Here is a 72089-nt window from a genome sequence, read left to right on the forward strand (position 1 = left end):
TCTCTGCCTGTGTATATGCCCCTCCCTCCCCCTCTCTGCCTGTGTGTGTGTGTCCCTCCCTCCCCCTCTCTGCCTGTGTATGTGTCCCTCACTCCCCCTCTCTGCCTGTATGTGTGTGTGTCCCTCCCTCCCCCTCTCTGCCTGTATGTGTGTCCATCTCTCCCCCTCTGTGCTTCTGTTTGTGTCCCTCCCTCCCCCCTCTTTTATTTTCTTTGTTTAACACACCAGCCATCTCTCATCTAAGTAGTAGTGGTGACTCACCACAACAAAAAGCAAGCACATTCACATCATTCATTCTGTCACATTGCCTGTAATCACAGTTCAGTCCAACAACATCCTCGCCAGAAGTGTGATGACACCACAGTTCAGATCAACCTTCCAACAACATCCTCGCCAGAAGTGTGATGACACCACAGTTCAGATCAACCTACCAACAACAACATCCTCACCAGAAGTGTGATGACACCACAGTTCAGATGAACCTACCAACAACAACATCCTCGCCAGAAGTGTGATGACACCACAGTTCAGATGAACCTACCAACAACAGCATCCTCGCCAGAAGTGTGATGACACCACAGTTCAAATCAACCTTCCAACAACAACATCCTCACCAGAAGTGTGATGACACCACAGTTCAGATCAACCTACCAACAACAACATCCTCGCCAGAAGTGTGATGACACCACAGTTCAGATCAACCTACCAACAACAACATCCTCGCCTCTTCTTCAGAGTGTAGTCACTCTAAACTTCATTGATTAATGTGCATGTTTATTACATTTGTATACTTGCACACCTGTACATTTGTGCATTTATACACCTGAACACTTGTATACAGTAGTCCCCATTTATACAGCAGGTTAGGTTCCAGGTCACTGCTGGAAAGCAGACAGCGCCGGATAACAGAACACCATTTTTTCCACTTATAAATGCATATAAATGTCAGATAAGAAGTTTACACTAACATCTATTAAGTTAGCAATGCAACTAGGCATTAAAAGCAATAAAAAGTAAAATACATACCCAGTACACCCATTACTTACCTTAAAATATTTATAGTCCTAATGTAGGGTGAGAGGTGAGTTTTATTTGTAGCAAGTCAGGTTTGGGAGGTATGATAGCCAGCCAGGCCAGGTCAGCCAACCCCACCCCACCCATACGTAATATGCTACGACATTTAATTAAACCTCCACAGAGCTATAAAATACATATACATTACATTCATTAATTACCTTAAAATATTTATAGTCTTAACCCTTTCAGGGTCAAGAGGCCCTCTCCTAAACTCATTCTAAGGGTCGAACATTTTTTGGAAAAAAACAATTATTTTTTCTTATGAAATGATAGAGAATCTTTACCCGATCATAATGACACCAAAAGTATGAAATTTGATGGAAAACTTAGGGAATTATGCTCTTGCGAAGTTAGCGGTCTCGACGATGTTGACGCGTCGGCGATTTCACCCACTTTGAGCCCTGTTTTCAGCCAATTTCAGTGTACTAGTTGACAACAATCATATCTATTTCACTAGAACTTCATTTTTTCTATCGAATGAGTACAAGAAACCACCCATTTACCGATTTCAAGTATCCAATAAAGTGGTCAGAAATTGGCAATTTTGCCAATTTCACACAATCTAATAATGTTGGTAGAATTACCGACAGTATATAAAGTAAAAGGATACAAGTGCAACTAATGTGACATTTTTATTGTGGCAACGTTTCGCTTTCCAAGAGCTTTGTCAAGCCGTGACAAACAGTACATGGACACAGAGGGTATATATAGGCTCAGAGTGAGGTGCAATACTAGTGGTAGTAGTAGTGATATAAGTTGTAGTAGTAGTAGTAGTTACAGTATGGTAGAACAATTAACTCGCACATGAGTAAAAGGATATAAAAGCTATTACTTGGCTAACATAAAAATAGGTTAGACAGATATTTCTGTTGGAGACTGGATAGAGAAGGCCTGTTTCACTGTTCATTCTCTGTAATATGCTTTGTGTAGTATTAACAGGAGAGACTATGTGATGGCAGGGTTTACTGTTTTCAGGAGGATTCTTGCTAAGACTTCAGAGATGGTGAAGCTGCCTTTGTTTTGTCTAATTGTATTCGAAACAGCGATTAGTAATGATTCAAGGCACTTGCGTCTGCAGAAATTAGTTTCTTTGATCACTAATTGGGCATCCCTGAATTTCATGAGATGATCGGTGGAACTTCAGTGTTGTACACAGGCGTTGTTCAAGTTATCGTTCCTACATGCATAAATGTGTTCATTGAGGCGGGTGTCGAGGTTTCTTGCTGTTTCACCTACATAAATCTTGTTGCAGCCTCCACAGGGTATAGTGTAAACCCCTGCATTGACTGGTTCATGGTGTTTTGATTTTGTCCTGGTTAGATCCTTTATTGAAGTGCTGGAAGCGATGGCGACTCTGGTGTTAGAAATACGTATTTGTCTAACCTATTTTTATGTTACCCAAGTAATAGCTTTTATATCCTTTTACTCATGTGCGAGTTAATTGTTCTACCATATTGTATTACTACTACTACTACTACAACTTATATCACTACTACTACTACTACAACTTACATCACTACTACTACCACAACTTATATCACTACTACTACTACTACCACTAGTATTGCACCTCACTCTGAGCCTATATATACCCTCTATGTCCATGTACTGTTTGTAACGGCTTGACAAAGCTCCTGGAGAGCGAAACATTGCCACAATAAAAATGTCACATTACTTGCACTTGTGTCCTTTTACAGTGGAACCTCAAATATCGAACTTTCTTCGTTCCAGACGGCTGTTCAAGTGCCGTTACCGAATGAATTTATTCCCATCAGGAATAATGTAAATTAGATTAGTTCATTTCAGGCCCTCAAAAATACACTTATAAAAGCACTTACAAAAATACACTTACATAAATGGTTGAGTTGGGAGCAGTTCGATATTTGAGGTTCCACTGTACTTTACAATTTCACACAAATTTCAGAAGATGCCATTTCCAAATAAGGTCCAGAATAAGCAAGACAGACATTCCTGGCACTAAAATAACACTTTCTCTGTTCATTAGCCATGTCCCCAGGCCCCTCTTACATCTCTTTTGCTTTCCACTTTGGATTTTTATTCTCACAAAAAATAGAAGATTTACTGTTATGCAGACTACTGCATTAGTGTAGAAGTGGTGTAGAAATAGTATAAATAATATCAGTGCACTTGTGAAAGAAAGAATATTAGACTCACCAGTTGACATGTATTGGATGCTTGGCATCATTTGTTTACTTTTAAAATTTGGTAAAAATTGAAAATTTGAGCTCAATTTCAAGGTACTTTTCATTATGAAACCAATCAAAATCATCTAACTTTCTGTAATATGTCTTCCATTCTATAAAATGAGACCAGGAAAACTAGAATATAACCATAAATACCATACAAAAATACACTGCAAAGTCGCTGTTTTAAACCAAAAACACGGTCGGAGTTTTTTTTTTCTCATGCACTATGTGCTGCAGGATTTTTTTTTATATTGTGCACACTGACCACATAGACCCATTCTTTCATATGTAGGCCTACCAGCTTTCTCTCACTAGATTTGAAGGCGCTAGCATTTAGACATTCTAGTACATCAATAACCCTGGTGCGTAAGCCGTACTAGTACGTCAGAAACCCTGAAAGGGTTAATGTAGGGCAAGAGGTGAGTTTTATTTGTAGGAAGTCAGGTTTGGGAAGTTTGGTAGCCAGCCAGGTCAGCCAACCCCACCCACACGTAATATACTACAACATTTAATTGAAGCACCCCAGAGCGATCAAATAGATGTATAGTACATTCATTAATTAACTTAAAATATTTGTAGTTTTAATGTAATGTAGGGTGAGAGGTGAGTTTTATTTGTAGGAAGTCAGGTGGTAGCCAGCCAAGGCAGAGCTCCCCACCCCACCCACACGTAATGTAAACAAACCAGGTGAACGTGTCTGGTTTTCGTCACTTTACATTGTGTACAAGTTGTCTCCACATTGATACAGTAGAATAAATAAAGAGAAACACTCCCATTCTCCTGTAACACCATTTTTAGAAGAAATGACGCTCTGAGTGAAGGCATATGAAAAGAATAATTTTCTAGTTACCCCCAGTAATATTATAGTGATACATTTTCTGTGATGTTGGACTACAAGTTGCCTGGCTACCACAAGTCCTACAAGTCGCCTGGCTACCACATCTCATATTTATGTTAATTTATTCTACTATGGGGTGTATTTATTATGTTTATATGTTACATAGCTTGTTTATTATATAAGTTTGAAAAGAATATCATAGATGGATTAATGGAAATGTCTATATTAACGTAATATAAGACATTTATTGCACCCAAGGCATTACATATTATGTTAAGAGTAGAGAGACTATCAGTGATTTTAATGTGTACCTGCATGCCAGCACAGTGCGTAAGTAGATTTAGGTACAGGTACACATAAGTATAATTATCAGAGTACATATAAAATATTCAATAATTTTAAAACACTTGAAAGTTTGGAAAGTTTCCAGACATAATAGAGAGATGAGCTCACAGAGAATGTAAAACTGGGTGGGGCGTGCCATATTTGAAAGACCACTCGCTGTATAGCAAGTTTTGGTCATAATTTGAAATTGCTGAATTAGCGGAACACCGTAAGGCAAGACCCTACTGCACTTGTACTCCTGTACACTAGTACACCTGTGCACTTGTACACCTGTACACTTGTACACCTGTACACTATTCAGATGTCAGCTTGTAAGTCCTCGTAATAATTTAATGATTTATTCTAGACTTTATTAATAATAATTATGCCTATTTTATTTCTATTGGTAAGAGACCCCTGGCTGCCTTGAAGAAGGCACTGGACCGGTACGTAAAGTCAGTACATGACCAGCCAGGCTGTGGTTCCTACATCAGTCTATGTGCTGCCAGCAATTACAGCCTGCTTGATCAGGCCCTGATCTACCACGAAGCCTGGTCATAGACCAGGCCATGAAGGCGCTGACCCCCAAAACCCTCTCTAGGTATACCCAGAACCTAAAAATGACGTAGTGTTTTGCACTGAATAACTTATTTTCTTATCTTGCAGAAATTATTGACTACAATGTTACCAACACCATAAGAGAAGCACAAGATTCAAGAAGCCACCATTTGCAACCCATACCTTCCTCTGGGGTCGGCAGAACAGTGTCTTATGATGCTGTCGTCCATATCAAAACTTCCCGCCAGATTAAAACTCTGGATCTTTAAGCTAGACTATGAGAACATGGAGAAGGTAATAACAAACAGGGTAATTTTTGTCCCTTTCACCAGAATTTGCTTTGACATGTAGCTGAACACTGACATGGTTGCTCTGCCTGTGTTGCTCTCTGAGACTTCCACCTTTATTGCAGAATTTTTTAACTGCATTTCCCCTTATTCCCCTTCCCATTCTGTTCATGTCCCTCCCCTTAACACCTCCACCTCTTCTGTTCTGAAATCTTGTTCACCTCTGCCATGTTCCATTGAATGAACCTTGTGGATTTAGCACTTCCCATGAATATAATAATAATTAATGGAAATGCTTCTTCACACCATAGAAATAAAATAAAATAAAATATTTATTTTTTTGTTAAGGTTACAATGTGTGTTTACATATACAGTGGACCCCCGGTTAACGAACTTTTTTCATTCCAGTAGTATGTTCAGGTGCCAGTACTGACCGAATTTTTTCCCATAAGGAATATTGTGAAGTAGATTAGTCCATTTCAGACCCCCAAACATACACGTACAAACGCACTTACATAAATACACTTACATAATTGGTCGCATTTGGAGGTGATCGTTAAGCGGGGGTCCACTGTAGTATGAATGGAGCGAAGAAAACCACTATCATGCCCAGGCATTTCAGGCAGACTTAACCTAATACTTATAGACTACTCAAGTCTAGACAGGCGAAGAGTGGTAGAATACAAACAGTCAATCTTCACTATTGTTAATATTTTTATTTTTTATTATCACACCGGCCGATTCCCACCAAGGCAGGGTGGCCCGAAAAAGAAAAACTTTCACCATCATTCACTCCATCACTGTCTTGCCAGAAGGGTGCTTTACACTACAGTTTTTAAACTGCAACATTAACACCCCTCCTTCAGAGTGCAGGCACTGTACTTCCCATCTCCAGGACTCAAGTCCGGCCTGCCGGTTTCCCTGAATCCCTTCATAAATGTTACTTTGCTCACACTCCAACAGCACGTCAAGTATTAAAAACCATTTGTCTCCATTCACTCCTATCAAACACGCTCACGCATGCCTGCTGGAAGTCCAAGCCCCTCGCACACAAAACCTCCTTTACCCCCTCCCTCCAACCCTTCCTAGGCCGACCCCTACCCCGCCTTCCTTCCACTACAGACTGATACACTCTTGAAGTCATTCTGTTTCGCTCCATTCTCTCTACATGTCCGAACCACCTCAACAACCCTTCCTCAGCCCTCTGGACAACAGTTTTGGTAATCCCGCACCTCCTCCTAACTTCCAAACTACGAATTCTCTGCATTATATTCACACCACACATTGCCCTCAGACATGACATCTCCACTGCCTCCAGCCTTCTCCTCGCTGCAACATTCATCACCCACGCTTCACACCCATATAAGAGCGTTGGTAAAACTATACTCTCATACATTCCCCTCTTTGCCTCCAAGGACAAAGTTCTTTGTCTCCACAGACTCCTAAGTGCACCACTCACTCTTTTTCCCTCATCAATTCTATGATTCACCTCATCTTTCATAGACCCATCTGCTGACCCGTCCACTCCCAAATATCTGAATACGTTCACCTCCTCCATACTCTCTCCCTCCAATCTGATATTCAATCTTTCATCACCTAATCTTTTTGTTATCCTCATAACCTTACTCTTTCCTGTATTCACCTTTAATTTTCTTCTTTTGCACACCCTACCAAATTCATCCACCAATCTCTGCAACTTCTCTTCAGAATCTCCCAAGAGCACAGTGTCATCAGCAAAGAGCAGCTGTGACAACTCCCACTTTGTGTGTGATTCTTTATCTTTTAACTCCACGCCTCTTGCCAAGACCCTCGCATTTACTTCTCTTACAACCCCATCTATAAATATATTAAACAACCACGGTGACATCACACATCCTTGTCTAAGGCCTACTTTTACTGGGAAAAAATTTCCCTCTTTCCTACATACTCTAACTTGAGCCTCACTATCCTCGTAAAAACTCTTCACTGCTTTCAGTAACCTACCTCCTACACCATACACTTGCAACATCTGCCACATTGCCCCCCTATCCACCCTGTCATACGCCTTTTCCAAATCCATAAATGCCACAAAGACCTCTTTAGCCTTATCTAAATACTGTTCACTTATATGTTTCACTGTAAACACCTGGTCCACACACCCCCTACCTTTCCTAAAGCCTCCTTGTTCATCTGCTATCCTATTCTCCGTCTTACTCTTAATTCTTTCAATTATAACTCTACCATACACTTTACCAGGTACACTCAACAGACTTATCCCCCTATAATTTTTGCACTCTCTTTTATCCCCTTTGCCTTTATACAAAGGAACTATGCATGTTAATATAAGAAATTATAAGAAATTCTACTTGCCTGAATTGCATTAGTGGCTTTCTTTTGTGCCTAACAATGTTTTACTGCATATAAATTACATTATTTTACGTAGTAGGTTTGTAGACAGCAGCCACCCAGGGAGGTACTACCATCCTGCCAAGTGAGTGTAAAACAGAAACCTGTACAGTAGGGCTCCACTTATACAGCAGGTTAGGTTTCAGGCTACTGTCAGAAAGTGGACATCGCAGGAAAGCAGAACGTCATTTGTTTCCAATTATGTCAGATAAGTTTACACTTCTCCATGGGGAAGTGGAACAAAATTCTTCCTCTGTAAGCCATGCATGTCACAAGAGGCCACTAAAATGCCTGGAGTATGGGGCTAGTAACCCCTTCTCCTGTATACATTACTAAAGTTGAAAAAGAGAAGCTTTCGTTTTTCTTTTTGGGCCACCCTGATTTGGTGGGATGCAGCCTGTTTGTTGAAAGAAGAAGTTTACACTAACATATATTAAGTTAGCAATAGAACAAGGCATTAAAAACAATAAAAGTAAAATACACACACAGTACACTCATTACTTACCTCAAAATGTTTGTAGTCTTAATGTAGGGTGAGAAGTGAGTATTGTTTATTGTAAGAAGTTAGGTATGGTAGCCAGCCAGGCCACCCCCACCGCACCCACACATAATATACTTCGACATTTAAAGAGCCCTAGAGTGATAAAATGCATATAGTGTACACTCATTACCTACCTTAAAATATTTGTAGTCTTAATATAAGGTGCAAGGTAAATACAGCCTCTCTTCACTTAACAACGGAGATAGGGGCCTAAGACCCTGTCGGTAAACAATTTCATCGCTAATCAAGGAATGACCTAAAATCTGGAATTCATTACCTGTGAATATAAAAGAAACACTGTCTGTTTATAAATTCAAGTCTCTTCTCAAAAATCACTTACCCACAACTAAATAAATGCTGAATAATTGTATCTCATAAATTGTATCTCGTAAATGTTTCTCATTATTGTATCTCATAAATGTCTAACCTGTGACCCAATCAAACTTTTTTAATTACAATACCTAACAGAATACAGTGGACCCCCGCTTAACGATCACCTTCCAATGCGACCAATTATGTAAGTGTATTTATGTAAGTGCGTTTGTACATGTATGTTTGGAGGTCTGAAATGGACTAATTTACTTCACAATATTTCTTATGGGAACAAATTCGGTCAGTACTGGCACCTGAACATACTTCTGGAATGAAAAAATATCGTTAACCAGGGGTCCACTGTACTCCAATCTACAGAATTCTCAGCAACACAGTAAATGACCATATGACCTGTCTTTGTAATATTCATTTGCGCTAAATTGTTATCTATTTACAATAATGTATTTACCACTGAATATATCATTGCTTAGTTAATCTTAAGTTAATTTTAAGCCTGCTCATAATGCTCTGCATACAAGGGGCTTTGGCATGTTGCACTGTAATAACTTTGTACTTCACTGTATCATGTTCAAATTAATAAATAAATAAATAAATAAATAAATGACCCGTACCGACACTTCAAAAGTGTCACCACCCAAAAATTAAAACATTCGGTTTTATGTTTGTTGGAAAATTCCTTTCAATCTGTTTATTATTATGGTCACGGTCACTTTTTTTTTTGTTTTTATCCCTCTCTGCCCTCCACTCTTCAATACCTCTCTATATAATATCAGTTTTTATTAATTTGGGCATCTTTATCCTGCTTCTACTTTATTTGTGTTATACCTAATATTAGTCTGGAATGGATGTGATAGGTAGATAACCTTTATTGATAGTAATAGTATAATTATACAATATTGTATAGTGCCTTGAGCTTACATGTCTGTACATCATGGTGAAGCATGAATTACTGAGACTGCTGGTGCCTTCTCCACTCTCTTGTATACCCCAGCCCTACACATCCTCCAGTGCCTCTCCATATATGTCAGTTTTTATTAATTTGGGTAGCTTTTTCATGCTTCTACATTATTTAATCAAACTTTTTATTCATCCATAACTTGCCGTAAATGTTTCTGTTGATTCCTCACCTTCACCTGCCTTCAAAGTCTCAAAGATACTGTGTGCCTTGGCTTGAATAATTGAAAGGCTCATCGGCATTCTTTTTTGTATCTGATAGTCAAACCACATCACCAGTAATTTCTCCAGTTCTTGAATGAGGCCTTTCTGCTGCCTAGTTATTATGGCTTGAAATCCTGTCGATGCTTTCACTGCCTCTTTCACTCTATCTTTATCCTTCAAGATAGTGGAAATGGTAGAATTCGCCACCTTTAAGTCATTGGCTATCACTTGTACTTTCTTACCAGCTTCATACTCATTTATAACCTTCATTTTCACTTCAAGATCAAGAGCCTCCCTTTGGTTCTTAGCACTTCCTTCAGGTGAAGTCAAGATCTTCCTTTTCACTGACATCTTGTACTATGGGATGCACAATAAAGTGCAAATTTGTACAAATACGTATTCTTGGAGACAGTGAAAGCTGAGTGTCTGTAGGACGAAGTCTGAGTTACTTGACGCTGAGACATCACTTTGCTGTATAAATGTCATACGTATTTTGTACAAGTTTAGTAGCTAACATTTAAACTACTCTAGAGCAATTGTTGTTGTTATTATTATTAGTAGTAGTAGTAGTTGTATTCTTCTTCTTTCAACAAACCAGCTGCATCCCATTGATGCAGGGTGACCCAAAGAAAAAAAAGTTTTTCTTCTTTTTACATTTAGTAATATATACAGGAGAAAGGATCACTAGCCTCTTGCTCCTGACATTTTAGTTGCCTTTTATTGGCATTTAAAACACTGTATATTTGCTTCAGTTCTCCTTGTTGACTGTTTGAGCACGAGATTACACGGTCTGACCACGAGTTTACATTTCAGTGCTGTGTGATAGTCAATAATGTTCCGTCACAGTTTATCCACTCACTCAGATTGATCTTGCAAGTCTTGGTGTTGTCCACACTTCCTTATATGGGCATAATAATGCATGGCTGCCAGCCATCACTACATGGTTCAGTCAAGGAACCAATTTTCCTGATTCTGAAGTGTTTAACATTAAATGAGTCTTACTAGCTATAGCTGAGGTACAAATAGAGTTTTAGATAAAGAAGTGTCGGATTCAACATTGAAATTTATTTTTATATCAGGGGGACATGAGATTTTTTGAAGTGTCAAGGTGGGTCATGATGCAGAGAAGGTTGGGAACCACTGAACCACTGTCTTATACATCAAGTGCAAATTAACCACTTGCATTTTTTCCTGTAGACTGACTCAATCACCCGTGTCTCGAAGGTGGACTTCGAGGAGCTGTCTAATAACATTGCCAAGATAGAGGTCGACTGTAAAGAATCATGGGATCATCTAAAAGCCATTGTAAAACATGATGGTCCTACACAGATTAAGCTCAAGTAAGATGGCTATTAATGCTAATTTACATTGTTCCACTGCACTGAGACCAGTTTGCCTAAGATGTGATTTTTATAATTACCAGAAGGTACTTGTGTGGTGTATATATTGTGTATTTACAGTAATTGTTATTATGAACCTGCTAGTGTAAATGAAAATTAATTCGCATTTTTTTTTTATTTTTAAAGGTTGGAAGTTTTATTGTGCATATACTTTATTATTGACAGGTATAAGTGTTAATATGAATGAGTGTATGTATGGTACCTTGTTTTGGAGAAGACTGCTGAATGATCTTGTAGGTAAAAGCATTCTGTAAATATTATGACTTCCTTCCACAACATTGAGAACGTAAGTTTATTTATGTACAGGTACACATAAGTACAATTATCATACCAAGTAATAGGTGTGTAAATCACCCAGGATAACCCAGAAAAGTCAAAATTACTTATTTCAATTAGGATCCTTGTAATATCTTGTTCATTGTCATAGTATTTGTGTTAGTGAAACACTGCATAAACTGAGGTTTTATTAAGCAGTTTGTGTTTCCTTGCAGTGTGTTCCAGTGAACCAGTGAGTGGGACAGTAGTGTGTTCCAGTGAACCAGTGAGTGGGACAGTAGTGTGCTCCAGTGAACCAGTGAGTGGGACAGTAGTGGATTAAGACCCAGGTTGGGATATTTACCAGGACAGTAAGTGGGGATGTTGCAGTTCAGGGGTTCATTTAAACTGTGGTGTCTGTACACTTGCAAGACAGCTGTTGAATGAATGATTACCAGTGTGTCTACAAGTGTTATGGACTATACATAGACACCTGTTGAATGAATAATAATAATAATAATCTTTATTTCTACAAATACATGTACAAGACATACAGACCATAGCTAACATCACTGACATACTACTATGTATATAGAAATCCCTTTGTTATGCAGAGCATTTTGGGCATATTAAGTCACTTTTGTCCCAGGATGTGACCCACACCAGTTGACTAATACCTAGGTGCCTATTTTGCTGCTAGGTGAACATGAACAACAGGTGTCTTAGGAAACATGTCCTGATGTTTCCACCTGTACCAGGGATCGACCCCCAGACCTCAGTGTGTGAGTTGAGTGCACTACGAATTGAGCTACGGGAAACTTAATGATTACCAGTGTGTTTCCAAGTGTCATGGACTGTACATAAATGTCTTTTTCCACATTGTAGGTAATGCCTACAAGTATGGCAGAAAGAGACCTGGTTCATAACAAACCTTGGTTGAATATAACTTGATAAAGATTAACTCCATAATAAGAACTCACTCTGCATCTGTACTGTCAGCCTAAACAGTGCTGGTAGACACTAAATATAAAGAGATTTAAAATAATAGACAAAATTCACTTGCTAAACTGTACTTCTGATTCCTTGATTTTTAATGTTTATTGTAACATAATTGTACATTGTGTGTACAGTGCTATATTAGGTGTACAGTAGAGTACTTTCATCAACATTCACTCCATCACTGTCTTGCCAGAGGCATGCTTACACTACAGTTATAAAACTGCAACATTAACACCCCTCCTTCAGAGTGCCGGCACTGTACTTCCCATCTCCAGGAATTAAGTCCGGCCTGCCGATTTCCCTGAATCCCTTCATAAATGTTACTTAAATGGTTATTTATGTGTTATTTTTTAACTGTATAGTTTTACCAACGCTCTTATATGGGTGTGAAGCATGGGTGATGAATGTTGCAGCGAGGAGAAGGCTGGAGGCAGTGGATATGTCATGTCTGAGGGCAATGTGTGGTGTGAATATAATGCAGAGAATTCGTAGTTTGGAAGTTAGGAGGAGGTGCGGGATTACCAAAACTGTTGTCCAGAAGGCTGAGGAAGGGTTGTTGAGGTGGTTTGGACATGTAGAGAGAATGGAACAAAACAGAATGACTTCAAGAGTGTATAAATCTGTTGTGGAGGGAAGGCGGGGTAGGGGTCGGCCTAGGAATGGTATGGTTGGAGAGAGGGGGTAAAGGAGGTTTTGTGTGCGAGGGGCTTAGACTTCCAGCAAGCATGCATGAGCATATTTGATAGGAGTGAATGGAGATAAATGATTTTTAATACTTGACGTGCTGTTGGAGTGTGAGCCTCTGCTGAGTGGGAGACAGATGAACACTAACTTTTTCATCCTTGTGTTTCAGAATGCCGGAGTTTGTAGCAGACTGTGCAGAGCGTACATTTGTTCTGGAAATTATTTATCAGCGAGTGATGACTGGGTAAGGGGCACAGAAGCAGTATTGAATGTCTAGCACCATTATAAGAAAATATCAAGATGGTCAGATTTTTAGATATCAATAAGGATTTTTAATAATACAAAATTTTATGAAATACATTGGCAAACAGGTGATGTTAACAGTGCAGAATAAATTACTGTGACATGACCTGGCACTTTACTTCTGCTTCACCTCAGAGAATTTTTCCCCTACTATCTGTTGCTAGTTTTGCAATATTGCATAGCAAGACTGAAAAATCTTGAGCTAAAGATTTCCATCCCCATGTGGCTTTTTCTGCATAAATTTTTATGAAGTTATTCAGGGAAACCAGTGAGCTGGACTTGAGTCCTGGAGGTGGAAAGGGCAGTGTCTGCACTCTGGAGGGGTGGAGATGTTGCAGTCAGAGGATACTCTGTATTGTCAACACTTCTGGAAAGATGACAATTGAGTGAATGTTGGTGAATGTGCTTTCTTTGAATCATTGATGACCCAGGAATAATAGAATGTTTCTATTTTACAATGTGAACAATATTACAACATGAACACCTTTATGTAAGTAAATTAACCGGTTTTAATAAAGAATTATTTACTCTTTCACAGTCTCACTCTGTCAGTCTTTCTTGATAGATTAATGAAGTATAACAAAGCTTTGGTTAATGTAATTTTTCTAACTTTGGTGCAGCAAAATGTTTGTAACTAGCAATGTTTGTTTACAGATTTCAGCGGTATCTAGTGTGGTTGGGTTCACCGCTACACTTAGCCCAGGACATTAAGGTTCAACAAGTGTGCTCAACAATAAGTGAGTTTTGCCCTGGAGTGCAGGACCTGCCAAGAGCATGTACTACAACAGATTCAGAAGAACGCAAACCACCGTGAGAGAAATAAGACTCACGGGAAGATGATCGTAGAGGTATGCATTGAGAAATGTTTGTTTAAATTTGAAAAAGTACACATTGTACTTTTTCATACACCAGAGAGAAATAAGATATGACTTCGGTACCAGCCTTGGTATGGGGGTGTTGTGATCTCACATCAATGACAAATTTCTCCCATTCTATATGGGACACTTTTCCTCACCTTATTCTGCCCAGTGGACACATTATTATAGGGGCTCACGAAATCGTAGTGACACAATTGCAAAGAAACCATACCACAGGTGGGGCTTGAACCCGCAGTCAGAGAATCATAAAACTCCAGACAGACGCGTTATCCACTGGGCCAGCTGGCACCATTCATCAACTTCATTTTTCCACTTTATGCATGTTTCACAAGTTTTGGCAAGAGGTAAGTTACTGAACTCAGGTGAGGGAGTAGGTCTCCCACTCTGCTGGGGCTTTGGTATGGGCTCCATCTGACCTGACTCAGAATATTTTGTTCCTGTTTCTATATGCAAAGGAAAGTCCTGTTTCCTTTCCTGTCATTGCCCAACTTTGGGTATTATTTCTTCTCTGTACATCAGGAAGCAAAGCTTGATAAGTGAAAGCTGTGAGTGGCCCTTGTAACCCTCAACAACAAGAAAAAAACATAAGACTCATGGAAAGACAATCACAGATTGATGCACATTTAAAGCTTAAGATTTAATACAGTCATCAGGAGGGTTGAAGGTGTTTTTGATTACTAGTTCTCAGATTAATTTCTCCACAATCCATTCACATTTTCTTTGCATTGTAAATGATGGAGGTAATTACCTAGCACCTCAGGAAATTGTGGTAGATATATAGAATATCAAACCAAACAATCACTGGATCTCCATCAATTTTACATTGGGTCACAACCCTGGGTTTGGTAGCCCCTGATATAGACACATTGTAGTGAAATATAGTCGACCTTAATTAACCCTTAAACGGTCCAAACATATATATACGTTCTTACGCGTAGCGCCCCAAACGTATATATACGTTTTATTTTTCCTGCCTTCAAATTTATCACGATTGGCCTGAGATGCCTTGTCAGCATAGAATGGGTCCTAACACTCAGTGTGCGTGGTATTAAAAAAATCTGGGATCACTTAGTACCTTGTTGGAGCGCCAGTTAAATTGAGCGCCAGCTAGAGCAAACAGTGCAGTAAACACCAAGGATTCACTGATGTAATGTCATATTAACACTCCTCTTTTAAGAGGAAAGTGATGTTAACCCCAAGTTTAGGGTCTGTCTATCTCTGTATCTCTATCTCTATCTTCCTCTATCTATCTGTCTGTCTATCTCTGTCTCTGTCTACCTCTGTGTCTATCTGTGTCTGTCTCTGTCTGTCTCTATCTGTCTTTGTCTGTCTCTGTATCTCTTTCAATCTGTCTCTCTATCTCTGTCTCACAGGTACACATAAATACAAGTAGACATAGTGTAAATTACCTAGGATAACCCAAAAAATCCAGACAAAGTGCTATACTCTGCTTGAAGATGTGAGTAAACATGATGACGACACAGTTTTGTGGCTCTCTCTGAGACAGAGAGCTAGACAGATAGACAGGGAGCTTGACAGACAGACAAATAGACAGACAGACATGTTTGTGTACCAGCCAAAACAAAGTGAGGGCAGTGCTCATCAAATATCACCTCTAATCTTTTCTTATCAGCTGCACCCTCCCCACCTCTTATCAGTTGTTATCTCATCATGTCACTGTCAGGGGTGGACTTCGTTTTTCATGCTTCAAGGCAACTTATTATTACTTATCATTATTATTATGTATCATCATCATCATCATCATCATCATCATCATCATCATCATCATCATCATCATCATCATCATCATCATCATCATCCTCATCCTCCTCATCCTCCTCCTCCTCCTCCTCCTCCTCCATCTCCTCCTCCTCCATCTCCTCCTCCTCCTCATCATCATCCTCCTCCTCATCATCATCATCATCATCCTCCTCATCATCCTCATCATCATCCATCATCATCCTCCTGCTCCTCCTCCTCCTCTTCATCCTCCTCCTCTCCTCCTCCATCTCCTCCTCCTCCTCCTCCTCCTCCTCCTCCTCCTCCTCCTCCTCCACCTCCTCCTCCTCCTCCTCCTCCTCCTCCTCCATCTCCTCCTCCTCCTCCATCTCCTCCTCCTCCTCCATCTCCTCCTCCTCCTCCATCTCCTCCTCCTCCTCCTCCTCCTCCTCCTCCTCCTCCTCCTCATCCTCTTCCTCTTCATCTTCCTCCACCTCCTCCTCCTCCTCCTCCTCCTCCTCCTCCTCCTCTCCTCCTCCTCCTCCTCCTCCTCCTCCTCCTCCTCCTCCTCCTCCTCCTCCTCCTCCTCCTCCTCCTCCTCCTCCTCCTCCTCCTCCTCCTCCTCCTCCTCCTCCTCCTCCTCCTCCTCCTCCTCCTCCTCCTCCTCCTCCTCCTCCTCCTCCTCCTCCTCCTCCTCCTCCTCCTCCTCCTCCTCCTCCTCCTCCTCCTCCTCCTCCTCCTACTCCTCCTCCTCCTCCTCCTCCTCCTCCTCCTCCTCCTCCTCCTCCTCCTCCTCCTCCTCCTCATTGTTATTATATACTTCCACATATACAAAACATTGCTGGGACATATAAATACTTTGTATATATTCCAAGACAATATTAAATGACCAAGGCAGGTGTAAATGTCCACCTGTCAGTGTGTTTGTGACAATTTGAGTACAATTTCAGTACCTAATACTAGTGTCAGAACAAAGATTGGTTATAAAAGACAAGAACTACTACAAATTGTAATTATCAGAACATAAAAATTACATAAAATAATATGAAAAATAGAAAAAAAGGTATATCAGCAACACTTCTGCAAGCGGCAGGACTCGATGTTGCTGTCACCTGAGCATCCAGTGCCAACTTCTCAGCCTCATATCTCGGTAAATACTGACCCTAAATTATTTTTTTTATTCTAAAATACTTAAAAAAATGTGCTCTTTTTTCTATAAAAAAGCTTTTTTTTTTTTTTTAAATATTCGGGGCGCTGTGCGAGTGAACATATATATACACGTTTGGACCGTTTAAGGGTTAATAGCCTTAGAGAGGGACAAGACTAAAGGTTCATGAATCATGAAGCTGCAAATCATAGGAATTTTACATGTTTTTCTTTATCAACATACTGGTCATATTGGCATGCCATTGGTAAGACAGTGTAGTCAGTGATGACGAAATTGTTTCTTATTTTTCGGGTTACCCGAACTTGGTGGAAAACAGCTGATGTGTTAAAAAAAATTACTGGTCATCTCCCACTGAGGCAGGGTGACTCGAAAAAAAAAATTCTAAGTTTTTCTTCTTTTTACATTTAGTAATTTATAGAAGAGAAAGAGTTACTAGCCCCTTGCTTCCTTTTTGGCCATATCTAAGTAAATATTTATCCAGTCAACTTAAAGGAGGGGTTTGGGATATTGGCTGTTTGGAGTGACATCTAAACTGTCATATGTGGGCACCTCAGCAAAGACAGTGATATGTGTGAATGATGGTGAAAGTGTTTTCTTCTTTGGGTCACCTTGCCTCGGTGGAAGACGACCGACGTGTTAAAACAAAATTTGTAAAAATTGGGGTGTCATCGCATCTCTTGCTAATATGCTTTCTTATTGATAATTGCACTTAGAGTAATTATTAGATATGTAGTTTTTAACTGTAGCCAGAGTCCCTATTTTCTTTTTTACCAGTACAGTTTGCACAAAAATTCAAATTGTTGCATAGAGAAATATCATAGACAGTGATTATTAGAATTTGGTTAATAAATGTATGTATATTTATTTATGTAATTTACCCAGATGAGGTCAAAATGAAAATCTCAGTGGTAATGAATGCTCAGTTGCACCAAATTTATTTAATAAGCAAGGCATATTATGAAAGTTATATTTTTTCAAACAAATAATTTTTAGTTTCTGTAATAAAATTTTAATTTGTAGGCACCATTTCTTAAGTTGGTAATAATGTAAAACAGGTAAGGATTCCAGTGGGTGGCAACACTATATCAACAACGACTGAAGTCAACACGACAATGGCACGTCCCAATGTCAACACCATTATCACGTAACTTTTGGCCTAGTGTTCTATCTCACTATCAATAATCGTCTCTGCTCGCAGTCAGTAGACATGTATTGTTTATGTTAGCAGGTTTATGAGTTTTGATGACCAAGGTAGTGTTTTGTGATTTGTCATAACAATTACGTAGTAGTGTACAATGTAATATTTATTAATATTTTTTTTATTAGAACTTATGATACCATTAACAGATACACTGGTACCTCAGTATACATCTGCTTTGGAATATGTCCAACTTGGTATACATCCTGTTTGGACATGAAAATTTTTGCTTGGTATGTGACCTTTCTATGGAATACGACTCACGTGCTAGAACTTATATGGGTCAAAATGAGTCATGACATCGTGTGCTACCCTTGTTTACAAAGCCAGGACTGCCCACATTTAATTCATCTAATGCATACACAGCTCTAATATACATTACTTAGGTTTGCATACTGTAACAACCCGCACTGTAACTGCGAATTTTTACGTGATTTTGTGTTTTGTCGTATAAATTTTTAGTAAATTCATTAACCATGAGTTCTAAGAAAGTTAATGAGAAGAACCAAGCAATGAAGGAAATGGTACAGCGGAGGACATTGTCTCTCTGGGCAGGTCCATGAGTCTGGATGTGTGATGGTGATGTGGAGGAGTTAGTGGAGGAGCACAGGGAAGAGCTGACCACTGAGGAGTTACAGGAACTTGAGAAGGAGGAGCACAAGTCTAAGATGGATGCACTCTCTTCAGGCTCAGAAGAGGAGATAGAGGAAGTACCTACTTCATTAATCAAGGAAATCTTTGCCAAATAGATGGACGTCAAAAACTTTGCAGAGCAGTACCACCCCAACAAATCCCAAACAAGCCATAATAGCAGTGTCTGGAAATATCACACCCCTCAAGGGAGGTTCCTTGATGCTGGTGAGGGGCTCTTGATCTAGGGAATTGGATCTGTGCTCCAGTTCCCTGAATTGAGCCTGAATACCTTCCATCCCCCCACATGCGCTGTATAATCCTATGGGTTTAGCGCTCCTGTCATTATAATAATAATAATAATGGAATGACCAGACTATGTCACATTTCCAAAACATCCTGAGGAGAAGGCAGAAGCAAAGTTCTTTGGTGAGCTTCAACCAGGTCGAAATAGGGAAAAGAGAAGGGGACTCTCCTTCCAAACAATAACATTTCCTCCTCCCTTCTCAGCACTATCCTGGTAGGCACTCGACTCTTTTCAGCAAAATAAAGTGAGGTTAAATTTGCATTTATTTCATCTAATTCTTTTGTATTTACATATTTTAGTATTAAGCAGTGTTTAAATTATTTTTACAACCCCATCATTGTATAATATGCCAATAACAATAGGATTTTTTTCATGGGAAATGATTAATCATTTTCCCTATACAATGGAACCTCGGCTTATGAATGCCCCACCATGCGAACTTTTCAGGATACGAACCGTCATTCAGTCAATTTTTTGCTTCTGGATATGAACAAAATTTGAAGGTGTGTACTTCCTCCTCAAGGGAGGTTCCTTAAATAAATAAATAAAATATTTATTTCTCTGCAAAGGTTACAGTGTGTGTTTACATATAACATGATTGGAGCAAAGAAAGCCACTATCATGCCGAGGCATTTCAGGCAGACTTAACCTAACACTTATAGACTACTTAAGTCTAGACAGGTGAAAGGTAGTGGTTACCAATGTTTTGCTGATGGTGGTGCCAACTACTGGCAGCCTTTTATTATTATTATTATTATTATTATTATTAGTAGTAGTAGTAGTAGTAGTACGTACATGGTGAGGGGCTCTTGATCTATGGAATTGGATCTGTGTTCCAGTTCCCTAAATTAAGCCTGAATCAATATAATAATAATACGTATATAATAATAATGTACTATAATGATAATTATAATAATAGACGGCTTCAAAAGGCTGTCACTAGATGGCAGTGAATACCACAACAATGCGGGAGCAGTTATAGCCGCCTCCACTTGTCACATAATGACATATTTTATTCTAGAGTATATATCAGGTTTCTATGTTATTTATATTGTTTATTATGTCATATTAGAGCAATTGTGATAGATAAATAAGCTGTAGAGTTGATATTAGCTCTATATTTAAGTGTATTTTTCCTCCCTCTGAGAGCAGGAATTCCACTGGAAAGGATTAATGGCTTTTCAGTTAATTTAAATGAAGAAAACTGACTCAGCATACGAACAAATCAGGATACAAACAAGGTCACGGAATGGATTAAGTTCATAAGCTGAGGTTCCACTGCATTTGAAAGTGCTCATATAATGATATAAATCTTTGGCAGTTTTCTATTAGTTTTATATTCCATTTTTTGTGACGTTTTTTTTTGTATTGTGGTCTTTATGAGTAACAATGCGGTATCCCGGAGTAGCTTTGGGTGTCTTTTGGGCGACGGGTGTATCTCTGGAAGCCACCTTTCGGATTCCGGGGGTGGTGGCTGAAGGAGGTATGCTTTGTGGCGGATATCCGGCCGCCCTCTCTTTTGTCCACCGAGGTAGCTCGGCAGATGTGAGGTTGCTATCCCAGATTGCTGGTTTACTGGCATGAAGGGTAGGGTATGGCACGGGTTCCATGCTGCATCTGCGCTACTAGCGGTGTCGAGTCCTCTTGGGCGCGGAGGGAGATTTCTGGCCCTTTCATTCCTCCTAGGAACTATCCCTCCCCGGTCCCCCCTTTTTTTTTCTTTTTTTTATTTTTATTTTCTTTTCTTCTTTCTTTTTTTTTCTTAAAAACAAAAAGAAAGAAGTAACCTAACCATGGCAGCCCTAGTCCATGAACCTGGTACCCCCGGGCCCCTTCTTGATACCGCACCCCGTTCTGACCCCGCCTCGTCTTTGGACCACTCTTCAGACATTCCTCATGCCTCTGTACCTATTGCCGGTGCTGTTTCCTCACCCGCTTCAGGTACTGAGGCCTCGACTGACTCCTTCGATTTATCAGACCTTCGCTCTCCTCTGACTATGCTTCCGGCCTCTCCCTCTACGGTGCGGCAATTTTCAAATCGCCGACCCGTTCCACGTCGGACCAACTCTGGTCCCACGCCTAAACGTCAACGACAATTACCTGCTGATGATACTTCTCCACCTTCACCTTCTCGTTCTTCTCGGAAACGATCGACACGTCCTTCACTACCTTTCCACGCTCAGTTTCAGACTGAACAGTGGACTAAATTCTTCACTTTACGACCAACTTCCTCTACTGCCTATCTTTCTGACCATAGTATTGGCAAGGCACTCCTACGCCATGTTGGTAAAGATATTTCTTTTCATGCTCTTAAGAGCGGTACGCGCATCATTACCGTACAGAATGCTACCCAGGCTCGTGAGCTCTCTCGTCTTTCCCATATAGATACTGTTCCTGTCACCCTTGAAAAACATCATTCCCTCAATTCTTGTAGTGGTACCGTTATTCTGCCCCATACCATAGTTCAACAAAATTTCCAGACATGTGGCACCGATATTCTAGAACAGCTGGAACTCCAAGATCTCCCAATCCTCAAGGTAGACACTTACGTTCTTCCTGCCCGTGGGCGGAGACGATACCCTAGCAATGTGGCTCGTTTAACTTTTGACAGCCGAGAACTCCCATCCTCCGTTTATATAGCGGGACATCGGTTACAAGTTCGAAAGGTGATCCCTACACCACAACAGTGTAGAAATTGCTGGCGATTTGGCCATCCAGCGAAATATTGCAGATCTATTGCCGAATGCCCAGTCTGTGGTGCCGATGACCATTCTAATACGTCTTGCAATCGATCTCCCTCTTGCCTTAACTGTCATGAGGCTCACCCTTCGTACTCTCGCCGTTGTCAGGTCTATTTAAACGAGCGGGAAATCCGTTACCTCAAAGAGACAGAAGGTCTCCCTTATGCCATGGCAGTTTCTCATCTCCGCCTCCAAGGGAGACTCCCACGTGTTTCTTATTCCCGTGTTTCAAAACGTCCCCCCACTTCTGGTATCCCATCTTCTACACCCACCTCTGTGGTTCCCTCTCCCATAATCACTCCTGTATCTAATCCTTTTGCTGTCCTCGGCTCAGACGTCCCTACTTCAACGCCTCAGTCTAATCTCGCTTCTTCGAGTTCTCTCTTACAAGCCTCAGTATCGACGAGACCTCGTACGACACCTCTTCCCAATCGTCCCTCTACTTCTCAAAAGTCAAAAAAAGGTCCGGTAACACCTCCTACCCATCTTCCACCTCCTCATTTTACCCTCCCTGTCTCTGTCCCTAGTTCTTCCCCTCTCACTGGCTCAGTTACAAGTGCAGAGGTTCACCCTCCTCCTCGTAATGTACCTTCCTCCCCTGTTCCCTCCCAAGTTTCTCCCTCTTCTGCCACCTCCCAGGTTCCTGTCTCTTCTGTCCCCTGCCACGCTTCTCCAGTTCCCTCCACCCTTTCGCCCCCCCCTACCTTGGTACAGTCCAATACAGTTCCAATCTTTACTCATCCTCCCCCTACCATTCCCAATATTGTCTCCCATACGACATCTCTGAATTCCAAAACACTTGAAGCAATCTCTGAATATATTGCAGAGACCAAACCATCAATGGACACTGATCCACCTTCCGCTCTTTCTCTCTCCTCTGCTCCATCTGCGCAACTCCTTTCTTCACAGCGCACCGTTCCTTCGCTGCTTGAACATTTTCCACTGCCTCCGCATGTGGACTTTTCTAACCCTTCTAGTCCGTAGGAACCCTTACCTGCGGATTTCAAGTATCTTTATCATTGCCAATCATGGCCTTTTTACAGTGGAATATACGCGGCCTCAGGGGTAATCGGGGTGAGCTTCAGATGTTACTCTCCCAGTTTGCCCCTGTTGGTGTTTGCTTACAGGAACCAAAATTACACTCTGCTGTTATTTCTCACATCTCAGGCTATAATTTATTGTATTCTTCAGATCCTTTTCCTGATGGGACCTTTAATGAAAGTGCCCTTCTTCTCCGCACTGATATTCCGTACCATCAGCTATTTATTCATACTTAGCTGCATTACACAGCAGCCCGTATCCACTTACATAGGTGGTATACGCTCTGTTCTTTATATCTCTCTCCTTCTCGGGCATTATCTATTCCGGATTTTGCCTTCCTTGTTTCGTCATTACCGCCACCGATTCTGTTACTTGGTGATTTTAATGCCCACCATTTCCTCTGGGGAGGGTCTCACTGTGATTCCCGTGGAATTCAGTTAGAGGCTTTTCTTGCCACCCACCCCCTCCATGTTTTAAATACAGGTACTCACACCCATTTTGATCCTCGGACTCATACTCTCTCTTGCATCGATCTCTCAGTTTGCTCTTCCTCCGCCGCATTAGACTTTACTTGGTCTGTTCTCCCGGACTTACATGACAGTGATCATTTCCCAATCATTCTTACTTCCCCTTCATATTCGCCACCTCTTCGCACCCCACGCTGGCAATTTAATCGGGCAAATTGGAACCTTTACTCACACCTGACTGTTTTTAAAGAGGTTCCTTCTTCGTCCTCCATCGATGAGCTTTTACACCTCTTCTCGTCCTCCGTTTTCACCGCAGCTTCTCATTCTGTACCCCAAACTTCGGGCAGGCATTCTCAGAAATGCGTGCCTTGGTGGTCTCCTGCTTGTGCTCGTGCAGTACGTTTGAAACGCGCTGCATGGGGCAGGTACCGGTACAATAGAACCACAGAGCGACTCCTTGATTTTAAACAGAAGCGTGCGATCGCTCGCCGTGTCATCCGTGACGCTAAACGCACTTGCTGGCGAGATTATGTCTCCACCATCACCTCTGCTTCCTCTATGAGTGCAGTCTGGAAAAAAGTACGAAAACTGAGTGGTAAATATTCTCCTGACCCGGCTCCTGTTCTGCGGGTTGCCGGTGTTGATATAGCAAACCCACTAGATGTTGCCAATGAAATTGGCAATCATCTGGTCCGTATTTCTCAGGGACTCCATCTATGCCCCTCATTTCTTTCCTCAAAGTCTGCCAGAGAGTTAGCACCCTTGGACTTTTCTTCTCTCAGAGAAGAACAGTATAATGTGCCTTTTACACTTCAAGAACTGGAGGCAACACTCTCAGCTTGTCGATCATCGGCAGCTGGGCCCGACGACATTCATATTCGTATGCTACAACATTTACATCAGTCAGCCCTTGCAGTCCTATTACGCCTTTACAATCTTATTTGGTCACAAGGAGTTCTTCCACAGCTGTGGAAATCCGCCATTGTTCTCCCTTTCCGCAAACCAGGCACTACGGGACATGAAACCTCCCACTATCGTCCCATTGCTCTTACCAGTGCAGTTTGCAAAGTAATGGAACGTCTAGTAAATAGACGTTTAGTGTGGTATTTAGAGACACACAACAGTCTCTCCACTCGTCAATATGGCTTTCGTAAGGGACGTTCTACCATAGACCCCTTACTGCGCTTGGATACGTATGTTCGTAATGCCTTTGCGAATAACCACTCAGTTATTGCCATATTTTTTGACCTTGAGAAGGCATATGACACAACTTGGAGGTATAATATTTTAGCCCAAGCCCACTCCTTAGGCCTTCGAGGCAATCTACCATCCTTCCTTAAGAACTTTTTAACTGACAGGCATTTCCGTGTTCGGGTTAATAATGTGCTCTCCCCGGACTTTGTCCAAGCTGAAGGTGTCCCCCAGGGATGTGTTCTGAGCACAACACTTTTTCTCCTTGCTATTAATGATTTGGCCTCTAGTCTTCCATCAAATATTTGGTCATCACTCTATGTTGATGACTTCGCTATTGCCTGTGCAGGCGCTGACTGTCACCTCCTTACAGTTTCTCTCCAGCATGCAGTCGACCGTGTTTCCAATTGGGCCACCACACATGGGTTTAAATTTTCCAGCACTAAAACCCACCAAATCACTTTCACTAGACGCTCTGTCATCTCTGATCATCCTTTGTACCTCTATGGCTCACGTATCCCTGAACGTGATACAGTCAAGTTTCTGGGCCTCCTCTTTGATCGTAGGTTATCCTGGAAACCTCACATTACCTCTCTGAAGGCAACTTGTCACAGCCGGCTGAACCTTCTTAAAACCCTTGCTCATCTTTCGTGGGGAGCTGATCGTCGAACCCTCCTTCACCTACATTCCACCCTTATTTTATCGAAACTTGATTATGGTGACCAGATCTATTCAGCGGCATCTCCTGCTACTCTCTCTAGCCTTAACCCCATTCATCACCAAGGATTACGTTTATGCCTTGGTGCTTTTCGCTCTTCCCCTGTCGAAAGCCTCTATGCAGAAGCGAACGTTCCATCCTTATCCGATCGCCGTGATGCCCATTGCCTGCGCTACTATGTACGCTCTCATGATCTCCGCAATCCTTCCATTTATAGAATGGTCACTGATATTAGTAGACATTCTTTATTTGTTCGCCGCCCCTGCTTACTCCGTCCCTTCTCTCTTCGCCTCCATTCGCTCTTGTCTTCTCTTCAACTACCACCTTTCTATGTACATGTAGCATCTCACTTTTCCCTACCCCCCTGGGAAGTTCCAGCTGTTCGAGTCTGTTCTTTCTCCCTCCCTTGCTCGAAAGCCCAACTGTCTACGGTCGCTTCCCGCTCTCTTTTTCTTGACCACTTTCACTCTCATTCTCATGCCATTGCTGTGTACACAGATGGCTCTAAGTCTTCTGACGGCGTAGGATTCGCAGCAGTGTTTCCGGACAGCGTCGTACAAGGGCATTTACTATCTTCAGCTAGTATTTTTACTGCTGAATTATATGCCATCCTTACAGCACTTATCCGTATTGCATCTATGCCTGTGTCATCATTTGTGGTTGTCTCAGACTCCCTTAGTGCTTTACAGGCTATACAAAAATTTGATACACCTCACCCCTTAGTCCTCCGTATCCAACTTTGGCTACGCCGCATCTTTACTAAGCATAAAGATATTGTTTTTTGTTGGGTCCCTGGTCATGTTGACGTACAGGGCAATGAACAGGCAGACACTGCTGCGCGGTCAGCAGTACATGACCTACCAGTTTCTTATAGAGGTATTCCATGTACGGACTATTTTGCTGTAATATCTTCCCACCTTCACACCCGTTGGCAACAACGTTGGTCTACTATGCTCGGCAACAAACTTCAGTCTATTAAACCGAGTATAGGTTACTGGCCGTCTTCTTATCACCAGTGTCGAGGTTGGGAGACTACTCTCTCCCGTCTTCGCATTGGCCATACTCGTCTTACTCATGGATATCTCATGGAGAGGCGTCTTGCTCCTCTCTGTGAGAATTGCCAAGCTCCATTATCAGTCAGCCACATTCTGTTGGACTGCCCACTTTATCAACGAGCACGCAGAATTTACCTCTGTCGTCGTCTTCGCCCCGCTGCTCTCTCTTTACCTTCCCTTCTCGCTGATGGACCCACCTTTCATCCGGACTCTCTCATTGACTTTTTGACAACGACTGACTGACTTCACAAATTCTGATACTTTCAGCCCTTTCTACTTGTATCTCTTGCTACCCTCTACCCCCGTACTATCCCCTGCCCCGCTGTTTTCTGTAACCTGCTGATCATCCCCCCTCCCTTCTGCCATCCAATTCCCTTGCTTCCTTCCCTACCCTGCAGCGCTGTATAGCCCTTGTGGCTTAGCGCTTCTTTTTGATTATAATAATAATAATTAGTCGGTCGGTATTCACTAACTATAGTTAGTCAAGTCAGTAAGTCAAGTCACTATAGTCAGTCAGTCAGTCCCATCCCTGGCAACACACACCCCCACTCTTCATAGATCTAAACTTACTCCCTGTTCAGAACATCCACACTTACTACTGTGCAATCTACATCTACAGGACCTTAAATTCCAATATTAACCTTGACCTAAAACCCTTGATAGTTGTGACAGAACCCACAGGCATAACATCAGACACAAACATCTCTATGACATTCCCCGTGTCCGACTAAACCTTTACAAAAATTCAGTGTATGTCAAAGTCCTTAAAATCTGGAACACCCTACCTGAAAACTCTAGACCTGCAGACACATTCATCACCTTCAAAACTACCGTTAGAAAACATCTTATCTCCCTAATACACCCCGTCAACTAACTACATGAAAACCACCTGGTGGTTCACACTATAAACACAGAGATACGAATCTTAATCTTAAAATAATGAATCCTAACTAGTCATAAGTTTGCCTGTAATACTCCAATATAGAAACTATGTATTGTGCCAAAACAAAAGCATTCACATTGCTAAATTCACGAACTATAATTTAGTCACTTAGCCCTAATACCAACTTACTCCATAATTTGTAATAATTTAGAGTTAAGAATTAATCCAAGTCTGCCCGAAATGCCTAGCCATGCTAGGTGTCCTAGTGGCCCCCTCTGTAATTAGTATTTTATAACATGTAAACCACACAATATCCAGAATCTGTAAACCCCGCATTGTAATCCTTATAGAGAATAAACTTGATTGATTGATCAGTAAGTCAGTCAATAGAGCCAGTCAGTCAAGTCAGTACAGTCACTTAGTAGGTCAGTCAGTACATCCACACTTACTACTGTGCAATCTACATCTACAGGACCTTAAATTCCAATATTAACCTTGACCTAAAACCCTTGATAGTTGTGACAGAACCCACAGGCATAACATCAGACACAAACATCTCTATGACATTCCCCGTGTCCGACTAAACCTTTACAAAAATTCAGTGTATGTCAAAGTCCTTAAAATCTGGAACACCCTACCTGAAAACTCTAGACCTGCAGACACATTCATCACCTTCAAAACTACCGTTAGAAAACATCTTATCTCCCTAATACACCCCGTCAACTAACTACATGAAAACCACCTGGTGGTTCACACTATAAACACAGAGATACGAATCTTAATCTTAAAATAATGAATCCTAACTAGTCATAAGTTTGCCTGTAATACTCCAATATAGAAACTATGTATTGTGCCAAAACAAAAGCATTCACATTGCTAAATTCACGAACTATAATTTAGTCACTTAGCCCTAATACCAACTTACTCCATAATTTGTAATAATTTAGAGTTAAGAATTAATCCAAGTCTGCCCGAAATGCCTAGCCATGCTAGGTGTCCTAGTGGCCCCCTCTGTAATTAGTATTTTATAACATGTAAACCACACAATATCCAGAATCTGTAAACCCCGCATTGTAATCCTTATAGAGAATAAACTTGATTGATTGATCAGTAAGTCAGTCAATAGAGCCAGTCAGTCAAGTCAGTACAGTCACTTAGTAGGTCAGTCAGTCCAATTAGTAAGTCAGCCAAGTCAGTAAGTCAAGTCAGTCAGCCTGTTTATTCTAGTAAACATACAATAAATACAGTTACATACATAGCAGCATATGTAAACACTGCGTGTAGTGACTGGTCTTCAGGAATCAACTAAGTTAATAATAAACACATAACTGACACTAGTGTCACTGACAGTAGTGTCAGTGTAGGTTACTGAGCAGTGGACGTGGAAAGGAATTTTAAGCAGAGGCGGCTCATGCGGGGGTTCTGGAGCACCCCCTATTTTCTTTAACTCTTTGATTATATAATGTACAAGTATAAAGAAAGATTTAAAGGAAAAAAAAAAAAGACATAATGTTAGCAATAATACTGAGTGAAAATAGCGGGTGCTGCAGTTCCACAGCACCCTCGCACGAGCCGCCACTGAATTTAAGCTCGACATCTCTGGGTAGACATCTTTTCAGTATAAATGTTACAAACCTCGACTTTTATTCACTATGCACACACACACACATCTTTACTTTCCTTGGTCCAGGTTTAATGCTTAGTTTGACAATATTATTATTACAGGAGGTCCCTGTTTTCATAGCTGTTATGTTCCTGACCCTCACTGATAACTGATAGTTGTTGGCGAGTGGAAAAGGGTGGAAAGGGTCCAAAATGCCCATGTTTACACTATAATATATTAAGTGCTCAGTACAGCTAGGCATAAAAAAATCACATACAAAAGTAAAATAAATATAAAATACATATAATACTTAAAACATGACACCGGTAACTCTTCCCTGACACAACTGTTGTGCAAAGAAGCAGAAAAAGCACCAAACAATAACTAAATTGAAAACTGCTGAAAAATTATGTTTTGTAATACATAGTTCTTAATCCTGTAATATTTCCTTTCCTACCTAAGAGGCCAAGCCCAGGGGGAGCCTAGGAGGCCTGGTCTGTGACCGAGCCCAGGGGGAGCCTAGGAGGCCTGGTCTGTGACCGAGCCCAGGGGGAGCCTAGGAGGCCTGGTCTGTGACCGAGCCCAGGGGGAGCCTAGGAGGCCTGGTCTGTGACCGAGCCCAGAGGGAGCCTAGGAGGCCTGGTCTGTGACTGAGCCCAGGGGGAGCCTAGGAGGCCTGGTCTGTGACCGAGCCCAGGGGGAGCCTAGGAGGCCTGGTCTGTGACTGAGCCCAGGGGGAGCCTAGGAGGCCTGGTCTGTGACTGAGCCCAGGGGGAGCCTAGGAGGCCTGGTCTGTAACCAAGCCCAGGGGGAGCCTAGGAGGCCTGGTCTGTGACCGAGCCCAGGGGGAGCCTAGGAGGCCTGGTCTGTGACCGAGCCTAGGGGGAGCCTAGGAGGCCTGGTCTGTGACCGAGCCCAGGGGGAGCCTAGGAGGCCTGGTCTGTGACCGAGCCCAGGGGGAGCCTAGGAGGCCTGGTCTGTGACCGAGCCCAGGGGGAGCCTAGGAGGCCTGGTCTGTGACTGAGCCCAGGGGGAGCCTAGGAGGCCTGGTCTGTGACCGAGCCCAGGGGGAGCCTAGGAGGCCTGGTCTGTGACCGAGCCTAGGGGGAGCCTAGGAGGCCTGGTCTGTGACTGAGCCCAGGGGGAGCCTAGGAGGCCTGGTCTGTAACCAAGCCCAGGGGGAGCCTAGGAGGCCTGGTCTGTGACCAAGCCCAGGGGGAGATAATCCCCACAACCACCATATAATTTCCAGCTTTTTTTTATTCAATTTTAGTGAATAATTAATGAGGCTTCCAGGCATTTTTGACATTGAAAGTCATCACAGGACACAACTTTAGATGTAATATTGATGGTAGAATTATCGACAGTATGTTAGATAAATGGACACAAAGTGCAACTAATGTGACATTTTATTGTGGCAACATTTTGCTCTCCAGGAGCTTTGTCAAACCCATTACAAACAATACATGGACACAGAGAATATATATAGGTACATCGTGAGGTGCAAAGCATAATATAATCATTGTAGGTGGTGGTAGTAGTTGTACTATTACTACCACAAATACTACTGCTATTACCTACAATGATTGTATTATGCTTTGCACCTCACACTATACCTATATATACTCTGTGTCCTTGTTTGTAATGTCTTAACAAAGTTCCTGCAGAGTGAATTGTTGCTACAATAAAATGTTGCATTAGTTGCACTTGTGTCCTTATATCAAACACAACCTTAGACCTGTCCACTACATTATGTGGTTGTCACTTGACTTCATAGGTTACCTGATGCTGTCTCTTACCTCACTGTCATGTCATCACCTTTCTTGCCAGTATGTGTTGTTCTCAAACCTGTGTTTGTTAGAATCATAGTCCCAGAACACAAATATTTTCTAGATATTCACATTTGCTTGTGTCTCTTTCTTGACCACTTTCCTGCGTCTACTGAAGTTGATGCTAGTGTTGGGCACTTGATGCAAGGAATTGGACTTTTTCCTCTCTTAGATCCTCTCAAGGAAGGTTCCTTGATGCTGGTGAGGGGCTCTTGATCTAGGGAATTGGATCTGTGCTCCAGTTCCCTGAATTGAGCCTGAATACCTTCAGTCCTCCCCCCTACATGCGCTGTATAATTCTATGAGTTTAGCGCTCCCCCTTAATTGTAATAATCCTCTCTTGGATTGAATTGGCCTGCCTCTCATTGACCCTTGTGGATTTAGCTCTTAGTTATGATTATAACCAGCGCTGTATAGCCCTTGTGGCTTAGCGCTTCTTTTTGATTATAATATAATTGCCTCCCATTTCCCAGGCACACTATGACCTCTGTGGGTTTTGTGCTTCACCCTTGGTAACAGAAAAAGTAAAAGTTAATGAAAATGGCACCAGGCTGCCATCTACTGTAGGGAGAATAAATTAGTTAATTTTTTGCATAATAGATGGCACTAAAAATTTATAAAAATGACACTGATGCCATCTATTGTTGGAATAGCTGTATAGCCCTTGTGGCTTAGCGCTTCTTTTTGATTATAATAATGTTGGAATTACATATTAACCCTTAAACTGTCCAAACAGATCCATGTTCACATGCGTAGTGCTCCAAAAGTAGATCTACATTTTTTTACATATTTTCCAATATAAAAAAAAGTAGATCAAAGTTTTTTTTTTTTACACATTTTCAAATGTAAAAAAAGATCTACTTTTTTTACAGTGAAATGTTGAAAAAACGTAGATCTACGTTTGGACAGTTTAAAGGTTAAATTAGTTCATTTTTTGCATAATAGATGGTACTATAAGTTAATGATGGCTTAGCGCTTCTTTTTTTTATTATAAGTTAATGAAAATGGGAGGAGAGACTAAATATTTTTAGTTCATTTTTTGCACACTAGATGGCACTGAAGATGAGAAGGGCACTTGGATGCCATCTATTGTTGGAATTATGAACTCAATCTTTAGTTCATTTTTTGCATAATAGATGGCACTAAGTTAATGAAAATGGGAGGATAAATTAGGGGAAATTGAACTAAATATTTTTTAGTTCACTTTTTGCTCAATAGATGGCAAAAAAAAAAATTGAAAATGGGAGGATTAATTAGGGGAGACTAAACAAAATATTTTTAGTTCATAATTCTCTCACTAGATGGCATCCAAGTGCCATTTTCATTAGTAATTTTCAGTGCCATCTATTATGCAAAAAATGAACTAAAAATTTAGTTCATAATTCTTACAATAGATGGCGTCAAAGTGCCATTTCCATTATTAATTTTCAGCGCCATCTGTTGAGCAAAAAATGAACTAAAAATATTTAGTTTAGTCTTCCCTAGTTTATCATCCCATTTTCTAATTTTTTTTTCGCCATCTATTGAGCAAAAAGTGAACTAAAAAAAATTTAGTTTAGTCTCCCCTAGTTTATCATCCCATTTTCTAATTTTTTTTTCGCCATCTATTGAGCAAAAAGTGAACTAAAAAAAATTTAGTTTAGTCTCCCCTAGTTTATCATCCCATTTTCTAATTTTTTTTTCGCCATCTATTGAGCAAAAAGTGAACTAAAAAAAAATTTAGTTTAGTCTCTAGTTTATCTTCCCATTTTCAATAACTTACAGTGCCATCTATTAATCAAAAACTGAACTAGATTTAGTAAACAATTCCAACAATAGATGGCATCCAACTGCTATTTTCATTAGTAATTTTTAGTGCCATCTATTGTGCAAAAAAATTAACTAATTTAGTTTAATCTCTCTTCAATAGATGGCAGCCTAGTGCCATTTTTCATTAACTTTTAGTGCCATTAGCAAAACTAAGTGCTAAACCCACCTGGGTCACACAGGGCTGTCTCCCTGCACTAGATGGCACCCCAAATGCAGTGTAGTGACTTAATGACTCCAAGCACTATTTTCCTTATACAAGATGGCACCAAAGTGCAATGTTATAGGTGCCATCTGTAGTACTATTATAATCACGGGGAAGCGCTAAACCTGTAGGACTATACAGCGCCTGTGGGGGTTGTGGAAGGTATTCAGGCTTAATTCAGGGAACTAGAGGTCAAATCCAATTCCCTAGATCAAGAGCCCCTCACCAGCATCAAGGAACCTTCCTTGAGGGGATCTGTAGTTGTAGACACACAGACAGTAACTAACTTTATTAAGACAATCTTGTATCAGAATTTGTGATGGATCGTATCTGGTATACCTGGAGTGTGTTCTGGGGGTCAACGCCCCATGACCCGGTCTGTGACCAGGCCTCATGGTGGATCGGGCCTGATCAACCAGGCTGCTACTGCTGGCCACACGCAATCCAACGTACGAACCACAGCCCGGCTGGTCAGGTACTGACTTTAGGTGCCTGTCCAGTGCCTGCTTGAAGACAGCCAGGGGTCTATTGGCAATCCCCCTGATGTATGCTGGGATGTAGTTGAACAGTCTTGGGCCCCTGACACTTACTGTGTTCTCTCTTATAGTGCTAGTGACACCCCTGCTTGTCATTGGGGGGATGTTGCACTGTCTGCCGAGTCTATTGCCTTCATAGGGAGTGATTTTCATGTGCAAGTTTGGTACTAGTCCCTCTAGGATTTTCCAGGTGTATATAATCATGTATCTCTCCCTCCTACATTCTAGGGAGTACAGGTTTAGGAACTTCAAGTGTTCCCACAGTTTATAGGCTCGTGCCCACAGTTTATAGGCTGGAGAAACATATAAATATTAGAGAAATATGGCAGTAGGCCTACTGGCCCATGCTAGGGTAAATCTTGAGGCACATTAACATGTTAGGTAGTGATGGTAGTAGATAATGGTGGTAATGGTAGTTACTGGTAGTGTATCTGTTTCAATATTTATATTACGTATTTGTATTGTGCAGTGAAGAGCTTTTACGAGGATAGTGAGGCTCAGGTTAGAGTATGTAGGAAAGAGATTAGGAAAGGTTGGAGGGAGAGGGTAAACGAGGTTTTGCGTGCGAGGGGCTTGGATGTCCAGCAAGCATGCATGAGCGTGTTAGGAGCAAATGGTTTTTAGGACTTGACATGCTGTTGGAGTGTAAGCAAGGTAACAATTATGAAGGGATTCAGGGAAACCAACAAGCTGGACTTGATTCCTGGAGATGGGAAGTGCACTCTGAAGGAGTTTTATAACTGTAGCGTAAGCACGCCTCTGGCAAGACAGTGATGGAGTGAATGATTATGAAAGTTTGTTTTGGGCCGCCCTACCTTGGTGAGAGACAGCCAGTGTGTTAATAAAAAATTATGGGGGTGAGCACTAAACCTGTAGGGATTGTACAGCACCTGAAGGGAAGCTAGGGTAGAAGTACAGATCAAATTATTATAATCAAAAAGAAGTGCTAAGCCACAAGGGCTATACAGCGCTGCAGGGTAGGGAAGGAAGCGAGGGTATTGGGCGGCAGAAGGGGGACGGATGATCAGTAGGTTACAGAAAACAGAGGGGCAGGGGATAGTGTGGGGGTAGAGGGTAGCAAGAGATTGAGGTAGAAAGGGCTGAAGGTATCAGAGTTTGTGAAGTCAGTCAGTCGTTGTCAAAAAGTCAATGAGAGAGTCCGGATGAAAGGTGGGTCCATCAGCAAGAAGGGAAGGTAAAGAGAGAGCAGTGGAGCGAAGACGACGACGGAGGTAAATTCTGCGTGCTCGTTGATAAAGTGGGCAGTCTAGCAGAATGTGGCTGACTGATAATGGAACCTGACAATTCTCACAGAGAGGAGCAGGGCGCCTCTCCATGAGAGATCCATGAATAAGACGAGTATGGCCAATGCGAAGACGGGAGAGAGTTGTCTCCCAACCTCGACACTGGTGACAAGACGGCCAGTAACTTATACTCGGTTTAATAGATTGAAGTTTGTTACTGAGCATAGTAGACCAACGTTGTTGCCAACAGGTGTGAAGGTGGGTAGCTATTGCAGCAAAATAGTCCATAAATAGAATACCTCTATATGAAACTGGTAGGTCATGTACTGCTGACCGCGCAGCAGTGTCTGCCTGTTCATTGCCCTGTACGTCAACACGACCAGGGAGTACAGATAAAAGTCCCTCACCAGCATCAAGATGCTTCAATATCCGTATTAAAGTTTTTTCCAGTTGTAAGTAGTCTTGGTTCTTTGTGCTTGTCTTGTCACAATTCTTTCATACTATATATTTCTGTATTTTTCAACCCTCATTAACACTTTTGATTATAATAATTTTCCATTTTTATTATCAATTTTGAGTTAAGAATTTCATTGCATGGTTGTGGTAATTCTTGTGTTGGACAAACATTGGTTTAAGATGCATATTTATGCTCAATAATGCATTTACTTTAGTTTCTTGCAGTTTCTTCCAGATATATCTTTTTGAACTTTAGTGTTGTCATGTCTCAGGCAAGACAGTGATGGAATGAGTGATGATGAAAGTGTTTCTTCTATTTTCAGGCGACGTGGCCTCGGTGGGAAGCGGCCGATGTGTTAAATAAAAACTAATATCTCTTCACATCCACTACATGGAACTTTGTGAAAAATCTTGTATTGTTAGTGTTTGTCTCAACATCACAAATAATACAAGATGACACACACAATTGCTTATTGGCTCGGGTACAAAAAAATTGTGATCTTAGAGGTGATGTTACATGTAGGGATAATTATATATTGCTCTAAGATTGAGATAAATAGTATAAAACACCAACATGATGGAGAAATAGAAATGCAGAGTAATGCAATCCTTTATCAACTCTGTTTCACCCACACAGTGGACTTTATCAAGTCACAAACACATCTTAATAAAGCCACAGTGTCACAAACACATCTTGATAAAGCCACAGAGTCACAAACCCATCTTGATAAAGCCAGTGTCACAAACACATCTTGATAAAGCCACAGTGTCATCTTGATAAAGTCAACACATCTTGATAAAGCCACAGTGTCACAAACACATCTTGATAAAGTCAGTGTCACAAACACATCTTGATAAAGCCACAGTGTCACAAACACATCTTGATAAAGTCAGTGTCACAAACACATCTTGATAAAGCCACAGGGTCACAAGCACATCTTGATAAAGCCACTGTGTCACAAACCCACCTTGATAAAGCCACTGTGTGTGTGTTAAACATAGTCAATAAAGGATCACATTATACTTTGTGTCTATTTTTCCATATTGCTTTACTTTGTCCTTTGAATGTATGGAAGTTTGTCATGGGATTCTCTCTGCAGTTTGTGATGATGATTATTGTAGTTTTATAATAAATGTTTTGGGTGTTGTAATCTCCCTGACATATTAACACCACTGTTATATACACACCTCATAATTAATATTATATAATATTGATATTAACCCTTTGACTGTCGTGGCCGTATATGTACGTCTTACGAGGTACCGTGTTTGACGTATATATACTCATAAATTCTAGCGGCTTCAAATCAAGCAGGAGAAAGCTGGTAGGCCCACATGTGAGAGAATGGGTCTGTGTGGTCAGTGTGCACCATATAAAAAAAATCCTGGAGCACGCAGTGCATAATGAGAACAAAAAAACTCCGACCGTTTTTTTTAATTAAAATGCCAACTTTGTGGTCTATTTTCGTATAGTATTTATGGTTGTATTCTCATTTTCTTGGTCTCATTTGATAGAATGGAAAACATATTAGAGAAATAGAGGTGATTTTGATTGATTTTACTATAAAAAGAACCTAGAAATGGAGCTCAAAGTAGGGGAAATGTTTGATTTTTGCCAATGTTCAAAAGTAAACAAATGATGCCATTGTCCAATAAATGTCCAATTAGCCATTCTAATATGCAGTCACGAATGGGTTGATGTTATTTATACAAGTATTGCAGTAGTCTGCATAATAGTAAGTCTTCTATTTTTTGTTTGAATAAAAATTCAAAATAGAAAGCAAGAGTAATATCAGAGGGGACTGGAGATGTGACTGATGAACAAAGAAAATGTTATTTTAGAGCCAGGAATGTCTGCATTGTTCATTCTGGACCTTATTTTGAAATTGTCATATTTTTTATTTTTCGTGAAATTGGCCAAATTCCAAATTTCTGACCACATTATTAGGTAGTTTAAATCGGTAAATGGGCAGTTTCTTGTACTCAATCGATAGAAAAAATGGAGTTCTAAAGAAATAGCTATGAGTTTGGGGGACTGGGACAATGGAATTAGCTGAAAATAGAGCTCAAAGTTGGTGAAATCGCCGATTTGTAAACATCGCTGAGGTCGCTAACTTCGCGAGAGCATAATTCTGTCAGTTTTCCATCAAATTTCGTTTTTTTTGGGTGTCATTACAATCGGGAAAAGATTCTCTATCATTTCATAAGAAAAAATAATTTTTTTTTTTAAATTTTGCGACACCAGGAGACACCTCAGGATTGGGGGTTGCGACAGTCAAAGGGTTAAAATCTCTGGGCCCACTAGATCCACACTAACCAAAATAAGGTACTACAGTGGTACCTCGGGATACAAACATTATACAGTGGTACTTCGGGATACAAACATTATACAGTGGTACTTCGGGATACAAACATTATACAACTTTGGGATACAAACATTATACAGTGGTACTTCGGGATACAAACATCATACAGTGGAACTTTGGGATACAAACATTATACAGTGGTACTTCGGGATACAAACATCATACAGTGGTACTTCGGGATACAAACATCATACAGTGGTACTTCGGGATACAAACATCATACAGTGGTACTTCGGGATACAAACATCATACAGTGGTACTTCGGGATACAAACATCATACAGTGGTACTTCGGGATACAAACATTATACAGTGGTACTTCGGGATACAAACATTATACAGTGGTACTTCGGGATACAAACATTATACAGTGGTACTTCGGGATACAAACATCATACAGTGGTACTTCGGGATACAAACAGCTCAAAACTCGAACAATTATGCAAGTGTATTTATGCAAGTGCTTTTGTAAGTGTATTTTTGGGGGTCTAATTTACATTATTCCTTATGAGAACAAATTTGTTCAGTATCGGCACTCGAACAGCCTTCTGGAATTAATTTTGTATCCCAAGGAACCACTGTACTGTACTATATTGTACATGTCTATACCATTACTATGACTTGTAAATGATAAATGTATAGGTAATCCTGGCTTTATACATCATTGTTCCATGCCTAAGACAACTGTACCACACTGTTGTGCCATCATCTAAGCATAAGAAAAGAATTTTTCCTCTGAAAGTCATGCGTGCCATAAGAGGCTACTAAAATGCCAATAGCATTATTATAATAAAAAAGAAGCGCTAAACCACAAGGGCTATACAGTGCTGCAGGGCAGGAAGGAAGCGAGGGTATCAGGTGGCAAAAGGGAGATGGACAAATAATAGGTTACGAAGAACAGCGGGGCAGTGCATGGTGAAAGGGTAGAGGGCAGCAAGAGATTGAGGTAGAAAGGGCTGAGGGGAGTGCAAAAGGTATCATTATCAGAGTTTGTGGAGTAAATCAGTCATTGTCAAGAAGTCAATGAGAGAGTCAGGATTAAAGGAGGGTCCATCAGCAAGAAGGGAAGGTAAAGAGAGAGTAGTAGAGCGGAGACGACGTTGGAGGTAAATTCTGCGTGCTCGTTGATAGAGAGGGCAGTCTAACAGAATGTGGCTAATTGATACTGGAACTTGACACTGCTCACAGAGAGGAACAGGGTGCCTCTCCATGAGATACCCATGAGTAAGTGTGGCCAACGCGAAGGCGGGAGAAAGTAGTCTCCCAACCTCGACGCTGATGACAAGAAGATGGCCAGTAACCTATGCTCGGTTTAATAGAATGAAGTTTGTTACCGAGCAGAGTTAACCAACGTTGTTGCCAATGGGTGTGAAGGTGGGTAGCTATTACAGTAAAATAGTCTGGAAACTGAACACCTCTATATGAAATTGGTAGGTCATGTACTGCTGATCGCACAGCAGTGTCTGCCTGTTCATTGCCCTGTACATCAACATGACCAGGGACCCAACAAAAAAACAATATCTTTATGCTTGGTAGAGATACGGCATAGCCAAAGTTGGATACGGAGAACTAGGGGGTGAGGTGTATCAAATTTCCGTATAGGCTGTAGAGCACTAAGGGAGTCTGAGACAACCACAAATGATGACACAGGCATAGATGCAATACGAATAAGTGCTGCAAGAATGGCATACAATTCAGCAGTAAAAATGCTAGCCGAAGATAGTAAATGCCCTCGCATGACGCTGTCCGGAAACACTGCTGCGAATCCGACGCCGTCAGAAGACTTAGAGCCATCTGTGTGCACTGCGATGGCATGAGAATGAGAGTGGAAGTGGTCAAGAAAAAGAGAGCGGGAAGCCACCGTAGGCAGTTGGGCAGTTTCGAGCAAGGGAGTGAGAAAGAACAGACCCGAACAGCTGGACCTTCCCAGGGGGGTAGGGAAAAGTGAGATGCTACATGAACATATAAAGGTGATAACTGAAGGGAAGACAAGAGCGAATGTAGGCGAAGAGAGAAGGGACGGAGCAAACAGGGGCGGTGAACAAATAATGTCTACTAATATCGGTGACCATTCTATAAATTGAAGGATTGCGGAGATTGTGAGAGCGTACAGACAAGGATGGAACATTTGCTTCTGCATAGAGGCTCTCAACAGGGAAAGAGCAAAAAGCACCAAGATAAACATAATCCTTGGTGATGAATGGGGTTGAGGCTAGAGAGAGTAGCAGGAGAGGCCACTGAACAGATCTGGTCACCATAATCAAGTTTCGATAAAATGAGGGCTGAATGTAGGCGAAGGAGAGTTCGACGATCAGCTCCCCATGAAAGATGAGCAAGGGTTTTAAGAAGGTTCAGCCGGTTGTGACAAGTTGCCTTCAGAGAGGTAACGTGAGGTTTCCAGGATAACCTATGGTCAAAGAGAAGGCCTAGAAACCTGACTATCACATTCAGGGATACAGGAGCCATAGAGGTACAAAGGATGATCGGAGCTGACAGAGCGTCTAGTGAAAGTAATTTGGTGAGTTTTGGTACGGGAAAATTTAAACCCGTGCATGGTGGCCCAATTGGAAACACGATCGACCGCATGCTAGGTTACTTCTTTCTTTTTAAGAAAAAAAAAAAGAAAAAAAGGGGAACGGGGAATAGTTCCTAGGAGGAATGAAAGGGCCGGAAATCACTCTCCGCGCCCAAGAAGACCTCAACACCGCAAGTAGTGCAGATGCGGCATGGAACCCGTGCCATACCCTACCCTTCATGCCAGTAAACCAGCAATCCAGGATAGCAACCTCACATCTGCCGAGCTACCTCAGTGGACCAAAGAGAGGGCGGCCGGATATCTGCCACAAAGCATACCTCCTTTGGCCACCACCCCTGGAATCCGAAAGGCGGCCTCCAGAGATACACCCGTCACCCAAAAGACACCCAAAGCCACCCCCCGGAAGACCAGAGAGGGAATTGGATATCCCCAGGCGATCCAGATTCCACAGCAAACTACACCACTGCAAGAACCTCAACGGAATGAGATTGACCCCGGTGCCCTTCCCCCTACCTAGGAACCAGTAAGCCTGTGGAAAGAATCCCAAAGGCCAAAAAGAGGAAGGGAATAAGGGAGGGATGGGGGGAGGAGGAAAGGAAAAAGGGGAGGATGGGATAGGAAAAGGGGGATTGGGGGGTAATTAGGTTTGGTCTGAGGAAGGAGACCAACAGGTCTAATTCCTCAGACCAAGAGCCTCTTCACCATGCCAAGGAGCCCCCCTTGAAGAGGAATGCCAGTAGCAAGGGGCTAGTAACCCCTTCTCCTGTATACATCACTAAATATAAAAAAAGACTTGTTTTTCTTTTTAGGTCGCCCTGCCTCAGTGGGATATGGCTGACACATTGAAAAACTTCTGAAAATTGTGAGACCTTTACTCACTCTGCCTGAGGTATCCCAGCAAGTGAGCATGTCTTCTGTATTATCCCAGTGCTTAACAGAATAGGAATGGCATAAGAGGGTACAAATAAAAATGGGAACTATGGCTATAGTTTACTTAATAACATAAAGAGCGAGAATACAACATATCCTGATGGAAAATTACACAACTGACCAATGAGACTTATTACCAGGGAAAGGGTAGATGTTATCAGTAACACAGACTTGTACTCACTCTTAATTCACCGACCAGCTGACCCGAGATTCGCAATGCGTGGTCCACTAAACACACAGCTGTCCAGGGCTCCCATTCACCGGACCTGTCACCAACCTCCCTCTCTAGCTGTTTCCTTGAGCTTATATGGTCCTTAAAGCACCCCCCTTCCCCACAAGGCATAGCCCACATGTTACAACCTGACACAAGTTCAAGAAAAAAAGACCTGACTTAAGCCGAGAGGCATGTCTGACAACTATTTGCCAAGGCAAGGTGTGTGACAATTTACTGGAGTTAGGTCTCCCTTAGTGACCTCACAAGCACTACATCACAAAATGGTACTGATTGTACAATGCTGTTGTATAACACTGAATTATGAGAAAGGCATAAAAATACTGTTATTCGTTACCTATATGAATTCAGAGATATACAGTGTCATGTTGATGCCCAGTAAAGCTTAATATATGGAAGATCCTCATCCTACACATGTATACACATTATCATGCACATAACTGTGTGGCTAAATAAATACATCATTGATTATCCAGCAATTGGTCATCTGAAATTCAAAACTGTGCAGCAGTTTTTAATACAGAGACCTGAAAAATAATCCAGAAAAACAATATATTTTTTTACATATCAGTTGTCTCCCACCATGATGGGGCAATGAAATAAAAGAGGAAAGACATTCACCATCATTCATTCAATAGCTGTCTTGTCAGAAGTAATGTAACATCACAGTTAATGTGACCCTTCGAACTGTAACATCCTCACCCATCCTTCAGAGTGCAGGTACTATACTTCCCACCTCCAGAACTGTAACATCCTCACTCATCCTTCAGAGTGCAGGTACTGTACTTCCCACCGCCAGAACTGTAACATCCTCACTCATCCTTCAGAGTGCAGGTACTGTACTTCCCACCTCCAGAACTGTAACATCCTCACTCATCCTTCAGAGTGCAGGTACTGTACTTCCCACCTCCAGAACTGTAACATCCTCACCCATCCTTCAGAGTACAGGTACTGTACTTCCCACTTCCAGAACTCAAAGTCCCACTAACCAGGTTCTCTGAATCCCCTGATTAATCCTATTTTGCTAACACTCTAACAACATCAAAAAAAAAAAAGATGTAACTATCGTGTTTTTGACTCTTGTTCAACCCCAGCCAAGGATGCTGCATAATCGAAGATCTATTCTTCATTTGATCTTGTATACAGACCATCTAGCAGACAATAACCTTTGCTTGTTTGATGTGAGGACAAGGGAACTGTGGCTACAGTACTCCAGAGATGAACATCCTAGCCAGGAAAATTGTTACAGTTATGGAAAATGCTGAATCTGTAGAGATCATTTGAGTATAACCAATCCAGGTGGTGTATAACCAAGCCAGGTGGTGTATAACCAAGCCAGGTGGTGTATAACCAAGCCAGGTGGTGTATAACCAAGCCAGGTGGTGTACAACCAAGCCAGGTGGTGTACAACCAAGCCAGGTGGTGTACAACCAAGCCTGGTGGTGTATAGCCCAGCCAGGTATTTTATAGCCCAGCCAGGTGTTGTATAGCTCAGCCAGGTGTTGCACAACCAAGCCAGATATTGCATAAGCAAACCAGGTATTGCATAACCAAGTCAGGTGTTGCATAACCAAGCCAGGTGTTGTATAACCCCTACAGTATTTACAAATATACATAAACCACAAACAATAAATATATCATTCTCCTTTTTAACTTTGAATATGTGTAGTGGGAGTTCATAGGAGATTTGATGATTGGAGTAAAACACACTTGTTGGATGGTAACACTTATATTAGCAGAGTATGAAGGGGGAGAGCCCAACCTGCTGTGTCTTGCCTGGCGTAGACCTATGCGGGAACTGAGGCCGATGCAGCGCAGCCCACGCACTCATGCGGGATCACGTGATGTCATACAAACTAGTCACTAGGCCTAGCAAAGGGGTCGTGTATGTAAAACATATGGATGGTACTAACTATGATACTAAGATAAGCTATACAACACATACAGGGGATCAACAACTATGCTGACATATGTACAAAAAAAATTCCTGTGATAAAATGTAAAGTGTGGTCAAACACATGTACTAGAGCAGTATACCTGCAATAAATGTAAAGTGTGGTCAAATACATGTACTAGAGCAGTATACCTGCAATAAATGTAAAGTGTGGTCAAATACATGTACTAGAGCAATATTCCTGCAATAAATGGCTATTCTTTTATCACAATACCACACACTACAGGTGCGCCTCAACCTACAATGGTTCAACTCGGGATATTTCAACTTTACGATGGTGTGGCAACAATTACTGTGGAGGTGAAACTTGAGATAATTACCCAATATGAAGGCAACAAGTCCATAACTTGTATTCATTTACTGACTTTTCAATACTGGTATTTAGTTAATTATTATTCAGTGACAGTAGTTATTTATTGACTTATTTATCATATCATTCATATCTGACAAAATATTTTCGATGGTTTTGTGGGAACATAACCCCACTGTAAGTCAATAAGCATCTGTAGTCCAAAATGTAACAAAAAAAGTATTTTACAAATTCACATTATTCCATTCTTATGAGATGATAAAGTTATTAATCTTTAAACACAAAAAAAAAAAAATAATGCCACTACACTTTTTACAATAGTTAATAAAGTGATCTTCTCAATACATAAGAGTTTCACAAGGCAAGCCATTCAGCCTTTAATAATCCAGCCTGACAGACTTACCTTCAGTCATTGGGAAGCTCTAAACTCGTACTGATTATACAGCACCTGAGAAACAACAAATGACGGTTTTTTATATATAAGATGATTCAGTAAAAACACAGCAACAAGGCAAGGTGACCCAAAAAAGAAGACACTTTGACCATCATTCACACCATCACTGTCTTGTCAGAGGCACACAGATACACATCCTTAATAATTAAGTACTATTTGCAACTTTCCGTATTTAGAGCCCTTGGTTTACCTTCCTACTGCCTTAATAAAACACCGATAAAACAAGGATAATGTAATTACAAAACCGTTTATCCTAAAGTACACTAACTTACATTTATTGGTACATAAAACCTCTACGTATTAGAAAACACTATTTGTCAACTAAAATACTAAACAATAATGACAAAAATTTGTAACTGGTCAACAATTTGGAAAGGAAATATTTAGGGAGCATTTGTTTCCTCATGTACTTTTATAGTGGCCCAGGATGTACCTTTGTTAAGTGACTTTATAATGGTCCAAGATATACCTTTGTCAGTATAATGGTACAGGATGTACCTTGTCAAGCAACTTTATAAAGGTACAGGATGTGCATTTGGGAGGTCATTGATGTAAATAAGAAAGAGTAGAGGACCTAGGACAAATATACATGAACCACAAACAATAAATACAACTACAGGTTGAGTATTGGAAGTCACGCCATTTATGAATACATACTAATGTCTTCACTAAGCCTAGGTAGTAGGTTGGTAGACAGCAACCGCCCAGGGAGGTACTACCGTCCTGCCAAGCGAGTGTACAACGAAAACCTGTAATTGTTTTACATGATGGTAGGATTGCTGGTGTCTTTTGTCTGTCTCATGAACATGCAAGATTTCAGGTACGTCTTGCTACTTCTACTTACACTTAGGTCACACTACACATACATGTACAAGTATATATATATACACCCCTCTGGGTATTCTTCTATTTTCTTTCTAGTTCCTGTTCTTGTTTATTTCCTCTTATCTCCATGGGGAAGTGGAACAGAATTCTTCCTCCGCAAGCCATGCGTGTTGTAAGAGGCAACTAAAATGCCGGGAGCAAGGGGCTAGTAACCCTTTCTCCCGTATAAATTACTAAATTTAAAAGAGAAACTTTCATTTTTCTTTTTGGGTCACCCTGCCTTTTGGGATACAGCCAATATGTTGAAAGAAAGAAAGAAGTCTTCACTAAGATAAGATTTTATGTGAGAGAGTGTCCTCCTCCATGGGGAAGTGGAACAGAATTCTTCCTCCGTAAGCCATGCGTGTTGTAAGAGGCGACTAAAATGCCAGGAGCAAGGGGCTAGTAACCTCTTCTGTATATGTTACTAAATGTGAAAGGAGAAACTTCTGTTTTTCCTTTTGGGCCGCCCCGCCTCGTTGGGATACAGCCGGTGTATTGAAAGAAGAGTGTGTCCTCTGACCCCATAATGCTCTAGTTTTAGGTGCATGGTAAGATAAGATAAGATTTTGTTCGGATTTTTAACCCCGGAGGGTTAGCCACCCAGGATAACCCAAGAAAGTCAGTGCGTCATCGAGGTCTACTGTATCAAATGCTTTACGTAGGTCTATGAAGAGCCCCAGAGGATATTCATTTTTTTCAGTTGCTGTATATAGTAATTCGAGCATCTGAATAATTGATCATTTGTGCTTTTATTCAGGTCTAAACCCAAACTGGCAAAGGTTCAGTATATTATGGGATAGGAGGTAGGAGTAGATTTGTTTATGGATTATTTTTTCGAAGATTTCAGAGAGCAAAGGAGAGTTAGATGTTATTCTGTAGTTATTTAGCTCTGTATATATAGTTATACGTATAGTACTTTGAGGTGTCCCGTGCTGTCTTGAGTATGGATGGCAAGGGTCACCCTGATCCTCAAAAGAGTCAATCCTACAGAACTAAGTAACTACAGATCAATATATAATTTGCCTTTCTCTAAAATCTTCAAAAAAATAATACATAAACAAATTTACTCCTGCCTCCTATCCCATAACATACTGAACCCCTGTCACTTTGGGTTTAGGCTGAATAAAAGCACAAGTTAGATATTGGTCTGTTTTACCTCATGTTAATAATAGAGTAAATGAACTTAATTTTGCCTCACATACCGCTTAAAAACCCGCTTACCGATTTTCGTCCGAGACGCGTCCAATGTGCGGCCTGAGCCACGCTCACATGTTCCGCCGGTGGCATTGTTTACCAGCCAGCCTCCGCGGTAACATCCAAGCATACAATCGGAATATTTCGTATTATTACAGTGTTTTCGGTGCTTTTTCTGGAAAATAAGTGACCATGGGCCCCAAGAAAGCTTCTAGTGCCAACCCTACAGCAATAAGGGTGAGAATTACAATAGAGATGAAGAAAAAGATCATTGATAAGTATGAAAGTGGAGTGCATGTCTCCGAGCTGGCCAGGTTGTATAATAAACCCCAATCAACCATCGCTACTATTGGTGGTACAGCTGCTGCTGCTGCTGCACTGTCAGCTGCTGCTGCTGCTGCACTGTCAGCTGCTGCTGCTGCTGTAGCACCGTTGTTGGTGTGGCTTATTGAGAATACCAAGAAACAATTAACCCCAGAGGATTTGCCACCCAGGATAACCCAAAAAAGTCAGTGTCATCGAAGACTGTCTAACTTATTTCCATTGGGGTCCTTAATCTTGTCTCCCAGGATGCAACCCACACAAGTCGACTAACACCCAGGTGAACAGGGAAAAATGCCTGGAACTAGTGCTCATATTGGTGAATTTAAAGCCAGCAAAGGTTGGTTTGAGAGATTTAAGAATCGTAGTGGCATACACAGTGTGATAAGGCCTGTTCTGGAAGAAAATGCCAAACAGGACCTACAGTACTCAGGAGGAAAAGGCACTCCCAGGACACAGTGTCTCATCAGTCATTGCTGCATCTTCAATAAAGGTAAGTGTCATTTATTCTTCATTTAGTAGACTAGTACATGCACAATATATACTGTGCATGTACTACTCTACTATTGTGCATGTATCCTTCTCTTTGTGTGTGGGAAAATGTATATTTCATGTGGTAAAAATTTTTTTTTCATACTTTTGGGTGTCTTGCACGGATTAATTTGATTTCCATTATTTCTTATGGGGAAAATTCATTCACATAGCGATTATTTCGCATAACAATTACCCCTCTTGCACGGATTAAAATCGTTAACCGGGGGTCCACTGTACACTGCAATAGAGAAAAAAGAAGTCCCACTGGTTATCATAAATTGAGGTTATCATAGATTGATTGTATCATAAATTGTACTACCTCATACATTAACCCTTTGGGGGTCGACAGGTCCTCTCAGAGACTTGTTCTCAGGGTCGGCCAAATTTCAAAAAAAAAATAATTATTTTTCTTATGAGAAGATAAAGAATCTTTTCCCGATCATAATGGCACCAAAAGTATGAAATTTGATGGAAAACTTACGGAATTATGCTCTCGCGAAGTTAGCGGTCTCGACGATGTTTAAGCATCAGCGATTTTGCCCACTTTGAGCCCTATTTTCGGCCAATTCCAGTGTACTAGTCGACAAAAATCATAATTATTTCGCTAGAACTCCATTTTTTCCATCAAATGAGTACAAGAACCCACCCATTTACCGATTTCAACTATCCAATACAGTGGTCAGAATTTAGCAATTTTGCCTTTTCACACAAATTTCAAAAGATGCCAATTTCCAAATAGGGTCCAGAATAAACAAGAAAGACATTCCTGGCACTAAAATAACAAGTTCTCTGTTCGTTAGTCACATCCCCAGGCCCCTCTTATATTTCTTTGGCTTTCCACTTTGAATTTTTATTCTTACAAAAAAAAATAAGATTTACTGTTATGCAGACTACTGCATTAGTGTAGAAATGGTATAAATAATATCAGCGCACTTGTGAAAGAATATTAGACTCACCAGTTGATGTGTATTGGATGCTTGGAATGATTTGTTTACTTTTGAAATTTGGTAAAAATCGAATATTTCTGCTACTTTGAGCTCAATTTCAAGGTACTTTTCATTGTAAAACCAGTCAAAATCATCTCAATTTCTGTAATATGTCTTCCATTCTATAAAATGAGACCAAGAAAACTAGAATACAACAATAAATACCATACGAAAATACAGTGCAAAGTCGCTGTTTTAATCCAAAAACACGGTCAAAGTTTTTTTTCTCATTACGCACTGTGTGCTGCAGGATTTTTTTATACTGTGCACACTGACCACATAGACCCATTCTTTCATATGTAGGCCTACCAGCTTTCTCTCACTAGATTTGAGGGCATTAGAATTTAGGCGTACTAGTATATCAAAAACCCTGAGTCGTAAGACGTACTAGTACATCCGAAACCTCCAAAGAGCTAATAATAGAGTAAAATATAGAATATTTGTATTTTACCACTGTAAAAGAACTAATTACGAACTTAAAAATGTAAGATTGTATCATAAATTGTACTACCTCAGATGCTCGAATTACTATATACTGTACAGCAACTGAAAAAATGAATGTCCTCTGGGGCTCTTCACAGACCTATGGAAAGCATTTGATACAGTAGATCACTAAAACTAAAACTATATAACTATCAGGGGCTACTACAAGTGCTATATAATTGTCAGTGACTACTACAAGTACAGTGGATGCTCAGTTAACGGCCGCATTGGCTAATGGCAAAATCAGTTAGCGGCACTTTTTGCATCAAAATATTGGCTAGGCTAACGCCCAAGAACTCGGTTAAGGGCATTCGTCCCAAACGTGTCCACGCGGCCTGAGCCACGGCCACCCGTCCACTCCATGTAGTGTGCCATTGTTTACAAGCCAGTGAGGATGATTCCACGCATACATGTGATATATTTTGTATTATTCCATTGTTGTTAGTGCTTGTAACTGCTAAATATACCACCATGGGCCCAAAGAAAGCTTCTAGTGCCAGCCCTGTGGTAAAGAAGGAAAGAAGCACAAGCGAATTAAAAAAAAAAAAAACTCGTAGCAAAGTATCAAAGTGGAGGAGGAAGAGAGAGGAGAATGTGCCTTCTGCAGTGATTCAGTGATTCTATGATACGTACGATACTAAAGCAGCAGGTATCGATAAAGGCTATAGTGCCAGCCAGTGATAAAGTGTAGAATTAACAGTGTAGCAAATAAGTTAAGCGAGTAAGTGACAGAAAAACGATATGAAAGTAACTCTCCAATGTTGTTGGATGTGTATAGAACCGCTGAACATATGCCGCCCTGCTACGTATCTTCCACCACCCTAAACCTCTGCCAGCATCTCCTCCATCGAACTAATTAAACAAACATCTCCTCCAAGGTAAGTGTAAATATAAGTGTGAGTATAAAAGTAAATTTTTTTTCCTCAACCAACCGGCCGTATCCCACCAAGGCAGGGTGACCCAAAAAGAAAAACAAAAGTTTCTCTTTTTAAATTTAGTAATTTATACAGGAGAAGGGGTTACTAGCCCCTTGCTCCTGGCATTTTAGTCGCCTCTTACAACATGCATGGCTTATGGAGGAAGAATTCTGTTCCACTTCCCCATGGAGATAAAAGTAAATGTAAGTGTAAATATAAAAGGACCCCAATGGAAATGAGTAAGTCACTCTGACTTTTTTGGGTTATCCTAGGTACTTTACACACAAGGTGCTATGTAAGATAATCTACGTACGTAACTGCAGTGGACCCCCGATTAACGATTTTTTTTCATTCCAGAAGTATGTTCAGGTGCCAGTACTGACCGAATTTGTTCCCATAAGGAATATTGAGAAGTAGATTAGTCCATTTCAGACCCCCAAACATACACGTACAAACGCACTTACATAAATACACTTACATAATTGGTCGCATTTGGAGGTAATCGTTATGCGGGGGTCCACTGTATTTGTGTACGCCTGAATAAACTTATTTATAACTTACAATGTAAATATTTCTTTATTTATAAATTAAAATGTAAATATTTCTTATTTATAAATTACGTACATTAAGTGTGATAGTGGTGGTGGGTTCTGCTGCCGCCTCACCTCCACCACCACCATGTACGGCGTCTCTCAGTGGCCATTATAAACCCAACAACAATAATTCCACCACTTACTCCTCACATACATTATGTATATTTTATTCATGTTAGAATATATATCATGTTTCTATGTTATTAATAGTATTTATTATGTCATATTAGATGAATTGTGATAGATAAATAAGCCGTGGAGATAATATTAGCGTCATATTGAAGCATAATAAACTTGCCTTCCTCTGGCCCGGTGGCTGCTCAATCCCCGCTCCGACCGAGTCAAAGTTGGCTGGTAAAGCCTTATATTGTTCAGTTCATACCTTCCTCTTGACCAGGAAGGGTCTAGGGAAGTATCCAGTCTAGGGAAATATCCATGTGTGAAGCTCCCGCTTCACACACGGAGGGCCCGGGTTCGATTCCCGGTGGGTGGAAACATTTCGACACGTTTCTTTACACCTGTTGTCCTGTTCACCTAGCAGCAAATAGGTACCTGGGTGTTAGTCGACTGGTGTGGGTCGCATCCTGGGGGACAAGATTGAGGACCCCAATGGAAATAAGTTAGACAGTCCTCGATGACGCACTGATTTTCTTGGGTTATCCTGGGTGGCTAACCCTCCGGGGTTAAAAATCTGAACGAAATCTTATCTTATCTTATCTTAACCTGTCTGCCATACACCAACAAGAGTCAATAAAGGTAAATTTGATGTTAAACATTCATTTATCCATTTTATTAGTGCTTTATATTTATTTGTCATTGTTTTCTGTATTTATATTTAATCTTTAAAAAAATATTTTTTGTTAATACTTTTGGCTGTCTGAAACAATCAAGAAAACTGTTCTTATGACCAAGAAAATGACATTATGATAAGAAACTAATTTGGTGAGCAGGACAATGACCTTGTATGCAGGACAATGACCTTGTGAGCAGAACACTGGCCATGTTTACCTGGAGAGAGCTCTGGGGTTCAACACCCCTGCGGCCCGGTCTGTGACCAGGCCTCATGGTGGATCATGGCCTGATCAACCAGGCTGATACTGCTGGCCGCACGCAATCCAACATATGAACTACAGCCCGGCTTGTCAGGTACTGACTTTAGGTGCCTGTCCAGTCTGCTTGAAGACAGCGAGGGGTTTATTGGTAATCTCCCTTATGTATGCTGGGAGGCAGTTGAACAGACTTGGGCCCCTGACACTTATTGTGTTGTCTCTTAACGTGCTAGTGACACCCCTGCTTTTCATTGGGGGGATGTTGCATCGTCTACCGAGTCTTTTGCTTTCGTAGGGAGTGATTTTCGTGTGCAAGTTTGGTACTAATCCCTCTAGAATTTTCCGAGTGTATATAATTATGTATCTCTCTCGCCTGTGTTCTAATACAGGTTCAGGAACTTCAAGCGCTCCCAGTAATTGAGGTGTTTTATCTCCGTTATGTGTGCCGTGAAGGTTCTCTGTACATTTTCTAGGTCAGCAATTTCACCTGCCTTGAAAGGTGCTATTAGTGTGCATCAATATTCCAGCCTAGATAGAACTAGTGACCTGAAGAGTGTCATGTGAGCAGAACAATAACCTTGTAAGCAGGGCAATGACCATGCGAGCAAGACAAGGACCTTGTGAGCAGGACAATGACCTTGTGAGCAAAAAATACTGACCTTGTGAGCAAAGACAGAGATGCATCTCTCAGTATGTTCTTCATATTCTACAGCATCCTACTATCCACTGTCTTTACGAACCAAGTGATCGCAACGGCTTGCCTCACAAGAATAAATCTTGTTGGTCGCTGCTCACAGAAAGAAAATAACTAAGTCACCCAGGAGAAATAAACATGGCATGGTTTCTAACCAGTTAGTGATGGAGGTTTGAGCCTTCACCCAGTAATCCAACTGGTGTGGGTCGCATCCTGGGGACAAAATTACTGTATTTCACAACTTATGATTTGTTTTATTTCAATGGTTCAGCATCGGATATAACTGGGAGAGCTACAGCCCACCCCACACCCCAAAATAACAAAAAAAGGCACAATACCGTGACTGGAAAAATACACAAATAACCCGCCCCAGTCACTGACCATCAGTTTATAGGATGCAGGGTGGTTTCTGGAGACATTTTATGGAAAAAAATGCGTCTAATAAGCCGCAAAATGCAGAAACCCAAGTTGCAGGAAATGCTCTGCATAACAAGGGATTTTCTATATACATAGTAGTATGTCACTGATGTCAGTTATGGTCTGTATACCTTGTACAGTTAGTCCTTGACTTACAAACACACTGAGAATCTTGTGTATCATATCATTACAGGAGGCCCTCCATATTCACGAGGGTTGGGGATCAAGAACCTCGCGAATCTTGAAAATTCGCAAATGCTTGGTGCATAAATATGATGTATGGAAATATAATAATACTGTAGTGCTCGCTAATGTTTTGATGCGCAAATATATTGCAGCGAAATACAATAATAGCATTTACTTAGCCTAACAACATTGCTTCCTTAACCTACCGAACCATGAACAATCATAAAACACATGAAAACTTCATAAAATATTGTATATACAGTACAGGAAGGCCCCACTTATACGGCGGGTTAGGTTCCAGGCTACCGCCGTAAAGCGGAAACCGCCGTAAAGTGGAACACCCTTTTATTTTCCTTGTAAATGCATATAAATGCTAGATAACGTATTTACACTGACATATATTAAATTAGCAATAGAACTAAGCATTAAAAAAAACAATGAAAAGTAAAATTACACACAGTACATTTATTACATAACTTTAATTACTTAATATGAATGTGTGAGAGGTGAGTGGCAATGTAGTTATTGAATCAAATCAGGAGATGGCAGACCATCATCCTCTAATTCTTCAACTAATTTGATTCGTTTTGGAGACTTGTGTGAGGCTTTTGAAGGGGTGTATGTTGATGTTGAAGGCTGTTGAAGGCTAGCTGTTGATGTTGAAGGCTGTTGATGTTGAAGGTTGGCATGATATTTTCTTAAAGTAGGAAAGCATTGAACTTTGCCTCATGGATTTTTTTTTCCTTTCCCTTAAAATTTCTTTATAGCATGTAACATCATGGGAAAGGGTTGCATTCACTTTTGAACTTCGTTCAAAATTTGGATCAATCTTCTCAAAAATTGCCATTGTTATTTCTATATGGTTGATAGCTTCTTCCAAATCCTGGGTTTTCATTTCTTTAATGGTAACAGGACTATCATCAGGATGGATCTCCTCTTCATGAAATTTCTTTCTTTGCTCTTCAATCAGAAGAAGGTCTTGGTCTGTCAGAACCTCATCATGAGAGAGAAGCAATTCTTCCACATCCTCAGGCTCCACTTCCAGTTCTAATTCCCTTGCCATATCAACAACGTTTACACACACTTCCCCCACTGGATTCGCAAAACCTTCAAAATCATCCATAAGTTCAGGAATCAGATTCTTCCAAACACCTTTGAGTGTAGTTTCATTAACTTCATTCCATGCATCTCTAATATTTTTAATGCCATCCAAAATTGTGAAACCTTTCCAAAAGGTTTTTAATTTATTTTCTTTAGGCCCAGGCATTTTATCACTGTCTAGGAAATTTACAGCCTTAATGAAAGTTCTTCTTAGGTAATAAGATTTAAAGGCTGCAATTACACCTTGGTCCATCGGCTGCAGTAATGAAGTTGTGTTTGGAGGTATAAAAGCAACATTTATCTCCCTGTACATACCATGTAGAGCTGTAGGGTGGGCAGGGGCATTGTCTAAAACAAGTAAAACATTAAAAGGAATTTTCTTTTCCTTGCAGTAAGCCTCAACTGTAGGCTTAAAATAGTCCGTGAACCAACTTATGAAAAGATTGGCAGTCATCCAAGCTTTCGAATTAGATTTATAATAAACTGGAAGGCTGCCTTTTGCATAGTTCTTTAGGGCCCTAGGATTCTCTGAGTGATAAATCATCATAGGTTTTAACTTGCAGTCACCAGCTGCATTAGCTCCTAGCAAGAGTGTTAGCCTGTCTTTTGCAGCTTTGAAGCCAGGCATTGACTTCTCTTCCTTAGCAATAAATGTCCTAGATGGCATCTTCTTCCAAAATAATGCAGTCTCATCCACATTAAAAATCTGTTGCTTGGTATATCCACCACATTCTATTATCTCGGCTAGTTCAAGTGGATAATTTTCTGCAGCTAAATTGTCAGCGCTTGCAGCTTCACCCTGCACTCTGATGTTGTGAAGTTGACTTCTTTCCTTAAACCTATTAAACCAGCCTCTGCTAGCTGAGAATTTATCTTCAGCAGCTTCCTCCCCTCTCTCAGCCTTCATAGAATTGAAGAGACTTAGGGCTTTGGACTGGATAATGGCTCTGCTTAAAGGCACCTTGTGACTAGTCTGATCATCAATCCACACCATTAAAAGTTTTTCCATGTCAGCAATAAGGTTATCACGTTTTCTTATAACTTTAGTGGTCACTGGTGTAGCACTTTTAACTTCCTGCAACACTTTCTCCTTATTGTTCACAACTGTACTAACTGTTTGACGAGCCAAACCAAGCTTACGTGCTATCTCAGCCATTGACATACCTTGTTCACTAAGTTTAATCATTTCTAACTTGGCACTTAAAGTAAGAGGCTTACGACTCTTCTTTTTATCACAACTAAGCTTAGATGCCATCGTCAACGAGAGCCAATTAGTTAACGAAGAGCAAACGAGAGATAACGAGATACACCGCGCTCAGACAGCGTAAACAAACTGAACAGGTTGTGGACGATCACTCGGTCAGGCGTTTGTGAAACTTTTACCTTACAATATTTTTATTATTATTATTATAATAATTAAATCACGAAACAAATACTCTTACACTGTGTACAAGTTAGTACAGAATTATAGCTATAAAGTGAAGGCATACGAAAGGAATATTTTTCTACAGTTATCCCTAGTAACAGGTGACGGGCTAGAGAAAACGTAATTCTTCCGACACTTCTACAAACCGTTTGGTAAACATCTCGTATATATTTGTATAAAATTTTATACTGTGGGTGCATGTATCATGTTTGTGTGTTACATAATGTGTTTCTTATATAATTTTGAAAAAAATATCATAGATAGATTAAGGGAAATGTCTATATTAATGTAATATGCGACATTAATGCGCCCAAGAGATTATTATTATTACTATTATTATTACTATTATTACTATTATTATTATTATTATTATTATTATTATTATTATTATTATTGCATCAAGAGTAGAGAGACTCTTAGTGATTTTAATGTGTACCTACATGAAAGCAGTGTGTAAGTTTATTTAGGTACAGGTATACATAAGTATAATTATCAGAGTATATATAAATTATGAAATAACTTTTAAAAACATTTGAAATTTTGGAGTTTCCAGACAAAATGGAGAGACTTAGTGCTTACTGAGCTCATGGAGAATGTAAACAAACAGGGTGGGGCACGGTGACCGTATTAGAAAGTCAGGTGGGGGGAGCCGTATAGCGAGTTTTGGTCATAATTTGAAATGTCCGTATTAGCGGAACGCCGTAAAGTGAAACGCCGTAAAGCGGGGCCTTCCTGTACATGTTATGATTGGGCGGCTGGGCATTTGCGAATATTTGAAGCTCGTGAAAGTGGAGGGCTAGCTGTATTGTGTATAATATCATTATTATACACAATACAGAAAGTCCCCAATGTGTTCTAAGTTGAAGACTTCCTCTATAATGAATATTATAGACAATACACGAGATTCTCGAGGTGTTTTTAAGTCAAGGATTTACTGTACATGAACTTGCAGAAATAAAGATTATTATTATTATTATTATTATTATTATTATTATCTGTCATGCTAAACAATTCTTACAACCAAAACACTCGCTCATTCTTTATTTTCAAGCACCAACATGATCAAAAGTTTAGAATTGCACCAACAGTAGAAACATCACTGTTAAAGGCACAGGAAGGTGCTCCTTGACTTACGATGGGATTATGTTCTAACGAACCCATCGTAAGTTGAAAATGTCATAGGAGAATATAAATATGATATGCTAAATAAATAACAAATTAATAACTACTGTCATTCAATCAGTAAATAAACAAATAATTACTGTAACTAACTAAATACAGCCTCTCCTCACTTAGTGACGTACTCCTTTACCGATGCCTCGGACTTACAATGGGCTCTCTGACCAGTATTCATACCTAAATAATGTATATTAGAGCTGATTTCCTCTCTTCTGTTTATTACAATATACAGTACACTGCTGTATTGGTTGACACAAACCCACTACCATTATAATATGCTCCTCACTTAGCGACGAATTTGTTTAATGATGTGGTCTCATGAATGGAACTCCATCGTTAAGTGAGGAGAGGCTGTACCAGTATTAAAAAGTAAATGAATGAATACAAGTTACCTTCATGTTGGGTAATTATCTTAAGTTTCATCTCCAAAGTAATTGCTGCTACACCATCGTAAAGTTGAACTCTCGTAAGTCAAACTGTTGTAAAGTCAAAATATTGTAAATTGAACCCAAAATGCTCTGCATGACTATGGGCTTCCTGCTTGCACACCTAAATGTCACCCATCACTGTACAAGCACTGTATCATGTCACCCATCATTGTACAAGCACTGTATCATGTCACCCATCATTGTACAAGCACTGTATCATGTCACCCATCACTGTACAAGCACTGTATCATGTCACCCATCATTGTACAAGCACTGTATCATGTCAACCATCATTGTACAAGCACTGTATCATGTCACCCATCATTGTACAAGCACTATCATGTCACCCATCACTGTACAATCACTATCATGTAACCCATAATTGTACAAGCACTATCATGTCAACCATAACTGTACAAGCACTGTATCATGTCAATCATCATTGTACAAGCACTGTGTACACATTGTATCATGTCAACCATCACTGTACACACATTGTATCATGTCAACCATCACTATACAAACATTGTATCATGTCACCCATCACTGTACAAACATTGTATCATGTCAACCATCACTGTACATTGTATCATGTCACCCATCATTGTACAAGCACTATATCATGTCACCCATCACTGTACAAACATTGTATCATGTCAACCATCACTGTAAAAGCACTGTCTCATGTCAGCCATCATTATACATTGTATCATGTCACCCATTATTGAACAAGCACTGTATCATGTCACCCATCACTGTACATGCACTGTATCATGTCAACCATCACTGTACACACATTGCATCATGTCAACCATCACTGTACACACATTGTATCATATCACCCATCACTTTACAAACATTGTATTATGTCACCCATCACTGTACAAACATTATATGTCAACCATCACTGTACATTGTATCATGTCACCCATCTCTGCACAAACATTGTATCATGTCACCCATCACTGTACAAACATTATATCATGTCAACCATCTCTGTACAAACATTGTATCATGTCACCCATCACTGTACATTGTATCATGTCACCCATAAACCATACCCCCGGCCGGGATTGAACCTGCGGTCATAGAGTCTCAAAACTCCAGCCCGTCGCGTTAGCCACTAGACCTAGGCTAGCTGGTCTAGTGGCTAACGCGACGGGCTGGAGTTTTGAGACTCTATGACCGTGGGTTCAATCCCAGCCGGGGGTATGGTTTGTTTGCAATCGTGTCATTACGATTTCTTGAGTCATGTCACCCATCACTGCACATTGTATCATGTCACCCATCACTGTACAAACATTGTATTAAGCTGAAATAAATATTTAACTTTGTCTGTGCCCGGTTAGTGGTGTAGGTTTGAACCTTCATCCGGTAATCATGGTACAGTCTGTGACCAGTTAGTGGTGGAGGTGTGACCAGTTAGTGGTGGAGGTGTGACCAGTTAGGTCATTCATAATTACTCACCCCATGTACAGCAGTTTGAATGCCTATCAGGTTCATTTGTTCAGGAGTTTCAAATTCTTCAACGCCTTCACAGAGACATACTCATGGGGCAGCTCCTGAACTATCTCCTGGGCCCCCTGCGGCATGTTCCCGGTGCCCGTGAAGATGAACATCAGAGAACCAATGGATTTCGGCATCATGCCCAGCGAAATTTCATAGCCAGTGTCACGAATTGACTGTCTTGCCATCTCTGTGTTGCAGTAATTATGGGCAGGTCCAATGTGCTGTAGGAATCAACTGATTCAATTTTTACTGATTATACTAATTATTTGTATTATTATAGCAGTTACTGATAATAAGACTGACAGAACTTATTGTCAGTACAGTACTGCCAGTAGAGTATTGCCCATCGTGGAGGGGTATTTCTAATGGCATACCATGAAGGGTGTGTGATGCCCAAGTGCTAGGAACATACCATGAAGGGTGTGTGATGCCCAAGTGCTAGGAACATACCATGAAGGGTGTGTGATGCCCAAGTGCTAGGAACATACCATGAAGGGTGTGTGATGCCCAAGTGCTAGGAACATACCATGAAGTGTGTGTGATACCCAAGTAGTAGCATACCATGAAGGGTGTGTGATGCCCAAGTATTAGGAGACAAAGACCAAGTCCATTAAGAATGTTGATCATGCAAGCAACTCCAGTATACTTGCCGAACGCCACCACATGCTGGCCTTGCCTGTCACACATACGCTCATAGTCCAGCAACCGGATGTTCTGAAAACACAAAATACTGTGAATTTCTCAGCTCACACACTGAGGTCCGGGGGTTGATTCGCGGTACGGGTGAAAACAGTAGGTCGTGTTTCCTTAAGACACCTGCTGTCACTGTTCACCTAGCAGTAAGTGACCAGTGTGGGTGGCATCCTGGGGGACAAGATTGAAGGACCACAATGGAAATATGTAAGACAGACAGTCCTCGATGACCCACTGACTTTCTTGGGTTATCCTGGGTGGCTAACTCTCCCTACCCTGGGTTATCCTGGCTGGCTAACTCTCCCTACCCTGGGTTATCCTGGGTGGCTAACTCTCCCTACCCTGGGTTATCCTGGGTGGCTAACTCTCCCTATGCTGGGTTATCCTGGGTGGCTAACACTCCCTACCCTGGGTTATCCTGGGTGGCAAACACTCCCTACCCTGGATAGCTAACTCTCCTTACCCTGGATTATCCTGGCTGGCTAACACTCCCTACCCTGGGTTATCCTGGGTGGCTAACTCTCCCTACCCTGGGTTATCCTGGGTAGCTAACACTCCCTACCCTGGGTTATCCTGGGTAGCTAACTCTCCTTACCCTGGATTATCCTGGCTGGCTAACACTCCCTATCCTGGGTTATCCTGGGTGGCTAACCCTCCCCACCCCAGGTTATCCTGGGTGGCTAACCCTCCCCACCCCAGGTTATCCTGGGTTGCTAACCCTCCCCAGGTAAAAAATGCTAACAAATATTACCTGATCTTACGTTCTCTAAAATAGCATCAAGGAGAGGCATGTTGGCTTCCTGAGCTTTAATAGTGAGAGAGAAGAAACAGTATGTTCTGTTGGTTATAAGCTGATCAATGGGTACCTGCTTCACCCCTATGATCACCGGTGCTTCTGATAGGTCCTCTTGTATCTTGGCTCCCACATTCTGATAGACCTGTAATGATAAGACTACAGTAGTCTCCCTATATCCATGAGGGATATGTTCCAAGACCTACCCTGGATGCCCAAAACCACAGATAGTACCCAACCATATGCACATACAGTGGTACCCCGAGTTTTGAACAGCTCCCAACTCGACCAATTATGTAAGTGTATTATTGCCCGTGCCTTTGTAAGTGTATTTTTGGGGTCTGAAACTGACTAATCTAATTTACATTATTCCTTATGGGAACAAATTCATTCGGTAATGGCACTTGAATAGCCTTCTGGAACGAAGAAAGTTTGAAACTCAGGGTACGACTAAGTTGTTTCTCACTTACATACATACCTATGATGAAGTTTAATTGATAAATTACACACAGTAAGTGGAGAATCATCACTTTTTTACTAATGGGAAGCACTTGATGGCTTGTCTTAGTCTCTGAACAACTGCCACCATCACTACTGTCGTGTCTTAGTCTCTGAACAACTGCCACCATCACTACTGTCGTGTCTTAGACTCTGAACAACTGCCACCATCACTACTGTCCTGTCTTAGACTCTGAACAACTGCCACCATCACTACTGTCCTGTCTTAGACTCTGAACAACTGCCACCATCACTACTGTCGTGTCTTGCCAACATTATTAAGCAAAATTAAGGATATGTTCAGGCCACAGTAAACCGTGGATAACCGAAACTGTAGAAACCGAATCTCTGCATATGCGGGTTCTACTGTACATAAACATATGAATATAAGAATGGAGGAGCACTGCAGCAGGCCTACTGGCCAATGGAAATAAGTCACTTTGACTTTTTTAGGTTATCCCAGGTTCTTTACACATATGCTGCTAAGTATACCTGGAGATAGTTCCGGGGGTCAACACCCTCGTGGCCTGTTCTGTGACCAGGCCTCATGGTGGACCAGGGCCTGATCAACCAGGCTGTTATTACTAGCTGCACGCAGTCCAATGTACCAACCACAGCCCGGCTGGTCAGGTACTGACTTTAGGTGCCTGTTCAGTGCCTGCTTGAAGACAACCAGGGGTCTTGAAGACAGCCAGGGGTCTTGAAGACAGCCAGGGGTCTTGAAGACAGCCAGGGGTCTTGAAGACAACCAGGGGTCTTGAAGACAACCAGGGGTCTATTGGTAATCCCCCTTATGTATGCTGGGAGGCAGTTGAACAGTCTTGTATGATAATCTATGTAACTGTATTTGTGTATACCTGAATAATTACTTACAATGTGTAATTACAATTTTGGTTTGCTAAGTACAAAGAAAGTCACTATCATGCTGGGGCATATCGGGCAGACTAATCCTAGTACATAATAACTACTTAAATCTGGACAATTTTCAGCCTATTTTTAAGGTCACCTATAATGCTACCTTCAAACATTGTATGCTAATTTGTGTAACTGTATTTATGTGTACTTGTAAGTAAATAAACTTACAGTAGTGTGGAGATTAACTAGGACAACTTAGGCACGGTGCCCCGTGTCCTGGTGGTAACAGGTGGTTTCACACAGTGAGGGTCCAGGTTTGATTCCCAGCCAAGGTTGAAACATTGGACGTGTTTCTTTACACCGGTTGTCTATGTTCACCCATCAGTTAAATGGGTACCTGTGTGTTAGTGGACTGGTGTGGGTGGCATCCTGGGTGTTAGTGGACTGGTGTGGGTGGCATCCTGTGTGTTAGTGGACTGGTGTGGGTGGCATCCTGTGTGTTAGTGGACTGGTGTGGGTGGCATCCTGTGTGTTAGTGGACTGGTGTGGGTGGCATCCTGTGTGTTAGTGGACTGGTGTGGGTGGCATCCTGTGTGTTAGTGGACTGGTGTGGGTGGCATCCTGGGTGTTAGTGGACTGGTGTGGGTGGCATCCTGGGTGTTAGTGGACTGGTGTGGGTGGCATCCTGGGTGTTAGTGGACTGGTGTGGGTGGCATCCTGTGTGTTAGTGGACTGGTGTGGGTGGCATCCTGTGTGTTAGTGGACTGGTGTGGGTGGCATCCTGTGTTAGTGGACTGGTGTGGGTGGCATCCTGGGTGTTAGTGGACTGGTGTGGGTGGCATCCTGGGTGTTAGTGGACTGGTGTGGGTGGCATCCTGGGTGTTAGTGGACTGGTGTGGGTGGCATCCTGTGTGTTAGTGGACTGGTGTGGGTGGCATCCTGGGTGTTAGTGGACTGGTGTGGGTGGCATCCTGGGTGTTAGTGGACTGGTGTGGGTGGCATCCTGTGTGTTAGTGGACTGGTGTGGGTGGCATCCTGGGTGTTAGTGGACTGGTGTGGGTGGCATCCTGGGTGTTAGTGGACTGGTGTGGGTGGCATCCTGGGTGTTAGTGGACTGGTGTGGGTGGCATCCTGGGTGTTAGTGGACTGGTGTGGGTGGCATCCTGGGTGTTAGTGGACTGGTGTGGGTGGCATCCTGGGTGTTAGTGGACTGGTGTGGGTGGCATCCTGGGTGTTAGTGGACTGGTGTGGGTGGCATCCTGGGTGTTAGTGGACTGGTGTGGGTGGCATCCTGGGTGTTAGTGGACTGGTGTGGGTGGCATCCTGGGTGTTAGTGGACTGGTGTGGGTGGCATCCTGGGGGACAGTCTCTTGAAAACTTTGTGTTATCCTGGTGGATAATTTATATATATGATAATTATATTTACATGTACATGTACTAAATAATTATATTTACCTGTACTAAATAATTATACAACAAATTAACCTTGATATATGGAGTAAAATTTAGGGCATAAATGATCACAGCAGCAACATCAAGGTAACAACCTTGATGTTGTACAACCTTGATAATAAACCAGTTATAACTAAATAAACCAGTGATAATAAACCAGCTATAACAATAAATGAACCAGTTATAACAATAGACCAGTTATAACAATAAATAAATCAGCTATAACAATAAACCAGCTATAACAATAAACCAGGTACCGAACTTGCACACGAAAATCACCCACTACGAAAGCAAAAGACTTGGCAGACGATGCACCATCCCCCCAATGAAAAGCAGGGGTGTCACTAGCACGTTAAGAGACCATACAATAAGTGTCAGGGGCCCGAGACTGTTCAACTGCCTCCCAGCACACATAAGGGGGATTACCAACAGACCCCTGGCAGTCTTCAAGCTGGCACTGGACAAGCACCTAAAGTCAGTTCCGGATCAGCCGGGCTGTGGCTCGTATGTTGGTTTGCGTGCAGCCAGCAGCAACAGCCTGGTTGATCAGGCTCTGATCCACCAGGAGGCCTGGTCTCAGACCGGGCCGCGGGGGCGTTGACCCCCGGAACTCTCTCCAGGTAAACTCCAGGTAATAAACCAGAGCTACCAATGCTCCTATGATGACCTAGTTACATGCAAAACTGCACTACCCAACATAGCACCCAGAATGACCAAAGATTACCAACAGTGAAACCTACAAATCGAACATAATAGATAAATAACAAAAAGGCACAATACCGTGACTGGAACGATACACAAATAACCCGCACATAAAAGACAGAAGCTTACGACTTTGTCAATGGTCCAAGTCGGACCGAAACGTCGTCGTAAGCTTCTGTCTTTTATGTGCGGGTTATTTGTGTATCGAACATAATAGAAATCAAAGGAAGACTGCCCACAAACCGAAAGCAACACCCCGCTGCCAGCCGAACAACGTAACCCTAAACTTTGTATAACTACTACTTCTTAACTACAACAATTCCTGTAGTATTATGAGGCGCAATCTAAGAGGAAACAGCACCAAGGCCAGCAAGAAAATGCCGAAAAATCAACTATTCAACAAGTGTAGTCAGGAGGACGCCGGCCCAGCAACCACCCCACTCACCACCACTCAAGGCGACACCACAACAATAACAACAAACATGGCTGCCACCAGCCCATCCTCCCCTCTCTTCCCCGGATTCAACCTACCAAGTAGTCTCTCAGGTATGACCAACGATCCAGATACCCTAAAGTCATACATCTCCAACTTAGTTATTGAAAATATGAATCTTCGAGAGACGCTAACAAAACAAGACACCAGGATGACACAACTCGAGAACAAAATCCTCAGTCTTGAACAAAAGTTAACAACACCAGGAATGACAAACTGTGACAAGACCATCCAGACAGTCACAGATAGCCATACCCAACAAATATCTCTTAATACAAAGGTTGAAGAAGCAGTAAAAGAATGGAAGAACAACTTAGATAACCAGTTCAGCAACTACTTTGCTCTCCAAGAAGATAAAACTGAACAAGATAAACTATCGGACGCAGTAATAGTTAACAGTCCACTTTTTCCCAGTGATATGAATCAAGCAAACAGTAAATAAATTACTCTGCAGATCATAAAGGACCAAACAAGTGTTATTGTACCAGAGTCTGAAATAAAAGAAGCCAGGTTACTAGGATCCCATGGAAGAAAGTGTTATGCTTAGATTCCACTCACATGACAGGAAAAAAGACTTAATTATTGCATCTATTAAAGTAAAGAAAGAGGTATACATAAACGAGTGTCTTACCAAAAAACGTCAGAACCTCCTGTATAGAGTCAGAAAACTTAAGCGGGAGAATAATGACGCAATACACCAATGCTTCACACGGGATGGGAAAATTCTTGTTAGGAAAACAAATGTAGGTCAACTGTACACAATCACGAACGAGAATGATCTATCACGATTTCTCAGGGATACTAATCTTACAGAGAATAACTAAACAATGTCCAACTTAAAAGCCTACGTAGTGTAGTGTATGTTTTGCTCCATTATTGTTCAAATTTCATTGTACAATCTCTTAGTATTTAAATAATCAACTACCTCATTTTGTGATTTTACTAGTAAGCATAAGTCACCTTATGTAATTTTCTTATTTACTATTGTTTGCTTAAACATTAGCTGAATTGATACTTTCTCTGTCCATATTACTACCTCATATTTTTTTAAATACTATCAATTGATATTACCTACTAAAATTAATAATTATCATTTTTACTATAATTTCAATTTACTCTTAACATTTTTGACATTTAATAACCATTACTTGTCTAATTACCTTTACCTGTTTTATACCACATTTACTATCTTAGAGTACTCTTAATTACCTTGTACTGCCATATAACCTCAAGTATAACTACCAGTGCAATATTGAATGAAATAAACATTACTTTTTGACTTTTTTTGTAATCATTATTACTTACTAAAATTTTATTAAACACCATATTTACTACCAGTCAATTTTACTTTTGTACATTAAACATTATTTTATACTTCCCATAACATTTTGTTGCCAAATTTTCAAGTTTGCATATTCAACTCCAACCTTTATATTATCCTTTGTACCTGTCTACCATCTTACTATCATATTATAACCAAGACATTACCACTATTCATTGTTCTTACCTGTCCATTTAATTTTTTTACCACTACTTGTTTTTTTAGTCACTTTTTATTGTGTGTGCAATTAGTGTATATTCCAATTACTTTTTTGCAAGTACCAAAACTATCTTTTGCTAGCTAGTACCAACTACCTCATTTTTTTTACTTTTTATTGTGCAATAAACTGCTCAACTTATTTAATATTACAAATCAGATCTTACTCCTAAACCAATATTATTTCATAGTGACTATCTGTCCATTTAACTTGTTTACCATTACTTAATTGTAGTCCCTTATATATTTTTTTGTCCTTTATTTTAGCTCTATATAACTACCTTAGATCATATATTCGCAATTGTTAAACTAATCAAGGTGCTATTCTCAGGTGCTAAAGTTAATAAGTTCACTATTTTGCCATTATACTCCAAAGCTCATTTATTTGATTACCACTTTATTGTTCACCACAACTTATATTAGTCCCTTTTATATTATAATTTTATATTATAATTTTATATTATAATTCTAACTTTAAAGAATTACCTTTAAAGTACTACCTACTATCATATTCCCAAGCTCCATTATTTGATCATCACTTTATTTGTTCACCACAAATTATTTTAGTCCCTTTTATATTGTCTCCCTTATTTTAGCTTTAAAAAACTACCTTAGCTCATTATTTTTTACATTTGTTAAATATTTTTTTAGCTTTAGAATATTTACTTTATTTTTTACTTAATTCTAACTATAGATTCACTACAAATCTTATGATTACAAGCATTGATCCTGATACCAACCTCTTATTTAATGACTTAACCCTTTAACTGTCGCAACCCCCAATCCTGAGGTGTCTCCTGGTGTCGCAGAATTTAAAAAAAAAAAATTATTTTTTCTTATGAAATGATAGAGAATCTTTTCCCGATTGTAATGACACCAAAAAAACGAAATTTGATGCAAAACTGACGGAATTATGCTCTCACGAAGTTAGCGACCTCGGCGCTGTTTACAAATCGGCGATTTCGCCCACTTTGAGCCCTATTTTCGGCTAATTCCATTGTTCCAGTCGCCCAAACTCATAGCTATTTCTTTAGAACTTCATTTTTTCTATCGACTGAGTACAAGAAACTGCCCATTTACTGATTTCAACTACCTAATAATGTGGTCAGAAATTTGCAATTTGGCCAATTTCACGAAAACTAAAAAATATGACAATTTCAAAATAAGGTCCAGAATGAACAATGCAGACATTCCAGGCTCTAAAATAACGTTTTCTTTGTTCATCAGTCACGTCTCCAGGCCCCTCTGATATTACTCTTGCTTTCTATTTTGAATTTTTATTCAAACAAAAAATATTAGACTTACTATTATGTAGACTACTGCAATGCTGTAATAACTGTATAAATAACATCAACCCATTCATGACTGCATATTAGAATGGCTAGTTGGACATTTATTGGACAATGGCATCATTTGTTTACTTTTGAACATTGGCAAAAATCAAACATTTCCCCTACTTTGAGCTCCATTTCTAGGTTCTTTTTATAGTAAAATCAATCAAAAACACCTCTATTTCTGTAATATGTTTTCCATTCTATCAAATGAGACCAAGAAAACGAGAATACAACCATAAATACTATACGAAAATAGACCACAAAGTCGGCATTTTAATTAAAAAAAACGGTCGGAGTTTTTTTTTTCTCATTATGCACTGCGTGGTCCAGGATTTTTTTATATGGTGCACACTGACCACACAGACCCATTCTCTCACATGTGGGCCTACCAGCTTTCTCCTGCTTGATTCGAAGCCGCTAGAATTTATGAGTATATATACGTCAAACACGGCACCTCGTAAAACGTATATATACGGCCGCGACAGTCAAAGGGTTAAATGATTCAAACAGTTACTGTAATTACTACACAGCAGAACAATCAAAGGCACTTCTCAGAGCCAACAACAACATAACTATCTTTATCTACAATATCAGATCTTTAAGCAAGCATTATGACCTCCTAGCATTACTAAATTCCTTGCATGCCAATATGTCCATCATTACACTAACTGAAACCTGGCTAAAGCCTGATACTACAGATGTCTATGCCATTCCTGGTTACACAGCCATACACAACTGTAGGCCAGACCAACAAGGGGGTGGCACAGGTATATACTACTCAGACCAACTAGAATGTATCACTAATACTTGCACAAGGGATGAACATGGGGAATATATAATAGCTAAATTCAAATCCAAATACCTACAAAAACCTCTCACAGTGATAAACATCTACAGAATTCCACAATCAAACATTAGCCAATTTAGTCAAAACCTAGGAAGTATGATAACTGATGCATGCATGAACAAAGATCACTTACTACTCTCAGGTGACTTCAATATAAATCTCCTACAAGACCAGGACCCACACGTTACTGAATTCACAAACACAATGAGTAACTGCATGTTGCTACCAACAGTAACAAAACCTACAAGAGTTACAGAGACTAGTGTTTCCCTACTTGACCACATCTGGACCAACACCATATCCCCTTTAAAATCAGGCATAATTACAGATAATACCACAGACCACTACCCTACTTTCCTCATAACAACTCTTGGTAAAATACCCCAAGACACTACTAAAGTCACCTTCAGACTTCACAATGAGGCAGCCATTAATAACTTCACAACAGCAGTAACAAACATTGACTGGCACACTGAGCTAGAAATCTATACAGATATTGACGAATGTTTTAATAATTTTCTAAAAAAGACCCAATACCTTTATAACAAGCACTGCCCTAAAAAAAACTAAACAGATGACAGCTAAGAGACTGAACAGTCCCTGGCTAACACCCAGCATTCTCAAATCCATAAATACAAAACACCAATATGAAAAACAGTACAGAATGGGTCACATAACCAGAGACCAAACAAAACGTTACTCGTCAATCCTAACCAGCCTGATAAGAAGGGCAAAAAAATTGTATTATGAGAACAGATTATCCAACTTACGAGGTGATATAAAAAAGACCTGGAAGACCCTATCAGAAATTCTGGGAACAAAAAAGATATCACGACATAGCGAAATAAAATTAACAAAATCAGATGAACCCCAACTCCCACCAGCAGAAACAGCAAACAGACTCAATGATTTCTTCTCCACTATAGGTCAAAACCTTGCCAATAATATCCCAAGCTCAGATACCCCACCCAATGACTACCTCACTGGCAACTACCCGAACACACTGTTCCTAGCTCCGACTAACCCATACGAAGTCTCCCTTATTATCAACGCACTGAAAAACAAGGCAGGAGATTTAAATACCTTACCACCCTTTATATACAAAAAAGCATCACAAGTACTATCACCAATCACTGCAACACACTTTAAAAAATCCATTGAATCCTCCACCTTCCCTACAGTTCTCAAAATACCAACAAGGGGAAATAACCTCCTTGACTTGGTTCTTGCCAGTAGGGAAACACTAATTAATAATCTTGAGGTTAATGATGAGCTTGGGGAAAGTGATCACAAATCACTCAGTTTTAATATATCATGGAATTCCCCTAATAATGGCAATCAAGTCTCCGTCCCTGACTTTCGCTTGGCTGATTTCATAGGACTGAAAAATTACTTAGGTGGGCTGAACTGGAATGACCTGACTAAGGGTCAGGTAGGTGGTGATGGTTGCCGATATGATGCTTTCCAGGGCATAGTTCTAGCTGCTCAGTCAAATTATGTTCCAAATAGGGAAATCAGATCAAACAAAAATGATCCTAAATGGATGAACAATAGATTAAAATATCTGATTGGTCAAAAGAGAGGCATATATAGGCAAATCAAAAGAGGAGAGGGGCAATTGAGAAATCGATATATTCAGTTAAAGAGAGAAATAAAAAAGGGAATTAGAAAAGCAAAAAGAGATTATGAGGTTAAAGTTGCAAGAGAATCGAAGACTAACCCAAAAGGATTCTTTCAGGTATACAGAAGTAAGATCAGGGACAAGATAGGCCCACTCAAAAGTTCCTCGGGTCAGCTCACTGACAGTGATAAGGAAATGTGTAGAATTTTTAACACATACTTCCTCTCAGTTTTTACACAGGAGGATACCAGCGATATTCCAGTAATGATAAATTATGTAGAACAGGACGATAATAAACTGTGCACTATTAGGGTCACAAGTGACATGGTCCTTAGGCAAATAGATAAATTAAAACCTAACAAATCCCCAGGCCCTGATGAACTGTATGCAAGGGTTCTAAAGGAATGTAAAGAGGAGCTTAGCACACCTTTGGCTAATCTTTTGAACATATCACTACAAACTGGCATGGTGCCAGATAAGTGGAAAATGGCAAATGTGATACCTATTTTCAAAACAGGTGACAGGTCCTTAGCTTCGAACTATAGACCAATAAGCCTAACCTCCATAGTGGGAAAATTTATGGAATCAATAATTGCCGAGGCAGTTCGTAGCCACCTTGAAAAGCATAAATTAATCAACGAATCTCAGCATGGTTTTACAAAGGGGCGTTCCTGCCTTACGAATTTATTAACTTTTTTCACTAAGGTATTTGAGGAGGTAGATCATGGTAATGAATATGATATTGTGTATATGGACTTCAGTAAGGCTTTTGACAGGGTCCCACATCAGAGACTATTGAGGAAAATTAAAGCACATGGAATAGGAGGAGAAATTTTTTCCTGGATAGAGGCATGGTTGACAAATAGGCAGCAGAGAGTTTGCATAAATGGGGAGAAATCAGAGTGGGGAAGCGTCACGAGCGGTGTTCCACAGGGGTCAGTGTTGGGCCCCCTGCTGTTCACAATCTACATAAACGACATAGATGAGGGCATAAAGAGCGACATCGGCAAGTTTGCCGATGACACCAAAATAGGCCGTCGAATTCATTCTGACGAGGACATTCGAGCACTCCAGGAAGATTTGAATAGACTGATGCAGTGGTCGGAGAAGTGGCAGATGCAGTTTAATATAGACAAATGCAAAGTTCTAAATGTTGGACAGGACAATAACCATGCCACATATAAACTAAATAATGTAGATCTTAATATTACGGATTGCGAAAAAGATTTAGGAGTTCTGGTTAGCAGTAATCTGAAACCAAGACAACAGTGCATAAGTGTTCGCAATAAAGCTAATAGAATCCTTGGCTTCATATCAAGAAGCATAAATAATAGGAGTCCTCAGGTTGTTCTTCAACTCTATACATCCTTGGTTAGGCCTCATTTAGATTATGCTGCACAGTTTTGGTCACCGTATTACAGAATGGATATAAATTCTCTGGAAAATGTACAAAGGAGGATGACAAAGTTGATCCCATGTATCAGAAACCTTCCCTATGAGGATAGACTAAGGGCCCTGAAACTGCACTCTCTAGAAAAACGTAGAATTAGGGGGGATATGATTGAGGTGTATAAATGGAAGACAGGAATAAATAAAGGGGATGTAAATAGTGTGCTGAAAATATCTAGCCTAGACAGGACTCGCAGCAATGGTTTTAAGTTGGAAAAATTCAGATTCAGGAAGGATATAGGAAAGTACTGGTTTGGTAATAGAGTTGTGGATGAGTGGAACAAACTCCCAAATACCGTTATAGAGGCCAGAACGTTGTGTAGCTTTAAAAATAGGTTGGATAAATACATGAGTAGATGTGGGTGGGTGTGAGTTAGACCTGATAGCTTGTGCTACCAGGTCGGTTGCCGTGTTCCTCCCTTAAGTCAATGTGACCTGACCTGACTAGGTTGGGTGCATTGGCTTAAGCCGGTAGGAGACTTGGACCTGCCTTGCATGGGCCAGTAGGCCTTCTGCAGTATTCCTTCGTTCTTATGTTCTTATGATCCATAAAGGAGGAGACCAAACAGAGTTGAATAACTATAGGCCAATATCCAATTTACACCCTCTCTCAAAAATCTTCGAAAAATTAATTCATAAACGAATCTACTCCTACCTCATCTCCCATAACATTCTCAACCCCTGCCAATTTGGATTCAGGCCTAATAAAAATACTAATGATGCTATTATACACATGCTAGAACATATATACACTGCAATAGAGAAAAAAGAAGTCCCACTGGGGATCTTCATTGACTTACGTAAAGCTTTTGATACAGTTGACCATGACTTGCTCCACGTAAAATTGTCACACTATGGTATTAGAGGGCACTCCCTCAACTACCTCAAGTCTTACCTCAGCAACATAAGCCAATATGTGTACGCTAATGGGGCAAGCTCTTCCGCACAACCAATTACAGTTGGTGTCCCACAGGGAAGTGTCCTTGGCCCTCTTCTCTTTCTCCTATACATAAATGACCTACCAAATGCTTCGCAATTACTCAAACCCACACTTTTTGCAGATGACACCACATACGTCTTCTCTCACCCGAGCCCAGTCACGCTAGCCAATACTGTAAACACCGAACTACAGAAAATATCTACCTGGATGAGGACTAACAAACTTACACTAAACATTGACAAAACCTACTTCATTCAGTTTGGTAGCAGAGCTACAGATGTACCTCTTAACATAACGATAAATGGATCACCTATCACAAAGCTAACAGAGGGAAAATTCTTAGGAATCCACCTCGATAATAGACTCAAATTTCATACACATATACAACAAATTTCTAAGAAAATTTCCAAGACTGTAGGCATACTATCGAAGATACGGTACTATGTTCCACAGTCAGCCCTCCTGGCCCTTTATCACTCACTTATTTACCCCTATCTCACCTATGGAATTTGTGCATGGGGCTCAACAACTAACCATCTCAGACCACTAATTACCCAACAAAAGGCTGCAGTTAGAATGATAACAAATTCTCACTACAGGCAGCACACTCCACCAGTATTCAAAACACTCAACCTACTCACCATACAAAACATCCATACTTATTATTGCACTTATTACATACATAGAACACTTAACTCTGATATTAACCCTCCCCTCAAACATCTCCTTGCCAACCTCAACAGAACACATGACCATAATACAAGGCACAGATCACTCTTTGATGTTCCTCGTGTCCATCTCACGCTATGCAAAAACTCAATGCACATAGAAGGCCCTAAAATCTGGAATTCATTACCTTTAAATATAAAAGAAACACTACCTGTTTATAAATTCAAGTCTCTTCTCAAAGTTCACTTACTCACTCAAAACCAAATAAATACTGAATAACTGAACCATATAAATTGTATATCCTAAATGTTACTCACAATTATATCACACAAATGTTAAACCTAACTTTATTTTTTTTAAATACACTACCTAACAGAATACTCCATTCTACTTAATGAACAACAATGCATGCAACCATAGGACCTGTCTTTGTAATACTCATTTGTATTTTATAGTTATCTGTTTACAATAATGTCTTATCACTGATTTCATCATTGCTTAGTTAATCTTAAGTTAA

General features: G+C 40.7%; 2 protein-coding genes across 21 annotated transcripts in view; one reads left to right on the forward strand and one right to left on the reverse strand.

The window, feature by feature from the left end:
* Positions 1-335: 335 nt before the first annotated feature.
* Positions 336-35790, forward strand: LOC138853411 (FH1/FH2 domain-containing protein 3-like). 7 transcript variants are annotated; one of them, XM_070089812.1, is made up of 6 exons: positions 336-738; positions 5113-5298; positions 10906-11048; positions 11600-11734; positions 14004-14197; positions 35348-35790. In XM_070089812.1, the coding sequence occupies exons 2-4, from the start codon at positions 5218-5220 to the stop codon at positions 11610-11612; spliced, it is 237 nt and encodes a 78-aa protein (XP_069945913.1). In that variant the 5' UTR covers positions 336-738; positions 5113-5217; the 3' UTR covers positions 11613-11734; positions 14004-14197; positions 35348-35790. The 7 variants fall into 7 exon arrangements, 4 of the variants coding, with proteins under 4 accessions (XP_069945913.1, XP_069945912.1, XP_069945911.1 ...); XR_011392590.1 differs by lacking the exon at positions 336-738 and having other exon boundaries at positions 2696-5298; positions 11633-11734; XR_011392589.1 differs by lacking the exon at positions 336-738 and having other exon boundaries at positions 2698-5298; positions 11666-11734.
* A 5112-nt stretch (positions 35791-40902) lies between these two features.
* Positions 40903-72089, reverse strand: part of LOC138853412 (tigger transposable element-derived protein 1-like) — a 31907-nt gene continuing 720 nt past the window's right edge. The window contains exons 2-6 of one of the 14 annotated variants that reach the window (XR_011392591.1): positions 59134-59320; positions 58251-58403; positions 51409-56228; positions 43755-43799; positions 40903-42956 (exon numbers count right to left, since the gene is read on the reverse strand). Coding sequence is in view for 7 of the 14 variants with exons in the window: in XM_070089815.1 (XP_069945916.1) it covers positions 52693-54402 (1710 nt within the window). In the remaining 7 variants the exon portion in view is untranslated. Of the gene's footprint in view, positions 42957-43754; positions 43800-48486; positions 56229-57647; positions 57911-57944; positions 58404-59133; positions 61439-72089 lie in introns of those variants that run through there. The other 13 variants (XR_011392596.1, XR_011392597.1, XM_070089815.1 and 10 more) reach the window with 13 other exon arrangements.

This window comes from Cherax quadricarinatus, chromosome 30 (assembly GCF_038502225.1).
Source record: "Cherax quadricarinatus isolate ZL_2023a chromosome 30, ASM3850222v1, whole genome shotgun sequence".
In the NCBI taxonomy this organism is placed as follows: domain Eukaryota; kingdom Metazoa; phylum Arthropoda; class Malacostraca; order Decapoda; family Parastacidae; genus Cherax; species Cherax quadricarinatus.

Coding starts and splice junctions, on each gene's coding strand:
- LOC138853411 (XM_070089811.1), top strand. Junction 13,291..14,003: donor TATCAGCGAGTGATGACTGG/GTAAGGGGCACA, acceptor GTTTGTTTACAG/ATTTCAGCGGTATCTAGTGT.